Below are 56663 nucleotides of genomic sequence, written 5' to 3' on the forward strand. Positions count from 1 at the left end.
AGCAACAGACTGATTACACAAACGGGTGCTGCATTAACTCCAAACTGGCGGCGTGCTCTGCTTTATGACCCCATCGTGCTCTGCATGAATCACCGTTCTGTTCTTTAATCAGGTGCGTAAAGGAATACTTCAGTAATTTCATCTCCATCGGTCACACCCTTAGTATGTGTTCCATTAAAGTGGACAACTCTATAAGTGGAAAAGAACACAAAACCTATTGACTCAGAACTCAAGTCATGAGGCAGCTGCTTGGTCAGTGAATGTTTGTGTGAAATCCATTTCATGAATCCATCAGCCAAAGGTACCTGAACAGATTTCAAAATATGGCTGAAATATTTAGAATTTACAAATTGTAAGAGCTGCAATTGTAATTATAGCTTACACTATTCAACAGTCTTAACAAGTTCTAAGCACAGAAAATCTAACATAATGCAGAGCTTGTAAACTGCCAGTCTAGCACACCAGATTCTGTGTGCAAGCCTTGATTAAAAAAAAGCATGTGCTCATCTTCTTAGGGAAAAAACAGACTAAAACTTAATTTCTAGAAAAATCACAATTAGATCTTTCTCCCCAATGATTCAGCCCTTTTTGATCAGAAAGTCTTGTCCCTCTCATCTTAAGGCAGTGGTCTCCAATCCTGGTCCTAGAGAGCTACTTCTCTGCAGAATTAGTTCCAACCTGTATCTAATAAGCTGCCCCACCCCTCCCTTAACTCTAATACATCAGATTCAGCCAATCAGGGACTTGGGAACAGGTTGATTAGCTGGAGCGGATGTAGCAAATTGTGGGTGGAACTCAGTTCTGCAGGAAGGTAGATCTCCAGGACCAAGGCTATAGGCCGCTATCTTAAGGCCTGCAGTCTTAGCGGCGACGGTTATGAACTGTCCACTGTCTTCTACTGTATGTGTGTTTTGAGTCAATGAGTTTTCGTGTTCCTTTCTCAGTACAGGGAAAAGTGTCTATTACTCTCCATGGTAATCAACAGTACCACACACTGACAGAAAGCTGAAAATGAGGAGACTGGTTGAAAAATGTTGGAAAATTCCTTCAAATTCACCTGTACTAGTGAAGAAATGTGAGCTTTTCTGCACCATCTGTAAGAGAACAGTAGTGGGCCTCATCTTTGTTGTGTTTCTAAAATGTTCTCCACAACCCAAAAAGCTGTCTTAAGCAGTGAGTCCAGCTATTCCTCAAACTGCTTTTGAAGAAGTAACACAGCTCTGTAGTACCACATCTAAAAAAAAAAGCCAGGATGGCTCCATCAGCCCGTCTGTACCTTGTCCTCCTGAGCCCATGCTGGACTGTGGCCACTGGGCAGCTGTGTAGCAGGAGTGCAGCGGTGGCTTTTGTAAGTACCTAAATGGCGGAAGCTTCGACCACACTGGTAACAGGAATAGGGTGTAGCACCGCTGTGAATGCGCATGTGTGTGTACAGGTTGCCTAGCTCTTTAAAGCGCCGGCCGCACTGGGGGCAGGCGTAGGGGCTTTCGCCTGTGTGCACACGCTGGTGCCGTTTGAGTCCGGACAGCACGGGGAAGCCTTTCCCACACTGAGGGCAAGGGAAGGGGCTCTGGGCACCGCTGTGGCTCAGCCGGTGGCTCTTGAGGCGAGCGGCGTGTCGAAAGCGCTCTCCACACTCGGGACACACAAAAGGCTTCTCACCGGTGTGGATGCGCTGGTGTTGTCTCAGATTGCCCAGGTAGTTGAAGTGACGACCGCAGTCACCGCACTCATAGCCCCCCTCCACCTTCCTCTCCCTGGGAACCCGAACCGGTGGAACCTCCGAGCCCCCCGCAGCCCGTCCTGCTTCACCGTCAGCGCCTTCAACACGGGATGCGGAGGAGGTGGACTGCATGGCCTGCATGCTCTCGTCCCGATGCATCAGCTTCATGTGCTCCTCCAAGAACGTGGAGTCGGGGCAGAGAGTTCCACAGAATGGACAAATAAAGGTGTGAGCAGAGAAGTGCTGTCCTGAGAAGAAACAAGAAGCAGAGACAAAAAAATTGAGCTTTGAGTTGAGACAAAACGTTTGCTTTTTGGATGGGGCTGCACTATTTCTGCCTTCTCAGTCACAACCTTACATCCTAATCAGCTGCACAGCATTTGTTATGCAAATGTTTATGACAAGATATACAGTACTGTGCATAAGTCTTAGCCACCTCAGCACACTGTTTTAAACCATTTACCTCTACAACAAATACGTTTTTGCCAGTAAAACCAGTACATATCATTAGAAAGATGTAAATAAATATAAGAGCAAAAAGTCATCTGAAGAAATACACTTTATTGCCAAAAGTGTTCACTCACCCATCCAAATGATTGAATGCAGGTGTTCCAATCACTTCCATGGCCACACGTGTATAAAATCAAGCACCTAGGCCTGCAGACGCTTCTACAAACATTTGTGAAAGAATGGGTCGCTCTCAGGAGCTCAGCGAATTCCAGCATGGTACCATGATAGGATGCAACAAGTATGCAACAAGTCCAGTCATGAAATTTCCTCACTACTTAATATTCCACAGTCAACTGTCAGTAGTATTATAAAGTGGAAGCAATAGGGAACGACAGCAACTCAGCCACAAAATGGTAGGCAATGTAAAATGACAGAGTGGTGTGAATGGATGTTGAGGTGCATAGTGCACAGAGGTCGCCAACTTTCTGCAGAGTCAATCACTACAGACCTCCAAACTTCACGTGGCCTTCAGATTAGCTCAAGAACAGCATAGAGAGCTTCATGGAATGGGTTTCCATGGCCGAGCAGCTGCATCCAAGCCTTACATCACAAAGCGCAATGCAAAGTGTTGAATGCAGTGGTGTAAAGTGCCACCACTGGACTCTAGAGCAGTGAAGACATGTCCTCTGGAGTGACGAATCACGCTTCTCCATCTGGAAATCTGATGGACGTGTCTGGGTTTGGCAGTTGCCAGGAGAACGGTACTTGTCTGACTGCATTGTGCCGAGTGTAAAGTTTGATGGAGGGGGGATTATGGTGTGGGGTTGTTCTTCAGGAGTTGGTTTCAGGCCCTTAGTTCCAGTGAAAGGAACTCTTAATGCTTCAGCACCTAGAGATTTTGGACAATTTCATGCTCCCAACTTTGTGGGAACAGTTTGGGGACGGCCCTTCCTGTTCCAACATGACTGCAAACCAGTGCACATATCAAGGTCCATAAAGACATGGATGAGCGAGTTTGGTGTGGAAGGACTTGACTGGGCTGCTCAGAGTACTGACCTCAACCTGACAGAACACCTTTGGGATGAATTAGAGCGGAGACTGAGAGCCAGGCCTTCTCGTCCAACATCAGTGTCTGACCTCACAAACGCACTTCCAGAAGAATTGCCAAAAATTCCCACAAACAAATTCTTAACCCTTGTGGAAAGCCTTCCCAGAAGAGTTGAAGCTGTTATAGCTGCAAAGGGTGGGTCGACATCATATTAAACCCTATGGATTAAGAATGGGATGTCCCTGAAGTTCATATGTGTGTGAAGGCAGACGAGTGAATACTTCTGGCAATATGGTGCAAGTTTGGTTCCAGATTTCTCTTGCCATCATATAGATTTGTTAAATTCCACCACCAGCACACTTGATTTATATAATTAAGTACTCGTTTGACAAAGCAAGTATTGGATGATAAATACAACTAATAATGAACTGAGGTTACTCCTTTCTTATTACTCATTGTATCAATGTTGTTTGTGTTCATTGTAATATTAGTATGTTTCCTGAGCAAAGCTTTTGTATTATATTTGTATATATTTTGTATCATATATACAATACATATTGTACATATTATATTTTGTATTATAATTGTATTAGAGAAAGTAGCCAGTATATTCATAGCCTCCAAACTATTTAAAATTGTCATTAGTGTCATTAAAATAAGTAAAATCATTTGTTATAAAAACTCATTTATTTACTTTTTCAATAGTTAAACAGTGTCTTTTAAAGGCAAGAAAGTCTTAAAAAAAACAGCAAAAAAAAAAAACAAACAACAAACAAATTCTCGAAGAAAGAAAGTTATTTGTGTAAACTGTCCAAAGCTTCTTTCTTTCTTTCATTATTTGTTATCCTTATATTGGTAGCTTTGGGAGGGTACGAGGGCGACATTCAATGGAATATAACACCATCTCCTGCTCGTCTCAGGTGACGCATGTGCATTTACATCCCAATGTGCACAATCGGAGTTTCTTAGCTTGTATGCCTGTATTTTATCTGCCTACCTGCAATGAAATGTAATGAAAACCCTAATTGTGATTTCTGTATTTGTGCACATTTTTCATTGTACATGAAAAACGTTCTTCACAATGGAGAAGTTTTATAATTGAATATATAGAATACCCTGTGACACTTCAGTAAGGTACACTTGTACCCTTGTGTCCGCAGGGAATAACAAAGCTCAGCAGATACGCTGCTTTGCATAAACACGTGTACACCATCTTTCAGATACAGTATGAATTTTAGGATGTTAGGCACAGCTATTAGCCATTTTTGCCTCAAACCTAAATACACATAGACCCTTTAATCCAGGCCAAGTGTCCCTCTAGTCCCTGGAGAAAAGTACTACCCACTTGAAAATGCAACTCGAATAACATTACTCTTTACATTTTTTGTGTTAAACTGGTAACATTATGAGTATTTAGTGGATATTTTAGCTGCAGTAATGTTTTATAGACCTCATATCTTAAGTGACCTGGTAGACAACCTTTAGAGCGCTCACCTGGATCTAATCTGTCCATACTGTCCCCCACAGGGCTGCTCCTGTCATCCCCTGAAGAGGCGTGAGTATCCAGAGGAAAGGAAGCAGAAGGCGTGTCAGAGACCAGACCCAGTCCTCCTCTCCCTTCTTCTGACTCTTCTACCTCTTCGTCAGCCTCTCTGGCAGCTGTGACATTCTCACACTTTGACTCAGACTCACCTGGGCAGACAACAAAGCCGTGATTCATTTGTTTCAGAAACCATTTACCAGATTTTCCACACAGACGATTGTCAATGTGTGGAAAACAAAGGGCCTTAAGCAGTTTTGGACATTAAAAATAAAAAAATGTGATTTGACGCTCTGTAGCAGCCATTTAGCAAAAAAAAAGCATTTTTCATTAAAAATGTCACTGGTGTTAATGTCTCTGGTGTTACCTTTCTTCTAACACCAATGGCACCTATGAAGAGAGAGAAAAGTGGACGTTTCCGTGGAATGAGCCTTTTAAGGTGTTCTTTACTGGTAGAGAGTGCATTCGATGTGATGCTCACGCTATTTAAGAATCACCTTTGTGCAAAGATGCTTTCGGGAATTCCAGCCCAGGTTTTGCTCACATCGCTTACATTTACGGTATTTGGCTGACGCTCTTAGCCAGAGCGACTTACAATTTGATTATTGTTACACAGGTAGGTGAAGGCGGTGTTAGGAGTCTTGCCCAAGGACTCTTATTGGTATAGTGTAGGGTTTTGCCCAGGTGGGGATTGAACCCCAGCCTACAGAGTAGAAGGCAGAGATGTTACCCACTACACTAACCAACCACCTCTTATTTCACTGAGGTGACAGCACTCTCACGCTCTTCTACAGACCGATGGTGAATGTGTTGTACACGGTTTAATACAGACCTTTTTTTGATCACGATTCTACACAGCGCCAAAGCAGAAAGTAGAAAAAGGTTCTATATAACCTAGAACTGTTGTCTTCGCTGAAGAAGCACCTTTGTGAGTGAGGGAGTGAGTGAGTGAGGGAGTGAGTGAGGGAGTGAGTGAGTGAGGGAGGTTTCAGCTGCTCTGCTCTGTCTCTGGCAGCTCTTGGTTCTAGCTCTACCTTTAAAGTCCGCCGAGTTGAGCTCCACTCCTGCCATCCACTCGTAGTCGTAGAGCCGTTTGCTCCCTGAAGGCAGCATGCTGAACAGGTCCTCGGCCCCCGCGTCGCTCCCCGGCTCTGCGGCTGCTCCAGCCCCCATCCCGCCGTCCGTCCACAGGCTCCTCTCGGGCTCCGCTCCGCTCTGACTCAGCTGCTCACTGTCCACTTCAGCGCCGCCGCCGCGCGCGTTCTTATCCTTCATCAGATAGTCACAGATGGCGTTGATGTTCTCCTTCTTGACCACCGGCGCTCCGGTTTTCGCCTTCTTCTGCTCCGAGGCGTATTTCTGCCCCAGCAGCTCTGCTCTCCTGGAGAAGGCGGCCGCGTCCAGACCCGACAGACCCAGCTCCCCCCTGCCGTCTCTCTCCACACACTCCAGCCGCGCCTTCAGCAGCTCTATCTCCTCGGTTTTCTCCCGCAGCTCCACCTTCAGGACCCTTATCCGCACGCTCACGATTTTCCTGATTTCCGACAGGGCCGCTTCCAGCACCACCGTGATGTTCCTGCCGAGGTGCTCCGTGATCTGGCTGACGGAGCACAGCAGCTCCTCCTCGGTCTCCAGCTCGGAGAAGCTCTCCTCGGAGCGAGCCGAGGAGCCGACGGCCTCCAGCAGGGCGGGCTGAGACTCGGAGGACTGTCCCGTTTCGATGAAGCCATGGCTCCTCTTACGGCTCATGTTTAAAACGGTCAGTTCAGACACTGGACTGCTCTGGACGCTCAACGCCAATGGACGCTGTGAGCACCATGGAGTTCACACACAGCTTCCGTCTGCTCAGGAAGTCGAGTTACCGAACTGCGCCCCCTGTCGCTCCGTGTGTGCACCGACATGGAGCCACGACACTAATAAGCAGAACGTGTAGCGTAAATGACGAGACCTGCTGTTCTGTTTGTTCGCTGTGTCGTTTCACTAAATTAGCGCCATACCAGTGACTGCTGCTCCTGAGATCCTCTGGGGAAAGTTTCATTTATGAACTGCACAGCTTTGGTTCACACTCTGGTTTGAGCTTGTGTTCCCAAGTTCCCTTTAGAAGGGACTTTTCAGAAGTTCTGCATAATTAAATATAATTATTATTAAATAAATATAAGCAAAGTCTTTCAGGCTGTGGTGTGAAATGCTCATGCTCAAGTGATCAGTTTGTTTTTTAATGTAATGGTGGAGGGAATCATAAATGGTGTTAGGCAATAAGTCCCCTTTTTTCCAGATTTACCACTATTTTGTTATTGGCAACACTGCATATAAGAACTCACAAGGCTGTAGATTCACTGGTGGGTTTGGATAGTAAATAATACTACTATGCTTGCGCTGCAGACACAGTCCCTGGTTCCCATCACCACCACTGTAAACAGTCGGTTTGTCTACAAATGAGACAGCGAGGAATATTTTACTATATTTTAATATTTTAAAGTGTCCTGAGAATATAACACACATGGTGCATTTATTTTTTTAATATGTTTTTTTTCTTTCTAGAATGTTCTGGGAAGTTTCTCTAAAAACGTTGTGAAGTAACATAATCTGGGCCTGACAACACCCACAAAACATTCACTGAATGTTGTAGGTAAAATTGGGTCTTATTCAACATGTGACCTTATAGGAGCATTATGTTAAAAACGCTAAACATCCTTAAAACGTTCTTGGATCATTAGATTAAAAGGTTTTCTTTAAACATTATTGGAGCTTGTGAGTAAAATTAGCCAAAGTCAGGGGAATGCTCCCCGCTGGCTGGGGAATCATTTCACAGCACACCACTTTATTTGCACCATTTAAAAAAATTGGTTCAATTTCCCTTTAAAGTGTAATTCCAGGGACTTTTTAAAAACTCCTGCATAATTAAATGGATAAACAGTCAGAGTGGGTTGATATAATACAAAGTTGTTACATGGAATGGCGACAGATCTGCTGCCTGATGAGGCAATGTTTTAGGAAAGTTTTGAGAGAAGTTTTCGTAAATGTTTTTTCAAATCCATTCATGGCAACAAGCAGGGCATTGTAAGGCAAAATAATACTGAAAATATTTCAGATTTACCTCTATTTTATCATTATCATCATTCCAAACTACATGTTTTGATCACTAATCATTTAGGACAGTAAATAAAAAAGGCTACATTTGCACTGTAGACATAACTGCTTCAGTATCACTGCAAAGAAAATCAGAATCTGTAGTTTCTCTATAACAATTTTGCACCAAAACACTTGGAATGACTGTTTACATCTCAGTGCAGAAACGGCTGAAGAACCCCCTTTAATATGATACATGAAAGGGACTTGCAGATGGTTGAGGTTATGGGGTCACCAAAGTTCATATCACAAAACAACCGTAGACCGCAGCTAACATACATCTTTAAAATATTCATAATACCTACTTTCAAAACTTCCTAGTTATATAATAAACTCAAACTGGTCACACCGGCAGCATCGGGCTGAGCTTAACAACAACACTACAGTCTGTTACTGATCAGCCTGATCACCCAGCACACTACACACTGAGCTCCACTAGCTCAGAGGACTGTATGCTGTGCACTTCATCTCTGACTGAGCCTTATTTCTAGTATATTTATATATTTATACTGTTACTGTTTATTTAAGATGTTACCTGAACATTATGCTGCTACTCTTTACCTGCACTGTACACTTTATATACAGATCACTGTTTACATCTTTTTACCTCTAGTACTTCTGCATTTACTGTACTGTACTGCAATTCACCAGCACATTTCTGTCTATATACCTGATACACTTGAATATCTGACTATGCACTAACTGTCTATACGTCCAATACACCTATGCACATCTTGTCTACGTTCGACACCTGTACCTACTGATGATGCACAATTTGTCTGTCTTTTGTCTTTGCACTGTTTACTATGCATCTTTTATTACTGCACTGGAGAAGTAGCCTGATAGTGTTTATTATACTGTACTACCCTGTATTGTATAATGACAATAAAGTTGAATTGAATTGAATTGAATTAAAAGATTACATCTTTTAAGAAAGCCGGTGCTGTATTACTCCGCCTGCAGTACACCTCTGCTCCTAAGGCAGCAAGGCATTACAACCAAAATACTTGCAATCATTACAACATTCAAAGGACAAAAGTACAATAATTACATAATGGCCACTATACATTTGAAAATACATGTTAGTTCTGCACATTTTAATGCATTACTGTTTATTATTTGCTGATTTTAACATATTGGGAATAAATATTAGATGAGGTGTGCAAATGTTTTAAGGCATTTTATATTTGGTATTGTGCAGAAAAAATGGCCATTTTAATCTTAGCATGCAACTGTTTTACATATTATCTTTATATTTTAATTATGAAGATGTTTTCTTTATAATATATATAGCAATATATAGCAATGTGTGTAAACATAATTTCAGATACAACTTACTGAACATATAGTGTCAGAATGTTGCAGCATTGGTGTAGAAAATGTAGAAAACATTGTGCAAACAGACAAATATTCTTTTACTGAACAGGCACTTCAACATGCAGCATGCATAACATGCCCAGCCAAGCACTACCCCCACACAAAACACAGGGAGAGGGGTAATGTGGAAGGAGGGCAGACACCGTCAGCACACTGTAACCCACCTTCGTCAATTACCGTAATAAACTATGAACTAAACCACCCAGCAACAACAACACTCACAACAAACCTATTCATTTCAATAACAGCATTCGTTAGCGATTGTAGTGATTGTTTTCAGCCATTGCAATGCAGCCCCACCCCATGGTTATGGTTATAATGGATTGTTCATGCTGTTTACATGATGATTTAACAGCATAAAGACAGACTGGTATGAAATAGACAGTTAAGCCATAATTTACATTGTGGAGAGACGGTTCTTTTGTATGATTTTCTAGTTGTTAAAAGGGAAAAATCAAGTACTTTACTTCTACATTATTCTCTACCAAATTACCTCACATAATATAATTAAGTTACCAATGTGTAGAAGTAAGTTAAATAATTGTGTACTATTCTTACAGAAATTGTAAAATGAGAGATAGTGGATATGTTGACTGTGTAGATGGCTGTGAAATACTAGAGCCGTTACAAATAATTTGTAAATGTGCATCCAGTGGGTCCCATTCCTATCTTTTGCCAAGGGCCCACCCCTGGTTCTGATGCCATAAACCACACCTTCATTCATTTGTTGGAATTGCGGAATCTGCAGCTCTGAGTGTCATGATGCAAATTCAGTAATGTGTATTGTGATTGAAGCAACTAACTGATTAACTTTTCATTATAGTCCATCAGAATTTGTCAGACCTTTTCAGTTATGTCAGTCAAGCACCCCCCACGCCCCCCCTCATACATTTCCCAAGTCGAAAAATATGCAATTACCTTAAATATGCAGTTACCTAAGTAGGCCTATTTAATGCTTAATGGGATGAACTGGTTGGTAGATGTGTACTCACAGTATACACATATATTATAGAAATTATAGAAATCACATTGAACAGAAACACCACAGAAAATCAACAAGCAGTTCCATTGACTCTTTGTAACATCCTGTTTTCGTAGCCATTCATATTAAGCTGTACCTTATATAGGCTGTACCATATACTATATTATCCAACCACTGAGTTGATTTCGACTCTGGGGGATGGACCCTTTTCCCCTCTGTAGAGCACTTTCACCAGATTCAGCAGATCAGCTCAAGCCCCTGAAGGACTAACATCACAATGTGGCTGCTCATCTCCCTGATCTCCCTCTATGGAGTCTTTATCTGTAAGTGTAATGCTGACATTTTCTTATGCAATTTGCTGTTGTATGGTATTTTTTAAAAAACCACACCAACAACAAATAAACAAACAAACAAACAAACAAGTTGCCATATTTGAAAATCCTTCAAAAATGTTCTTCTGCTTAGATTAAAAAAAATTCTTATAGTGTTGTGTTTTATTTTTTAGTTGTAACAAAGGCTGCAGAAATTCAGAGCCTACGCCAGACCATCTCTGCTGAACTTGGAGCTTCAGTTTCTCTTCAGTGTTCTGCTCCAGAAAAGATGTCTCTAGTCTACTGGTACAAACAATCTGTTGGAAAGAAACCCCAACTTCTAGTAACTGTTCCCAAATATGGATCTGTGGAATTCTATGGTGAATTTAAAGACAATCCTCGATTTATGGTGGCAAGAAACAGTGGAATAGCCAGTCTAAGCATCTCAAATACTATACCGTCTGACACTGCTGTGTACTATTGTGCAGAATTTAATGCTGGCATAATGAGCTTTGGAGAAGGAATTCTGCTTATTTTACAAGGTATTGACATCACTCATTTTACAATATGTCCAATCTGTGTGCTCATAAATATGCCATAACACTGAGAGGGAATCAAACTCTGATAAGAAAACCAGAGCCTTATGGAAATAACCAAGGGCAGCATTCATAAGACTAAATAAGCTTTCTATGACAACTCACATTAACCTAGATAAACTTCTAGAAAGGCTTATTTCAGGTTGTCAAAAAGGCTGCTTTTGTACTTTTCATGTCATTTCACCTCAACAAGTGTTATGACAGATGACATATTTGCCATAAAAAACTCATGCACATGTAATAAAGGCTTATGAATGCTTCCTTTCAGTGAAGAGTTACTGCTTTATGTTAAAGCATTGGAACCTAAACATTAAGTTAGAAGCAGTGAAATCTACAGACTTCTAAGGAATTAAACAGGATATTAAGGGATTTCTAACTGCATTTCTAACAATGCAGAACAAATGCATAAATATATGTTATTTATTTGGAGGTTTTTTTGTCAAGATGCTGAATATGGCCACCACACTATTCTCCAGAAGCCCATGTCATACCAAGGTCGTCAAGGAGACAGTGTAAATTTTCAGTGCACAATCCACACCAATGTATCTCATGGAGATCACCGTGTGTACTGGTTCAGACATGGATCAGGAGAATCCCATCCAGGAATCATTTACACTCATGGAAACAGGAGTGATGAGTGTGAGAAAAGCTCTGAGACTGATTCTCCTACACAGAGCTGCGTCTACAAACTCCCCAAGAGAAACCTCAGCCTCTCTGATGCTGGAACTTACTACTGTGCTGTGGCTGCATGTGGACAGATTCTGTTTGGCAACGGCTCAAATCTAAAAGTTGAAGGTATTACTTGGCTTATATCTTAGCTGTAAATCATGGTGGCACTGACATACTTATAATGGATAAAAAGCAAAAGAGTATGTTAATAGCTTTGAATTATGTTAATAGCTAATAGATTATGTTAATCTCTGCATCAATATTCAAACCACTTAGAAAGTATATTTTCTGTGCTTGTCACTGTCATCAAGTTGTTTGTATTACATTTTTTCATATACCAGTGATTCCACTGTGGTATATTTTCAAAGTTTTAAATTTCCTCAAAGCTCTTTCATTCTGTTTCTCACAGAGCACTGTGAGGAGAATCATCTCCTTCTCTATTCACTAGTGGCAACATTAGCTCTATTCTTGGTTTTAATAGTGGTATTTCTTGTCATCCCCATTAACAAAAGGAAGAGTATATGTTGCCAGAAGTGCAGAGGTAACTGATTTATTTATTTAATTATCAATTGTTTTTGCAATTTATTAATTTATTAATTTATTGGGAAGTACAAATAATTGTGGAGGAATATTTCATGTTTTGTTGCAACTATAACATTGATGTATTCATTGATTCATCTATCTATCTATCTATCTATCTATCTATCTATCTATCTATCTATCTATCTATCTATCTATCTATCTATCTATCTATCTATCTATCTATCTATCTATCTATCTGTCTATCTATCTGTCTGTTTGTCTGTCTCCAGAATTATCATCTTTGCCAAATAATGACCCCTCGATCCCGAGGGTTGATGTGCAGGTATGTGAGGAACACTGTTTCTCAGCATTCAGTCTCTTCAGCTCTTTTCTTTAAAATAGCAATAAAGAATCCCTGTTTCAAATGAAATAATTTAATATATATTATTCGTGCTCATAACCTCAAATACAAATATCATACAATTTTGCAGGGTGTGGAAATATGATATAAGCACATAATGTGCCATTTGTGATATTCTATGGGTACAGTTCATTGAAAATGCAAAACTATGTTGATATATTTATATTGACAGCTTTTAACTGGTATATGTTCAAATTTAGGAGGAAGAAGAAGACACACTGAACTATGCAGCACTCAATTTGGTCAAGAAGAAAGCCAAAAGCAGGAGAGAGAGGAAACCTGAAGAGTCAGTCGTTGTCTATTCTTCAGTTAGATGTAAAAATGCCCAAATGACTTAGCTTTTATTATAGTTTTAGTGTATTCTGAATGCTTTTAGTGAAGTTTTCCCAACATCTTTCCTTAAAGATTTTTTTTAAGTTGGTTCAGTCTCTGTCTGCCTGTAGTCTTCTTTGATTTTGCAATTACCTCTGTCAAAGTTTAAAGCTGCATTCAAGTCAAAAATGGGAAAATACCAGTTTTCTCACCTGTAATTGTGTTCAAATGGCCAACAAAGTTTCATACACAACTGGTAAAATCAGAATTCCAGATCGCACACAAGTTTACGAGACATAATGCAACCTTTCACCTTTTACATTAGGGAAAATGCTAACCTTGGAGTGAATGTTAAAAAATGCATGACTCATGAACTTCTATTAGATCTATGTGCTTTAAAACACAACAAATAAAGACGGTATTCTCCAGATAGCCATGCTTTTTTTCTGTGTGGTGGGTGTATCTATGAATGAGCACCTGAACGGAGTAAAGTCGTATTCCTTAGTTAAGCATGTGGTATATACAACCTTCCAGTGAGCACCTGAAAACAGCATAATTACTGAATATAAATGAATTCTTTTATGTCTCACTGCTATACACATACACAGATCAGACATAATATTAAACCACCTCCTTGTTTACACTCTTTGTCATTGACACAGTGTTTAAAAACTTACATTTTTTTTTAAAAAGTGTGTAATTGTAGAACTACAAAGTGCTGCTATATGGTAAGTGGAGCTGATAAAATGGAAAATGAGTGTAGATAAAAAGATCTTCAAATCATTGTATGAGGGCAGACTACATTATAACGGATCTGATTTTAATAAATTTTTATTGAATATAATCATCATGTTTGTTATGTTGTATTACAACGCATTTGTAATAATAATAGTCCTTTGTCAAGGTTTGAAAACCTCTATGCACATGAAATATTTTGCAGATTTTCATTTTTCAAGTGAAAATGCTTAAATATGACATTTTTCAGCTAACTTTATTGCACAATTTCTATTTATTAGCTTATTAGTTTAACATATTGAAAAAAAACATGAAATATACAGTGTGCTGTAACTTTTACACAGGCCACATTTTATGTTGTACAACTAGGTGAGCTCTCCCATTGGATAGGACTTCAGGAACTGTGGAAGAATGAACCAGTCACATTTTCATTAAATTTAATGGGAAAAAAAGTCAGTGTAGGTTTCTGGAATGCATTTTAATTGTTCATTTAAATCTGCATTAGCTTTGCACGTCCCACAGTGGTGCTAGCAGAATTTAGCATTATTGTAAAGTGTTTTTTTTTTTCTTATTTCTGTTTTATTTTTCCAATTTTGTTATTAATGGCCTGAACTCTAAAAGTTATGGTTCACCATTGCTAAGTAACTCTCTTCCTTTTCATAGCCTCCTATTAGAAATTATTATGTGCCAAATAAAACAGGAGGTGTAAGCCTTGTCCAAAAGTTCGAGGCTGGAAACAAGCATAGGGCAGAGATGTCCATACTTGAACTTAATGTATACCTTTCTAAACCGCACTTGCTCAGGTTACTAAGTGGCTCTTCGGGTTAGTAATTGTGCTCTATTGCACTGGTTTCTTCTGTCAGCACTAAAATACAAAATATACTCCCCACCAGTCTTTTTCTGTGTGTGGCTTTAATGAATGTATGATCTGTGTTGTATTTTATGTCTACATCTGAAATGAGTTGGAAATCTGGTAGTTGACCCATCAAAGTCTATGCAATTTATCCTTTCAGCAGTAGAGAGCAGCAGTGCACAGTGCTGGAGAAATGCCTTTGTACCTTAGTGCTGCACAATGTGTCACATTCAAATCTGTGGCTACATACAGCGTCCTCTGAAATTACTGACACCTTTGGTAAAGTTAAGCTGTGCAAATTTGCCTTTGAACTTCCTTTTTCACCTTTAACTTTCCAGTGATGCAAGTGTCACAACCCATTGCATGCATGAATTCATTTATTTGTGCACACTGTCTTTGCCAAGACAACAGTATATATAACGCTGTATGAAGTAAGACAAAGTATGAAAAAGAAAATGAGACCTTTTCTCTGTACAAAATCTCTCCCGATCCTTCAGACTTTTCTAGCTTGTGTTATCTCCCCTTTAGGTCATCCCATGGGGTTTAGGTCAGGGGACTAATGTCCGAGTTTTAGCCACATGATTTTTTGAGTCCATGTATAATCTGTGTAAGATTAGCAGAAGCTTTGGAAGAAAACAACCTCAAAACACCACAGATCTACTACTGTACTTTATCTGATTTCATTTGTGTGTTTCCTGATCTTCCCCATATCGATGGATGACCAGGTGTGCCACCTCACTCTCACAGTATCACAGTGAGAAGAGACTCCATAGATGACTGTGTAAAAGCACAGATTCAAGCGTAAAACATGAATGTAAATAGGAACAAATATATCCAGGCCCGGATCATCCAATTCATTTATGGACACATGCCCAGAAGCCCGAGCCACTAGGGGGCCCCTGTGAGCAATTATGAGAAAATCCAAAATCAAATTGATCATTACTTTGGTCAAGCTTTTGCGTGTTAAGCAGTGAGCTAGCTTCACAAGCAAAAATGTACATGACAGATCTGTAAAAGCTAGACTTGATAGAGTTTAGCCAAATATAAAAATAAGCCACAAGTTAAAGAAAAAGATTGCATCGTCCATCAGTATACTCGTAATATTTGACAGTTTGGAACTTTATGGCTTTTTTCTGTTTTTATGTGCTTTTCAGCTGTCTGGTTTTCCTTTGCTGTCTTTATTGGGGCACATGTTTTGCTGCAGTGGAGAGGAATGTTGCTTCAGATGTTGAGTATGTATTAACCTGTACTGTCTTCAGCATAAGCGTAATCTTGCTATTGTTTGTCTCGACTGGAAAAAACATGAATTATAGTGGTGACATGGCCTACAGCGCTGTTAGCATACTGCCTTAATGGTGCTGCACAGCCCGCATTTACCCTGCTGTGATATTGTAAAACATTCCCTGAGCTCTCAAATAGCCACATAGGGGCCTATGAAACATTTGTGCCCAGTGTCCAATAACTTAATGATCCAAGCATGACTATGTCGATTAGATTTTCATTGTAAAATCAAGCTGATACAGGGTAAAACAACTTGTTCATAGACCTTTCATGCAGAACTGTTTATAGCTTTTTTTTCTAAGGGTGTTACTGAACGTGAATTGGCCCATAAAGATCATGCTGCAGTATAACATGTTTACTGTTAGTGAGAAAATGTGGTCAAGACTACAAACAACCACAACTGTAAAGTGTTTTTATTTATGGAAAAAGTAGGGCTATCTATATAGAAGTGATTTTCCCCTCTTTGGCCCTTGAGCCATACGACCACAGACTCCCACCCACGCTTTACACAAGCAACTCAAAGATGGGCTGTGGTTAGCTCTGTGCTATCTTACATTGGTCAGGTTCACTTTCACAAACCCCCTCCCCCTTCTCTCTACCTCTCTGTTTCTCTCTCTCTCTTTCTCATGCACATACACAAGGTTTTCCACACAGTTTTAAACAACAGTATCGTTAGTGATTGGTTATCATCTTGAACACTGCAACACAACACAACACAACATATGAATGCACAATAAAAGTTTAATTTCTTTTTTTTTTTTCAAGTCACACTGACATGTTAAAGTCAAGGTAACCAGTCTCAATAAGAATAAATTAACTTATTTTGCTCATAACAAATGAAAATAATCAGCCAGCAGTTTTCATCATGCAAATAACCTCATGCTGGTTGGTAGCTATTGGCGTCTACTGACTATTAACCACTGTAGCATGTTTGCCTCTATGACTTTAAACATGCTGTGATGGCCTACAGAATGACTCGACTTAGCTAAATCATAATTCATACACACACTTTACGTGGACCCCCCTAAATAACCTATTCGATGTGGCAAGAATCATATTCATTCATTTAATTTTCGTCCCATAGGGCCCACTTTGACTGAAGGTCGTATGCCACTAAGGATGCTGTAGGGAAGCTGCCTTCACATATGAAATCGCAGATGTTCTTCTGTTCTGTTTGGTCATGGGTTGCATGTTTCTGGGCCTCTTTCAATGAGATTTCTGATAGTGCCAGTTCCTTGATTATCCGGTCGAACCACATCTTCTTTGTTCTCAATGTTAGGTAGCAGAGTTCAAGTAAAATTAACACTTTACAAAAATTAGACAGAATTCTTTTTATTTATTTATTTATTTATTTTTAAGACAAAGTGAGAAAATGCTTTAATCTTATTGGAACTGCTATGGCCTACGGACAGTACATCCAAATCTCATGTAGAGCAGCACCCACTCACTATCTAAGCTGCTTATCCTCCTGGGCACATTTAATCATATTTTCTAAAATTATAACATTCATAAACTGAACTGGCTTCATATATTTAAGGATGAACTTTAGCTCATTCATGCTCTGACTAAGCCTCCTGTCTGTTTATTCCTCCATACTCCTTTTATCCTGTTCTCTCTTCGGCATGTTTCAGCCTTTCCATTTTCCTTTCTATAGTCATACAGCATTTCTCACCCTGCTGTCTGTGCTTTGACTGTACTGGTTAGGTCTCTTTTTAACAAAACTGATCAAAAACTGGAATGACCTTTTTGCAACATGACTCAACAGAGTAGCTTTTTAATATAAGGCCTAGACTAATAAGGCTTATTATTTAATAACTACAAGGACTCCAGTGCAAACTGGTTGAGCTATTCATAGGTGTGTAATATTACTTTGGGCCTGCCAGCAGGCCCTGGCCATTTAAGGGGTTAAAGGAATAAGATTGTTTAGTTCTATAGGCAACAATGAGATAATAGCCTAATGTTGGTACCTACATACACACATAATCAGGCCTGTTATAAAATATTCTGGTTTAAACACATTGAGAAATGTTATGTCATCATGGTTCAGGACATTAGAGCTTGAAAGTGTATCGTAATAAACCATAAACCCTTGTGACTTTAACAGGGGTCCCACTTTTCCTAGCATGTTCAGATTTCAGATTATGACCACACTCACAACAATGCCAGGTCAATGAAACCAAAGGCAGAATGGCAGGCGTGGGTGTGATCATTATTCAGGTACATTTGCTTCTGCCACTCAAAAAGCAGTAAGGCATGAAACTTATTCGTCCCTTAACTTAACCTACATAATTTCCTCATCAATAAAAATACATATCTTTCACTTTACTTACTTTAGTACTTTGCCACTAATTGTATTACATTTAATCTGAAGTAAATTCAACACATCACTTTTTTTCAGTGTAAGACAGCATATCTACTACACTGGGCCACTGACCTATCAGCCAGCAGGCCTTCAGCCTATCAGATGCAACTTCACGTCACCTTAAGTATCATTTGATCGCATACAGAGTCTTGAAGAGCACCCTGCATGTTTCCACTTCTGCAGAGATGATTATAATATGGGCAATCATTTTTCTTCTCAGAACTGGTGAGTGCCTGCTGTTTTTATTGATATGGCAAAGAACATCACGTCTGCTACTATTGTACTTATTATATATATATATATATATATATATATATATATATATATATATATATATATATATATATATATAAATATATATATATATATATATATATATATATATATATATATATATATATATATATATATATATATAATATCATTTTACTTTGTTGTTTTTAGGTATGGTTCAACTTCAAGATGCAACAAATGGTACTATTCAGTCTGTGAAACTTGGGGACAATGTAACGATTAAATGCTACATGCCTCAGACAAGTGTCACCACTATGGTGTGGTACAAGCAGAGCATTGGCGAAAGTCCTACACCAGTGGCTTTGTCCTATAATTACCTAAGTGATACCAAATTTGTGGATGAGTTTCAAAATGGTAGATTTAATGCATCACCAAAGAGAGGGTCCTTTCACCTAAACATTACTGCTGTCACCCAGGAGGACACTGGAACGTACTACTGTGGAATAGTGTTCTTAAACAGACTGCACTTTGTTTCCTGGACATTTTTGATGCCAACAGGTAGAATATGACCTTTTTTCTTTTTATATGCCGTATTTATACTGTTTTGCAGATAAATATCCTAATGTCTGTACATTATTTATCCAAGGTACAGAGACAAAAGTGAATAACATAAAACAGCCTATGTTGGAGTTGGTTCATCCAAGAGACTCTGTGACTCTTCAGTGTTCTGTGCTCACTGAGAGCTGCTCAGGAGATCACAGTGTGTACTGGTTCAGACGTGGATCAGGAGAATCCCATCCAGGAATCATTTACACTCATGGAAACAGTAACGGTCAGTGTAAGAAGATGACCAAGACTCTTTCTCCTACACAGAGCTGTGTCTATAAACTCCCCAAGAGAAACCTCAGCCTCTCTGATGCTGGAGCTCACTACTGTGCTGTGGCCATGTGTGGAGAGCTACTGTTTGGGAATAGAACTGCACTGAAAATAATGGGTAATTCTGTTTTCTTTATCATAATGTCGAAATGGCATTAAGAACAATGTGATAATTTAGAATTACTGCGTGTTAAGTGCTGAGAGGTTTTTGAAAGTGCATCAATACAGTGTTTCAAGCAACTGTGCTATAAGATCATTGCAATCACTAAAACAATTACCTTTCTCCCAATTGCATCTATTTGTTCTAGATACTGGAAGGGAAGATGATTGGGATCCTGTAATTCTTGGCTTTGCTTGTACAAATGTCCTTTTTGTGGCTGCAATTGTTGTACTAGTTTTTGATCTGTACAATAACTGGAGAAAGAAGATTAAAGGTAAGGTTTTATTTAGCATACTTTACTGTACCTACTCAATAGAACAAGCCCATTTATACTAACTTTGTCTCCCAGTAAATGCAATGTTGTAAATGCAAAAACAGTGAAAATGAGAGTTTTTCTACATATGTCAACATATAGATATGTAATTTTCATATCTTCACATCAAATTATGGATTATTGCCATTCTTATTCAATCTATCTGTGTTCCCTGCTGAAAGGTCCATTTGTGGTTCAGCTTGAGCATTTTGATTATCTAAAATATTTTCCTTTTATTTTTCAATTTGTTCTATTTTTTTGATAACCAAACAGTCATTTTTGAACATCTCATGAAGCTTTTGAGGTCACTTTGTGATCTCATGGTCTGCAGCAGTCTTGCAAATAGGAATGTTTGAGATGGTCAAGCTAATTACTTGGTATTTGCTCCTTCATGTGAGAACAAGCAGTTCAAGCAGTATAATCACCAAAGTAAATGAATACATAGTAGCTTAAAATGAACAACAAAGTACTCCACAGAAATCCAAGCCAGAGGTTAATTGGAAATATTTATGATTTGGATTGATGAAAAATATTGATTTACTTTGCTTTGTTTCCTTCACCATGTTTACATTAATTCAATTTTGTAGTTGAACCGAACTGAGCATTTTTTTACAGTGCAGGAAAGTTTTGCTTATTTATGAATAATTCATTTTCAGGCAAATTGTTCCATGATTAAAATGATGATCAGATATCTGCTTAAGTTTGGCAAATAAACAAAGAACATTTAGCATAGGGGTTTTGTTTGGAAGAGAAAGAAATGGCTAGGATTAGCTAGCTACTGTATTTACTAAAACAGAAAGGACATATATGTGAAATGGATGTGAAAAAATATGGAAAACAGCATAAATTAAGATTTTCTTTTCTTCAAGGGGCCACAAATAATTTAACAGACCAGCCACATCAGGTAAATATTCACTTCTAATGTTTTTATTGTACATGGTGCAATATTGCCCATTATATGCACATGTTTAACTATAATTTAAACGAAATACTACCGTTACTATGCTATTACTACTACTATTACTACTACTACTAATAATAATAAAAATAATAATAATAATAATTAGTTATTATTTCTTTAAATTATTCTCTTATTACAGGCTCTCAGCCCTGCTCTGCAGCACACAGATGATCTGAATTATTGTGCTGTGAGCTTCCTCCCAGACCATTCAACATCAAGAAAGGCCAGAAGAACAACAAGCAAGGATTTGTCTGTGTATGCAGACGTCTCCTTCAAACCAAAGGACTGAATCTTCCTACAGCAATGCTAAAATAGTACAGTTACTCCTTGAACTTGAAGCTCATTTAACATTAAAAAAATTGGATTGCTATAATCCATGTTAAAAAAAACAACAACCTTTTAAGCCTAAAATTGTCTGTGTGACTGTAAGTGATTATTACACAAATGACCCATATAAATGACTGTGCTAACAGCTGAAGAACACTCGTTCAAAAATGAACTATTACATTAATACTTCTAAATGTTTGTTTATTTCATCCAATGGTGTGACTTTGTCCTGGAATTATCATTCAGCTGGCATTATGTCTTTGTGTAACTGTATTTAAAATGTATGAATTTGAATAACATCGTATGATTGAAAATGTTTCATGTTCATTTAAGCCACATTTCCTCAGCAGTTTTTTTTCATTACATTTATGATTATGGCACATGTGCTCAAGTTACTGTGCTTTAGCGTGCCATAAATTAGACCAAGATGTACATTTTGGACTTTTTACATAAAAGTTACCATGAAATTACCATATAATTTTTATTTCTACATTTCTGAATATGTACAGGATATATGCCACAGTTAGTTTTGTTGATTTGCTTTGGTGAAAATAAGTGCACATCCTCTACAGAGAGCAAACTTCGGCACATTCTGTTGCTCTTTATTGAATGTAGCATATTGGGAAAAAACACAAAATGTGGCCTGTATTATACAGCAGAGTCAGAGTGAAGGAGAGTCTTTAAAAAGTATTTTATAATTTAAATGAATAATCTCCTTCTTCTTCTAACAATAACAATAATAACAACATCATCAACAACAACAACAACAATAATAATGTTGTTGTTGTATCAAAGCTGTGCTCCAAATAGTTTCTCATTATGAATTTTTACTCCAGCAGGTTCTGCCTACAACAGGTGAATATTAGAACATAAAATATTTAACATTTCAATAAGTTCTTAAAATAATTTGAATTTCTTCATTAAAGTCTATGAGGTGACCAGCTAAGCCTGAAGTGAAACCCTTTTTAAACTTGGAATGCAAAAAAGACCTAATTTGTTTTACAGAATAAAAAAACATGCAAACAACTTTTAATTAACCTCTTAAAATCCTAGGATTATTACATATTAAGGCTTATTATTCAGTCACTACATTGACTTCAGTACAAACTGGTTGAACTGAACTTCTATAACTTCAGTTATAGTGCAGGACTTTTAAAGAGTTAAGATTATGAATCACTGTTGTCCTGATTAACCCCTGGGTTTGGAATAACATTAGTAGCCTTTTTTTAACAGTCATCATAATAACTGTCATTGATTGTCATTTCATGACAGATTTCTGATCCAGTGTTAACAAAGCATCTCAGATGTTTATCTCTTCTATACTGAGATATTTTGTCAGTGTACATGCCCAGATATAAAATATAAGGTAGCATGTTATTTACCTCACATCAAAAGTTTACAGTAACAGTTTACAATATCAGACCTCTATGAATAGAAACATAATCATGATCTAATAGTTTATTAATGATTCTTAATAAATATATTATTGTAGCTTGTGCATTAATAAGTGTTACCATGTAAATTATTGACCATTTACTTAGTGACACAAATAATTAAAGCACTGGAAATGTTTTTCATAAATGTTTTTATTATTGTATGTATGCATTTATGTATTATATATGTAAGTATCATGATGATATCTTTATTAGTTCATTGTAAAGTTGCAACTTTATAAGTGTCAAGTTAATGATATTATTATTAATGATATTAATAATGATATTAATGTTATATATATAACAAACTAACAAACACACACTTTCTAAGCCGCTTTTCCTGGGGGGGTGCCGGAGCCTATCCCAGCGCTCATCGAGGCAGGATAGACCCCAGACATAGGGCAGACAGACATACACAGTCACACACACACACACACACCTAGGGGCAATTTAGCATGCCCAATTGGCCTAACTGCTTGTCTTTGGACTGTGGGAAGAAACCTACGCAGACACAGGGAGAACATGCAAACTCTACACAGAGAGTACCACAGTTGCCCGGCCGGGGAATCGAACCCAGGCCCTCCGTGCTGTGAGGCGACAGGTGTGCTGCTGTCATAATTTAACAAGTCTATGTATGGGTTGACTGCATGAATGAGAAGAAGTATCACCTGCATTCTTCTAACACACGGAAGGCCTGGAAGGCCGGAGTCCTGCACAGTTTAATGTTTTTTCTACTCAAACACACCTGATTCAACTGCCAGGTTTGGTAGATGTGTGAAAATGACCAACCTGTGCCTGACTCTGGCTCTCCAGGACTAGAGTTTACCACCACTGGCCCAGTACAGTCAACCTGTACTTGATTAGATCCCCCAGAAGGCCTCGGTCTTGATGGCACCACTAAGTTAGGTCAAGTCAAAGAAGCCCTTCACTCAGACAAGAAGAACCATAGTTCACCACTGTTTTTTAACCTTCAAAGCTACCTAACAGTATCACAGTACTGTAGATGCTCATTTCAGCCCTGTATGACACATACCTTAAGTTCAGTGTTTCTCTGTCCTTTCTGCCCAATACATCTGAGTCAACTCACCAGTCCCAGATGAGCAACTCCTTTATGAGTTCAAACCAACAAGAGGGTCAAGAACATTAGATCATGATCATGATATTAGAAAAGCTGGCTACTGTTCTTAACAGAGCAGGATGATATTAGTCAAAACAGTCGGTGGATTGTCCAGGCCAAGCACCACACCTCTCCTGACAACTGCAGAGCTGGGTAGTAACATGTTACATATACTCACTTACAAGTAAGACTTAATGAATTTGTGCACCTACATATTCTCGGATGATAGTACTTTAACTTCTACTCAAGTTTATGTTTATGAGGAAGATAATCTACATTTGACTCAGTTACATTTTAATCATTAACATTTACTAATTTCATTTTTTCTGTTTTGTTGTTGGTCTTACCTCTGACTATATCATTTACAGTAGTTTTAGACCAAGGAAAACAGCACCTAACAAACTTCAGTTCCTCTGCTGATAATTGTGGGTTATACTAAGAAGTTCCTCTGCTGCTCTGTAAGTTACTCAGCAGTAGTTTTTTGGACCTTATAATTTAATTACCTCTGAACAGCAGAGGGCACAATACTGCTTTAAGATAACAACAGCATTACTGTGCAGTGGGGAGAGCTCTTCAGTGACTAGCTCAGCAGGCCCGATACAGTCAGGTTGGACATGATTAGGTCCTCCAGAAGGCCTTGGTTGCCAGTCCAATTTAGGTCAAGTCACAGAGGCCCTTCACTTAGACAAGCTCTGGCAAAGCCTGTTTCATATGAAACTTCAGACTAATGAGACCAGTTACATAATGCCTTTCACCATATTCTGTCCAGCATTTATGAGGGAAGGTGTCAGGGATGCCACTGTTGTAAACAGTACATGCTAAGTAGTATAATTCATTTGTAAACAATATATTTGTCAATGCATTCAGCTCAGCTGTACATAAAATGAGTGCACTCTTTATCAGTGTGATTTCAGGAAAGACTGCTTAGTCAGTGACAACCTACTTTCAAAGTGGATATAGGCTTGTGCCTATAGGTTGAGTGTATGAACAAGTAAAAGAGAGAATATAGGGTCATTTTTGTGTGCGTTGTGATTGTTTTTGGACAGTGTTTCCTGCCCCGTAGATGGCTTTTCTCAATCTGTACACCACAGACCAACACACATTGAATGAAATGTTAGTATAACACACATATATTTGTACATGTGCGCACACACACACACACACACACACACACACACACACACACACACACACACACACACACACACACATAACTAACTCTGTGTGTGTGTGTGTGTGTGTGTGTGTGTGTGTGTGATGGTGTGTGTGTGTGTGTATTTACATATATTTTAATGCCTGTTGCTTTTTACATTGTGTTAAATTTCACAATTAATTCACTAAAAGAAATGGCCCGGAATTGCTGGAAAAAAATCTGGTGCTACTGATTTACATTGTTTTTTTTTCCTTCTCCTGTAAAGTTGCCATTTTGATGATATGAGGTTTTGTCTTGACATACATACAGTACATACATACATACATACATACATACATACACACTATATGTGTACATCCTCTGCAGGGGTCTATTTATTTGTTGGGTTTCAAAAACACTTGTTGTCAGAATAGGTCATTCATACAAGGCCTCGTAATAATAATTGTGCATAGTGCAAGTTACATTTTCTCCCCTAAAAGATAAAAAGGAGAATAAAAAACGTGCTCAAAAAATCTCAAGGTTCTGCGGTTATTTCATATGAATTCAGAAGAATTGGACATGCCCTGTCTCTCACTTCTATGTGTTATCAAATATAATGCGACGTGACTCATAAACTCACCAAGCCCCACTTTATCACAAAAGGAAGTAATGCTAAACCAATCTAGCTGCATGATAGTTGCATGATTATGTAGAGTTCTTATCTCATCATTACAGGCTGAGCACACACTTCCAACCTCTTTCTGTTGCCACAAATATGAATGAAACCTTGTGCGATCATGCAGCTCAAACAAAAAAAGACATAGTTACTGTGTAGAACTGTGTGAAACAAAGTAGAATATGTTTTGAATTGGTTATACGGTTAAATCTGAATGATTACAGACATTGCATGACTACAGGGTGAGTCAAAAGTCACAGGATACCGTTTTATTTTATTTTATTTTATTTTTTATGCTGTCACAAGCCTCCACGATGCCGTGCTGAAGGTAGTGTTTGTTGCGGATTTTCTCAGCATACACAATTTGTTTGAGATAACCCCAGAGATAAAAGTCAATAATAAAATAAAAAATAAGATAAAATAAAACCGTGTCCTGTGACTCTTGACTCACCCTGTACTTTCGTGCTTATGAACCTTTTGAGTGATTGTAAAAAACAATAAATCAAGGAGACTCAACGCTCCTCATGCAGGTAGAATCTATTTTTATACATGAGTTTTGTTGCAGTTTCCTGTTTGTATAACACTACACTCCAGCCAATGTGTGAAGCGGTCGTTGTTTTTGTGGGCACTCAGTTGATGCATCCATGCACCTTCCTTTGTCATTGATCTATGCACGCAAGCATAAGTAGGCCTTCACACCTCTCTCACCGGGTGTGGTTTCCATCACAGGATGTTTCTCAGTGTGGCAAGCTGACCTGCTTCTTTTTTTCCCCTTGTGCTGGTAACATGACCATTTACAAGAATTCAGCCACTCTTAAGCCACATTCTTAAGGTGGGTCACAAAAGGCCATGATATGCTAAATATGTAATCATTTCTATGTAGTGACTGTGAAGACAACAACACCTTTTTTCATATTTCTTATTTCATATTAAAACCTTCAATCCCAATATTTGACACCTGTGTTACGTGTCCTTGCTGATATTGTACTTATTTTCTGTTTGTACTGTATTAACTGTGTGTCTTGGAGAAGCTTGGAGAAGCTTGAAAAAAGAGGAAGCTGACAAAAAATTGGGCACATAAACAAAGTCATTAAACAATATAAAGAAGAAGCGAGGGCCTAACATTAGCCAAACATACCAGACACTCTTTTCGTTCTAGATGAGCTTTACTAATAGTCTTCAGACTGTGTCTTCTAGCTACCTTCTAGGTTTTCAAGCACATATTCAGCATTTATTCAAGCATAACTAGCTGTATTTTGTTTAGAGTAAAGTCAAGGACATGTCTTTGAAGAATATTTACTATGACAACCTGTTTCATTTTCAATATACTACAGAATGGATTACTTTCCAAATGGTACCGATTTGAATGGATTTGGAGCAGTGCTTCTTAACCTGTTTACAATGCAGACTGAACCACAGTCTATACTGTTTTTCACATACTAGTGGGGGAGTATGTGTGTGGTGGGGGGTTCGACCAGAACTTATCAGACTTTGTTTTGCTGTTGCTAAGTAATTCAACTGCTTCATGGCCTCATTCGCTTGTATGCCACTCCCCGTGTACCACACACCAGGCCCAGCATTCGGCAGAGGCATGTCCTCAGAAGACTCCAAGCCCCTCAAGCACATGCATGCACACTGTAAGAGATTTCAGAAGACAATAAATCCCTAAAAATATTCACAAACTTGCTGGTAATTTAAATTAAAATACTGTAATTAACAACCCTGATATATTGACATGTGCTTTGTTTTCTGTCACTGTATTTGTCATTTTATTGTAATACATAAAATAAATAAGAATTTATATATGTTATATACTTATTCACACCCAAACCTGCTTTGCAACAGTAACAAAATATACAATCAACAATAAATAAAAGAACTCACAGAACACATATACATAGTTCCCAAGATGGCAGGGGTCACATTGCTGGCCAGGAGAGTCTTTAGCCCTGGGACAACGTCTCTCTTGGTGGAGCCTTCATAGCTGTGGTGTAATGTCACACAGGCAACCAGCCCGGGCAGGTGTGTGACAGCTTTGAGGCAGCTTTAGCTGCAGTGTAGCAATGTTCTAGCGGCCCACCCAGGAAGCCTTATAGCCTAGAAAGAGTCTTTAGTCATGGGGGAAGATCTCAGCCTCTGAGACCTCAGTGCTACGGTGTAGCATCTCACAGGCAGCCAGCCTAGGAAGCATCATAGCCCAGAAAGAGTCTTTAGCCATGGATTCTGCTCAACCTAATAAGCCTCAAGGTTGTGGCATAGTGTAGTTTAAGCAGCCGGCCTGGGACACCTCATAGTCCCAAAAGACTCGGGGGTTAACTATGGGGGAAGGTGCCTCTCAGATGACTATTCATAGTGATTTCATATCAAGAAATTGCTATATATTAGCATTTCCAATAAATATGTATTTTCATGCAGCTGTCATCATATTTTTGATGAAATAATATATTTTTTCTATATTTTTTTTCTGGATTTGGATAACATAATAAATAGTTTGTTAGTTTGGTATTTTTTGATATTTTTTTATAGATTTGATGTCTGTTAATATGTTACTGATTATATAAAATCTGCTTTAAAGACTTTTTTAATTGGCACATGTTAAGCCTCAAAAGAGTTTGCATAAAAATATCAATGACATTGAAAATAATAATATAAAGGAAAAAAAATCTCAATGGAGCCATTTTTCCCTTGATTGATGCATTCCTAATGACCCAAGGCCCAGTATCAGTCTACAGTTTGCTGGTTGAGAGACTCTGGTTTAGAGATGACTTTAGAAGTGAAGTAACATGAGTTCCCTATTGATGATGGTGTACGTTTAGCGGGATAGTGCATTCTTCTTTTACTTCTGAGATATTCACGTCTACTACAAATGACAGGGTGGGGTCTAGATGCTTCAGGAGAGCACCAGAAGACAGCCTTTTCCAAACTTCAAAAGTCAAACCTAACTCTTCTCCTTGAAGATATGGAAGTTGACCTTCAGCTGTGGCAGTTTTCCACTTTCCCTTTCAGGAGTGCAATGTGTTTAATTTGATATTTTATAATTTCTTCCTTGTTTTCATTTGTTCACCTTTATTTTTACCAATTTGTTTTCATGAACTCAATAATGCCGCTGTCTTTTTTTCTCTGAGGTGGGTGTCCTTGCACTGTTCCACTGCACTCTCACCTGCATGCTACTCAAAAAAAAATACAATGTTCTTTAACCCATATGTTTTTGACACTCGCCCACTTTTTGGTGGTTCTCTCTTCTCAGAAGTAATATTCATACACACGCACACATGCATGCACACACGCACGCACGCACGCAAGCACGCATGCACGCACGCACGCACACACACACACACACAAAGTCATGTGCAAAATTTACATGCTACTGGTCAATTGTGCACACAAATAACACATCCTCTATAGAGAACAAATCAATTTCTGAACTTAAAATATTGGAAGAAAACATAAATGTGTCCTCGGTCACATTTTATATTTTATGTTTTATTTTTCATGCTATATTAAACTCAGCAAATGCATTGAATTTGTGAACTAAAAATCGCACAAAAATCCCGTTTTGAAATTTATTTTCTGTAGAATCAACAAATCGTGTAATTTGACTGGGGTATTCAAACATCTGCATATGGCTATATATACATAGTTCCATACAGAAGTCTTAGGCACCTAAGCACATTCTTTAGAAGCATTTCTTGTCAAAGAATGCTTGCAAAATCACCATATACTGTTAGAATAGATGCAAATGAACATAAAACAACAAAAATGTAGTTTATGTCTTAAGAACTAGTTTGAACAAAGTTTGGTTTCAGATTTGTTCTTGATAACCCCAACCACTGATGTCTTAAATTCCATCACCAACACATGTGATTTAAATTCACGAAGCACTGATTAGCCAAACCAGGTTTTGTATGATAACTACAATTAATAATGGCCTGTCACAGCCAGATCTAGTGATGGTTAAATGACCACACTGACATTTGTAAAATCATAACTTATTGTATTAATGTTATTTGTGTTAATTCTAATTATTGTTTTTCTGAGTAAATAAATCACTAATGGCCAAATAAAAAGCTTTTTTATTCTAATTGTATCAGGTATCTTTGCATAGTACTTAAAATTACACACACACACACACACACACACACACACACACACACACACACACATATATATATTATATATATAGCAACAGGATACATGGGGGCTGTGGCTGTGCAAGTGGCCACGTGTGGAGGCTCTTGGTAAGCCCTCAGTTTATTATTGTTGTTGCTTTAGTTTAAGCTGAATAGATGTTCTATTAGTGTTATTATGTGTTAGGGTGTCGGTTTATTTAGCTTGTTTTTGCTGAGGGTTGGTCTACCAAGAAGGTGAAGCCTGTGGTTAGTGGTGACCTCCACATGGGTTCTGTATGTGCCTCTCTGCCTTGGTGATTAAAGGCTCCACACTATATTTTTCTTACTCAAACTATTATATTAGTAGGAGGTGTGGGATTACTTCTACTTAAATTCAACATTTATTGGACGCTGCAGAGTGCATAAAATGAAATCTAAATTTTGTATTCTTTTTGTATACTGCCCCCTAACCAATGTTTAGAAATTGCACTTCAGTTGCTGTGATCTTAGATCTCACAGAAAACAACAATTGACAAAAGAGAATCATAAGCTACCTTACGTTGCATATCCATGACCTGTGAAATCAACTGTCCCTACTACACTTCACACACTCTGCATTGCTCTACTTCCATCCATCCATCCATCCATCCATCCATCCATCCATCCATCCATCCATCCATCCATCCATCCATCCATCCATCATCTTCCGCTTCTCCGGGGTTTGGGTCGTGGGAGCAGCATCCTAAGCAATGAGGCCCAGACCTCCCTTTCCCCAGCCACTTCCACTAGCTCCCTGGGGGGATTCCGAGGCGCTCCCAGGCCAGCTGGGCGATATAGTCACGCCAGCGTGTCCTGGGTCTTCCCCGGGGTATCCTCCCGGGTGGACTTGCCTGTGATACCTCCCAAGGGAGGCGTCCAGGAGGCACCCTAACAAGATGCCCGAACCACCTCAACTGGCTCCTCTCGACGTGGAGAAGCAGCGGCTCTACTCTGAGTCCCTCCCGGATGACCGAACTTCTCACCCTATCTCTAAGGGAGAGTCCAGACACCCTGCGGAAGAAAATCATTTTGGCCGCTTGTATTCGTGATCTCGTTCTTTCGGTCATTACCCAAAGCTCATGACCATAGGTGTGAGTGGGAACGTAGATCGACCAGTAAATTGAGAGCCTTGCCTTATGGCTCAGCTCTTTCTTTACCACAACAGACCGGTAAAGAGCCTGCATCACTGCTGACCCAGCACAAATCCGCCTGTCAATCTCCCGCTCCCTTTTACCATCACTCATGAATAAGACCAAACAGCAGCAGCGATGTGACCTTGAGGTCACCAAACCGGACACCCTGCATCCCCCGACTGCGCCTAGAAATTCTATCCGTAAAAATTATGAATAGAATCGGTGACAAAGGGCAGCCCTGATGGAGTCCAACTCTCACTGGGAACAAGTCTGACTTACTGCCGGCCATGCGAACCAAACTCCTGCTTTGTTTGTACAGGGCCTGAATGGCTCATAGCAAAGAGCAATGTACCCCATACTCCTGAAGCACCTCCCACAGAATACCATGGAGAACACAGTCAAATGCCTTCTCCAAATCCACAAAGCACATGTGGACTGGTTGGGCAAACTCCCATGAACCCTCCAGAATCCTGGAGAGGGTAAAGAGTTGGTCCAGTGTTCCACGACCAGGGCGGAACCCGCACTGCTCCTCCTGAATCCGAGGTTCGACTATAAGCCGGACTCTCTTCTCCAGTACCCCTGCATAGACCTTACCAGGGAGGCTCAGGAGTGTGATTCCCCTGTAGTTGGAACACACCCTCCGGTCTCCCTTTTTAAAAAGAGGCACCACCACCCCAGTCTGCCAATCTAGTGGCACCACCCCCGATGTCCACGCAATGTTGAAAAGGCATGTCAGCCAAGACAGCCCCACAACATCCAGAGCCTTGAGGAACTCGGGACGGATCTCATCCACCCCTGGAGCCCTGCCGGCAAGGAGCTTTTTAACTACCTTAGCGACTTCGGCCTCAGTAATGGACAAGCCTATTCCCATGTCCAAAGACTCTGCCTCCTCACTGGAGAACGTGTTGTTGGGATTGATAAGGTCCTCAAAGTATTCCTTCCACTGCCCAATGACGTCTTCAGTTGGCTCCGAAAAGATTCTGGCAAACCGTCAGGTGACACAGAAGGGGAAAGCAGTGCACCACTAGCACTGCATATAGTGGAGATGGTGTGCCGAAGTCAGCAGCACACCATCTCCACTATATAGAGTGCTAGTGGTGCACTGCTTTCCCCTTCTGAGTCACCTGACGGTTTGCCAGAATCTTTTCGGAGCCGACTTAAAGTCACTTTCCAAGGCCTCACCGAACTCTTCCCACACCCGGGTTTTTGCCTTGGCAACGACTGAAGCTGCAGATCGCTTGGCCTGTCGATACCTGCCAGCTGCCTCTGGTGTCCTACAGGCCAACCATGCCCGGTAGGACTCCTTCTTCAGCTTGACGGCATCTCTCACCTGGGGTGTCCACCACCGGGTTCGAGGATTACCGCCCCAACAGGCACCAACTACCTTGCGACTACAGCTACAGTCAGCCGCTTCAACAATGGAGGAGCGGAACATGGCCCATTCTGAGTCAATTTCCCTCACCTCCCCCGATATCTGGTCAAAGTTCTGACGGAGGTGTGAGTTGAAGATCAATCTGACAGGTTCTTCTGCCAGACGTTCCCAGCAAACCCTCACTACACGTTTGGGTTTGCCTGGTCTGACCAGCATCTTCCCCCACCACCTGATCCAACTCACCACCAGGTGGTGATCAGTTGACAGCTCAGCTCCTCTCTTTACCCGAGTGTCCAAAACACATGGCCGCAAGTCCGATGACACGACTACACAGTCAATCATTGAACTGTGGCCTAGGGTGTCCTGGTGCCATGTGCACTTATGGACATCCTTGTGTTCAATCATGGTGTTCGTTATGGACAAACTGTGTTTTGCACAGAAGTCCAAAAACTGAACACCACTCGGGTTCAGATCAGAGAGGCCATTCCTCTCAGTCACACCCCTCCAGGTCTTACTGTCGTTGCCCACGTGAGTGTTGAAGTCCCCCAGTAGGACAATCGAGTCTCCAGGAGGAGCACTTTCAAGCACCCCTCCCAAGGACTCTAGGAAGCCTGGGTACTCTGAACTGCTGTTCGGTGCATAAGCACAGACAACAGTCAGGACCCGTTCCCCAATGTAGGGAAGCTACCCTCTCGTTCACCGGGGAAAACCCCAACATACAGGCGCCAAGTCGAGGGGCTATGAGAAAGCCCACACCTGCCCGCCGCCTCTCACCATGGGCAACTCCAGAAAAGAATAAAGTCCAGCCCCTCTCAAGGAGATTGGACCCAGAGCCCAAGCTATGTGTTGAGGTGAGCCCGACTATATCTCTCAACCTCGTGCACCAACTCAGGCTCCTTCCCCGCCAGTAAGGAAATGTTCTAAGTTCCAAAAGCCAGTTTCAGCAACCGAGGATCAGAACGCCAAGGCCCACGCCTTCGGACACTGCCCGATCCACAATGCACCGAACCCCTACTACGTGCCCCTCCCATCGGTGGTGGGTCGATGGGAGGGTGCATTGCTCTACTTAACATAGCTAATAGGAGATAGCATGCATTTACAAATGCTCAGCTTTTGTATGCAAGAGGGAGATTGTTCACCCTCTACATTTTCAGTTAACAATACAAGGTTGAAGTTGCCAACTTGTTGTTCAAACTTCTACATTCCACCTTAAATGGTTAATTCAAAAAAAATAAATAAGAAGCCTTGAAGGAATGCAAGTGCTGCAATATTTAGGCGGAACATTAAAAAAAAGAAGCTTGAGAACAAGAAACTGACTTCAGTTTTGTGTTAACAATATAGTTGAAATATAGTTGCAAAACCTTTAAATAGATAACTAACAAACAAATCTAGCCAAAAATGGTACCACATTGGCATCAGAAGTAGGACATCACTCCCCAGTGGCCTTGAGAGGAGAAATGATCCATCCTGAATGAACACTGCAGCTGAAGAAGCAGTGCAGCGAGGAGCGGCGGAGAAGGTAGAAAAAGCAGTACAGCAGGTGGACCGCAGAAAGAATGGATGGACAGATGGCAACAAGGACGGTTGAATGGCGGCCGGTGAGAACCTGCCTGTGGAGCAGAGTGGTGGCCTGGCAGTGTTGGCTATGGCACTCCAACGATGCTTTGAGCATGTGGCAGAGCTGAGTGTGTGGATTCGGCATTTCCAGTCATGGGGAAGGGCTGGCAGAGGAGCTGGGTCAACATGTGCAGCTTGCTGCACCGGATAGCTGAGGCAAGAAATCCCTCCACGTGTGGTGAGGAGGACACACTGCTCAGTCTCTCAGAAGAGGATGTAGCCCTGAGTGAATACAATGGGTGCATATGGCTGAGAAGTGCGTGCCCAGCAGAATGTCCGTATGCCTGGGCAGTCGACATGCTGAGCAGGCTCACAAAGAACCTCACTGGAGCACTACGGTTGTGACAAGAGAGACTTTAATCTGTAAATAAGTTGTGGTTATGGCAATTCATTCTGTGCTGGGTTGTGGGGTAGAGTGTGTGGAATCAATATCTACCGTCAAGTAGAGTAGTATGGCAAGAGGTGACCTGTCTGCAGTTCAGACTGTTCAGTTAGCACTGGGTGGTCATTCTCCACTACTGCTATGTTCAATAAAAGAGCATTTGCTAAAAGCCCCATGTGTTCCGCATCTTATTCTTCTCTGATGCCACAGCATATTAAAGCAAATTAATCATACTATCTTGTTAGTTGTAGTTAGTTTTAGTTAATCACAATGAATCTCATTTGTCTTATTTGTGCATATTTGACCCAATAGAAGGAGTTTTTCCAATCAAAAACCATCACTGTAAACATAGTACATGCTTACATACATGGTACCCTTTTGTTTGTCACAAACTCTTAGTTTGAGTAAGCATTCAAATGCATAGGACTTTAAACTTCCGTCACCTGTTATTACTACTCTGATGAATGTTAGATGATTTCTGTTCTGAACCAGGTAATGATGTCCCTTTCAGCTCAGAAAGCATGAGAGTCATGATAATGAAGCCAAAAGAGTGATGGAGATTGAACGGAAAACATGATTATGTCCTCTTCATGGCATGCACCCACTACTAGATCGATGAATTTTCTTGTACTAGATTCAAAAAAAGGTATACCCATTCTCACTGAGACAGTAAATTCTTTTTATGTGAACAATTTAAACAGGAAATCAAATTATTCATGCATGGCCTTAGCATTTGCCTGGTTTTGCTACAGTCAAAAACAGGCATTACTGCAATGTTGTTCTCCCACAGTGCCCTTTAGAGAAAAAAAACCTTCAGTCCAACTGACAGAAGAAATATGCAGTAAACCTGATGGTTAACCTCTTAAAATCCCAGGCTTATAACATACTAAGGCTTATTATTCAGCAACTACAGGGATGTCAAACTGTTTGAACAATTCTTAGGTTATAGAAGTGAATAAAACTTTAGGCCCCCTAGTGGGCCCTGGTCTTTTAAAAGGGTTAAAACTCTCTACAAATAGATACAACTTGGACTTGCATAAATGAATCTCTGGTTCATGCTGTACTATATCACTGTTGTTGGAAGAAAACATTATATCTCCAAACTGATAACTTCACAGGAGAAGGAAAAACCTTGAAATTTACATACAATGGACACTTTCAAATTTTCAAATGATAAAAATGGAGAGCAAAGTTTTGTTCCCACAGCAGTGATATATCTTTTGCTCCATGTAATCTTACATAAAATTCTGTCTTCATAACAGCAACATGAAATCAGAATGTATAGCCTTTGGCAGACCAGGACTAGAGAAGGAGCCTTGGATTAAGGTACTGCTGTACAATGACTGGCTTCATTAAGTCATTGTGGTTAGGAAAACTAGGAAAACAGTGCTGAATGACATTAGGGGGGGGTGGGGGGGTGTTCAGCACCACGGAGAGGGGTTGGCATCATGTTTTAAACCTTTTAAAATGAAAAATTGAGGTCATTATCTAAAACATATCACACTGTTATGTGCAAGTCTTGAGGGAAGTAAACCATTATAAACCATAAATTTAAACTTTAATTAGATATCGGATCTATCGGATCTAGTTCAATAGGAGTAACAAGCCTAATTCTGTTAATAATAAAGACTAAATCAAAGATTTATGCATTGGTTTCATAGTTTCAGCTTCGTTAGATCTTTTTCCATCATTTTAAAAATAGAATGAAATTAAGAGCATGAAGAAATCACATTACATAGTTGGAAAAGTAAACTTAAAGCAGAAATAGCCATTTCTTTCCCTTTGCATAAAGAGGACAAAAGGGTTGTCAGCATGCTCTTTGTTAAGTCACTCATCCTGCAGGTAAAGAGTCTAACTTTGTGATTGTGAAACTTTGGCCACTCATGGCTGCTTCAGAGTTTTTGCCACCTTCATGAAAGTGTGGGAGTGAAACCTTGCCTGTTTTGCCTCATGTCAGATGCCCTTAATTTTGACCTGACACGCCAAATGAAACTAGATTTTTGACAGCATTTTCCAATACACAGATGAAAGGGGATAGCTCTATATTATATTTGTTTAGAAAAACATTTTTGTAGAAAACATTATTATTACTACTACTACTTATTAATATTAAATTAATATTACTACTACTACTACTACTACTACTATTATTAATACTGCTACGCCTACTACTATTAATAATAATAATAATAATAATATTGGAAGAAAAAGAAAATCTTCACAAATATGCATTGTGAATTCTGGGCTGTGGGCATTCCATATTTTTTTCTGTTCAACAAGCCAATAGAATAAGACAATGATGCTGAACACCCAGGCAGGCCACAGGAGTATATAAAGACTTTAGCCTTCTCTGCTGCGCCTGACAAAACTGCTGTAGAGGGGAAACAAGCAGCAAGCATGCTGAACACACATATACAGACACAGAAAATGGTCTGGAGTAAGATGTCCAGTTGGATTTATATGACATCCCTGCTCTTCTCTCTCGTGTGTAAGTTTGTATTCTCAAACATTTATAAAGATCGGCTTTCTCTAGTACTACTTAATTTACAGTACTGTAGAAAAAGTCTCTAAAAAGCCATTTATATCTGGGCTGTAAGTTTATTTGCTTACAAAAGTAGTAATATTAGAATAAATACAAATAACATCAAACAGTAAGTAGTGTTTTTTGTGAATGTTAATGTCTTTATTTAACCATTTCCAAAACTTTTATTCAAAATGCCACTTTTAAGGAGGATGTGTTCACTTATTTTCACTTAGATAATCAACAAAATGAATAGAGGTATTTCAAGTTTTACATGTGTCTGTATATGATGGCTGAGGATGTAAAGGAGAAGTCTGCCATTAAATCTTTGTTTTTACAGCAATGAAATTGTGTTCATTTAATTGTGATTATTAATGTTACTTTGCATCTATGCTAATGTTATATGATATTTTACAAACTCAGTTATTATTCAAATAGAGTTTTTTTTTTGCATAGATAAGATTTTTTCCACAGTACTGTGCTTACATGATGCTCGTTATTGATCATGTTGCGATTGTGCTTTTGTTTAGCAGGACATCTTCAAGGAAAGATTTTGCAGCTGGATTCTGTTGTGACTGCTAAAGAGGGTGATGATGTGACCTTATCATGTCTTCATCCCACAGACCAAATAAACAAGGTGCTGTGGTACCAACAACCAATAGGACAGAAACCTCTTCTGGTCGCCTCTTCATATTATCATTCTCTACCTTTTGAATTTTATAATGACTTTGACAAGACAAAACGCTTTGATTTATCAAGAAGGTCTGGCAGCTCAAACCTCACTATCACAAAGGTTGAACCATCTGATTCAGCAGTGTACTATTGCGCTGGGTCTTTCTCAAACACGGTCACCTTTGGCGCTGGCACAGTTTTGGTGCTTAAAGGTGAGATCTGTATTGATTTGTCATGTCTATACAACATGTGTGAAAATGTCAGACTGATTATGCTTCAGCTACTCATGAGTCTGATATTTTGGTAGGCCAAGATTACAAGAAATATACTGTTCTGCAGCCCACGGTACCGCAGAAACTTCATCCAGAAGACTCTGTGACTCTGCAGTGTTCAGTGCTCACCGAGAGGTGCTCAGGAGATCACAGTGTGTACTGGTTCAGACATGGATCAGGAGAATCTCATCCAGGAATCATTTACACTCATGGAAACAGGAGTGATGAGTGTAAGAAAAGCTCTGAGACTGATTCTCCTACACAGAGCTGCGTCTACAAACTCCCCAAGAGAAACCTCAGCCTCTCTGATGCTGGAACTTACTACTGTGCTGTGGCTGCATGTGGACAGATACTGTTTGGGAAAGGAGCTGAACTCAAAGTTGGTAAGCATTTTAAGTTTACTTTAAATATCAGCAGCTCTTCTTTTCATCCCTATTATGTCATAATATTATACTTATATTTTCCCAAGTTTTGGAATCATTTAACAACATTGGAAAACGCCACTTGCATTACATAAATAACAGTGTTGACGTTATATCCCAGTATAAATGGTCCACAATTATTTGCAATACAATGTCATTATATTAACATAGACTAAAATGTACAGCCTTTTTCCCCTTCACATTAATGTAGATTCAAGTTAAGAAAGTTTTTTCCTCTTCCTGTAAAGTTTTGCAATGACTTTGGATAAATACTGCAAAAAATAATGAATAGGACTTCCTTATAATTTATTTTGGTGCACTTTAATGTTCATGAAGCGGTTAAAGGTTAAATTTGTCCATTTTGATCAAAGCTAGCTAAACTAGCTAGATGACACCTATTGTCATAAGAAGTCATTTTTATGTAAGGTTATGTCATTAGAAGCTCATGTAGGTCTCAAGTATCATCAGGAGTCATCTTCTTCCAATTAACCAATGAAACTGCCACAGGATCTAATAAATCTGGAATTTTAAGAGGGAAAACTTTTCTGTTTAGACGTATAAGTAATTTCATATGTGAAAAAACGCAATTGGAATTCCTGTCTAAAGGAAACTGTAGTATATGGGGATCAGACACAGACCCAATTTAACAAGTCTAATATTAGAGCAAATCTAATATTTAATTTAAGCTATGATCAGAATATATGTATATATATATATATATATATATGTTTAATTTACAGGTGTATAAATAAAGCACCTAGTCATATATGCCTTTACAAACAGTAAATCATTTTAAAGTCATTTTAAAGAGCTCAATTCAAGCGTGGCACTGTAATAGGATGCCACCATTGTACTTTACACCATACTCAAGGCATAATTAACCCACGTGTTACAGTGGCCATTTTTAGTATAATGTATATTTCATACAATGTATACTAATTTACATATCACTTACCACTAACTAATCCTGCCCAAAATATGAAACAGTGAGAAAAACTACAACCAGCTGTTCTCAGTTTTAGCTCTGGGAACTTATGTTTTTAGAAACTAATTCTAAAAAGTACATAAATGACATTTTTCATCTTCTCATATTTCAGATCGACCTGGTGGAGAAAGCATGCATGTTACCATCATGATTTGCCTGGCAGTGCTGTTGTTTATAAGCTTGACCATCAATGTTTCTTTATGTTTAACATGCAGAAAAAAGGGTAAGCACTCTAGTACATGTGTACATACATGTGTAAGTACTTCTATGTGTAAAACAGACTTATCTCTGGTCAAAACCTGATATGGGTTAAGCACAGTCAACTTACTTCTTGTCCATATTTATCTGGGGCTGTGGCATAGCACGCTGTTGTTGCTATAAGAAAATCTTCTTAAATGGCAATGTTATAGGAGGAGAAAACAATGTAAACACAATGTAAATATCAGCTGATTTTTTTTTCAAATAGTGAAGAAATCTGAAAACTGGAAACCACAATTCAGGATTTAGCCTTTGGTAAAAGTAGCAGAAGATGTTTGAGGTCTACATGTCTTAGTTGGGACTGACTGAACACAGTTATATATCTAAGACAGAACAGCAATTACATTACATTACATTCACTGTAATTATACAATACTTATTCGGCTTTTTTCCTTACAACAGAAATTCCATCACAGCAAGTCATGACGTCTGACGACGCCATGTCAACAGTACAGGTTTGGCACTCATTCATCACTTATACTTCATGTTCAGGTGATTTCATTTCAGATTTTTAACACTGGGTTATGTTTTCACAGTACAACCTAAATTATGAGATGAACTACACTGCTTTAAAATTCAACACCAAAAGCACTAAAGTGAAGAGAGAGAGACAGCAGGAAGAGACAGTGTACTCCAGAGTAACAGGTCAAAACCAGATATGAAACACGGTCATAAATGATATGTTCTGCTGTTATTTGTCAGACATTTGAACACAGCATAATTTGTCACATGAAAACACACATGCACATCTTCTAAGCTGCTTCTCCTTCTGGGTCACGGGGGGTGCTGGAGCCTTTCCCAGAGGTCATCGGGCAGAAGGCAGAATACACCCTGAACAGGTCGCCAGTCCATTGCTGGGCAGATAGACAGACATACACATTCATACCTAGGGGCAATTTAGCATGTCCAACTGGCCTGACTGCTTGTCTTTGGACTGTGGGGTGTGTGTGGGGGGGGGGGCTGGAGGAAATCCACACAGGCACATGCAACATGGAAACTCCATGCGGACACCCGGCCGGTGAATCAAACCCAGGCCCTACTTGCTGTGAGGTGACAGCGCTACCCACCTCGCCACCATACGCATGAAAACATGAAAATCAAATAAAGGTGTTTTTTTTTCTGGAGACATGACTACATATATAATGTGTGACCCTCAGTGTTAAATATCAAATGCAATTAATATTTTGTGGATGTCAATAAAGCTATGACTCTCTGTAATACATATTTCATTTATTTGTACCTAATATGACTTTTCTTTCTGACAGAGTAAGTAAAGGATATGTAAAAATCAAGTCTTAACATTTGCTAAAATGCCAAAAATGACATTCTCAGAAATCTATCCATAGTGCACTACTCTAGAAAAGAAGTGCACTACTAATTTCCTGCTGTGCTTCACTGCTCAAAGGCCTGGACACTTCTGATTGAGACAAAACTCAGATGCTGAATCTTGAGCCAGTAAAGCTCTTATTATGGCAAGCCAAACAGGAAATATTTAAAGAACTTTGATATATATTGAATGAACACTGATATTTATATGGAATGAAAATTGATATATTAACATTAATATATATTAAATGAACCTTTATATACATGGATGAAACACTGAGATAAAAAAAATGAAAAATGTAATTCATAACATTTTTTTTAGTTCATTGTATATATATATATATATATATATATATATATATATATATATATATATATATATATATAAAAGTTCATTCCATATATATCAATGTTCATTATATATATATATATATATATATATATATATATATATATATATATATATATATATATATATGTATATGAACATTACGTTATGCTGGTGTTTTACATGATAATAAGCTTAATTAAATAAGCCATTATGAGCTTTACTGGCTCAAGATTCAGCATCTGAGATTTGCCTCAATAAGTATTTAGGCCTTTGAACAGTGAAGCACAGCAGAAAATTAGTAGTGCACTTCTTTTCTAGTGTATTGCACTATGGATAGATTTCTGAGAATGTCATTTTTGTCATGTATATATATATATATATATATATATATATATATATATATATATAAACATTTTGTTATGCTGGTATATTACATGATAAATATCATATCTCCATTTTTTTATTTTTTAACATAATTTGAAAATACACCAAGTATTCACTCACCCATCAAATCACTTCCATGGTCACAGGTGTATAAAACAAAGCACCTAGGCCTGCAGACTGCTTCTACAGACATTACTGAAAGAATGGGTCGCTCTCAGGAGCTCAGTGAATTCCAGCGTGGTACCGTGATAAGATGCCACCTGTGCAACAAGTCCAGTCATGAAATTTCCTCACTACTAAATATTCCACAGTCAATTGTCAGTGTGATGATGCTAGCTGGTCTAGTACATCACCAATAGCCATAAACAAGACTAAAAGGAACAAAGGTATGACGTAGCCTTTTATTTTAATGAACATAAAGGGACAGTTACTTACCTGTTTCCTGGAAAGAGTGAAGGCATGGGTCAATTGGTCCTGCTGTAGGTCTGCGGGCCAGGGAGGGGCACAGGGACAGGGGTGCACAGGTTGACATGGGGAAAAAAGACAAACCTGTTAATGAACTAATGGCAAATATTGAACAATGGCTGTGAATGACATATGTAGATATATTTACTTGAGATATATGCTGAATGTGTATGGACTGTGAATGGGAACGTGACTATTTTGCCAGATGAAAACCTGAATTTAATTTTGATTTAGTCGACTGGGAGGGGCTAAAGATATTTAAGATCAGGCCCAGTCTAGTTGGGGAAAACTGCTGAAAGTAAGATGGCTAGTCTCACTGCCGATATACACCCTGAGTTAGAAAGGGAAATTAAGTGGGAATAGTCAAAGAAGAATAACAAAATGTCTGTCATGTATTTGAGTTTTATTTATTTTTATGTAAATAGTTGTGTGAGTACCATGGTGATGGATCTTTTATAGTGTTGTTTGGATTTTTTGATGACGTGTGCAATAAAGAAATGGGGCACGAGGAACATTTAATTAGCCTTCTGCTCGCAATGTAAAATTCCTCATACCAGAACCAAAGTGATGGTGTTCAAAGTTTTGCAGATAGATCGATCGATAGATAGATAGATAGATAGATAGATAGATAGATAGATAGATAGATAGACAGACAGACAGACAGACAGACAGACAGACAGACAGACAGACAGACAGATAAATAGATGCAATATTTAGCCAGTATCTGTGTCTGAAGCACAGGTCTGAAAACACTAGGCGCTGCATTGTAATTTATTGTGAATGGAATGAAGATAGCTTCTGTGAGACCGTAAAAGTTGTAGGTCTACATAAATTTTGCTGCCTTGCCTTCCTGAGCAGCCAGAGAAGCAGATATGGAATTTTCCACCAATATCCCATCAACAGGGACAGTTCTTGCACTAGGCAAAGTCAGGTAACCACCTAGGGCCCCCATGAGCCAAAGATCACATGAAAATACAGATTAGAAATACCACAAGTGTCGATGTTAAATGACCTATTCTGATGTATATATGCACCACATTTTGAAAAGAGCTCTCATTTGTGACTTAATTAATAATTTTCAGTAATTTTAATACAGTCTCATCCCTATAACCATTTGTCGATTTAGAATTTGTCGATTTAAAATGTTTAATTTAATAGAGTATGTAAGTAATCTGGCTCCATATGTGTTTAGCAAATTGAACTTCAAATAATAAGTTATAGTAGGTAGGATTGAGAGGAGCTTGAAAATTTGAACAAGCACAACTTCAAGGTTCCTCCCCCTCCTCCACACAGAGGAGGCTGCCATGCACAGGCTAGCAAACATGATGACTTCTGAGGCCAGGGCTGTGTTCAGTTCCAGCAAAACATATTCTGATTTTCACAGATTACACTATGTAACACAAGTTTTGTTCCCAGCTTTTTAATGTTATATTCCAATTGCTTATATCTAAAACAAAGTAAAAATTGCTTACATTCATCATAAACTTCACTTTTGTGACCACGGCAACAAAAATTATGAATTTTTATTATAGAAACAGACGATTTTGCATCTTCTCATTTATACAGTCAGACTAAGAACACTATAGGCATTTACACAGATTACCAAAAACTGTTCAGAAGTGTGTGGTTTTCTGAGATTTACGACTATACTGCAAAACAGATTCAAGAATCAATCCCCAAATATAGTCGCCCATCATGTTCTCGTTATATTGTCCTTGGTAACGGCATTCAAAGTTCATAATGTCCTGGTGGAAGCGCTTGCCTTGCTCCTCTGAATAAGCTCCCATGTTCTCTTTGAACTTATCAAGATGAGTATCAAGGATATGGATTTTGAGTGACATCCTGCAGCCCATTGCAGCATAGTTCTTTATCAGAGTCTGGACCAGTTGTACATAGTTTTCATCTTTATGATTGCCTAGGAAGCAAAACTGTTCCAAGCCGCTCTCTCCTTCCTATTCAGCTTCTTGGGAAATTCACTGCACTCTATGATCTTCTTGATTTGTGGTCCGACAAAGACACCAGCTTTGATCTTTGCTTCAGACAGCTTAGGGAAAATCTTGGAGGTAATTGAAAGCTCTCGACTCCTTATCTAGAGCCCTGACAAATTGTTTTATGAGCCCCAACTTGATGTGTAGTGGTGGCATCAGCACCTTGCGTGGGTCCACCAGTGGCTCCCACTTTACATTGTTCTTCCCCACAGTGAACTCTGTCCGCTGAGGCCAGTCCCGCCTGTGGTAGTATGCTTTAATATCCCGGCTGTCCCAAAGGCAAATAAAGCAATGATACTTAGTAAAACCACCTTGGAGGCCCATCAGGAATGACACCATTTTGAAATCTCCAATAACTTCCCAGCCGTACTCATCATACTTCAAGGCACCTAGCAACATCTTGACACTGGTGTATTCCTCTTTCAGGTGCACCGAGTGAGCTACAGGAAGAGATGGGTACTTGTTCCCATTGTGAAGCAGCACGGCTTTGAGGCTCTTGCATGAGCTGTCTATGAAGAGACGCCACTCATTCGGGTTACAGGTGATACCTATAGCCTCAAATAGACCGGCCACATTGTTGCAGAAGCACAGTCCGTCTTGATGATTGAAGAAGGTGGAAAAAACTTGGTGACGCTTCCTCTGACCTGTGACTTGGACGCTTTCATCTAATAAGTTCCATTGCTTGAGCCTTGATGTTAGAAGCTCAGCGTTGGACTTGGTGAGACCAAGGTCTCTGATCAGATCGTTGAGGTCTTTTTGGTTAGGGTAGTATGGCTTCTGCTCCTCATCTGCACATGAAGAGAAATCGTGATCTTCAACATCTTCCTGGGTGTCTGACCTGCTGCTTTCTTCTGAAGGTGGTGTTGCTGTCTGGAGGTGTTGGTACAGGAAGTTCAGGGCAGTGTGGTACTGGGGCAATAGATGAAGGAATGTCAGGATACGTTACAGGCGTTACATTTTTGCCAGTGCAACATTTGGAAGGGTCCACCATGCAGAAGTAACAATTTGTTGAGTGATCAGTCGGTTCACGCCAAATTCTTGGGACAGCAAAATGCAGGCTCTCTTCTCTCCCCTGTACCAACCTATAAGCAAACAAAATAAAATTTGGATTGAGAATTTGATTTAGGCCTATTTCATACTAATGTCTAGTGGTATGTGCGATATTAACACAGTTTGAAATCTGTTATATATCAAACAATAAAATATATCTGTATATATTTGATATATTTAACTACAACATGTGAAAAGGTGTTAATTAAAGCTTGTTTAAACTTTAACTGATTTAAAAATTTTGCAAAATAAAAATTTAAATCTGCTATTTAAGAGAGTATCATTTATCCGCTTACCTTCAAGAGTTTTCTTGCAGTGCTCACATGTGAATTGAGGAGCCCATGGTTTGTCTTGGTCACCAACAGGCATGCCGAAGTATGCTTTGTAGGCCTCACACATCTTAGCAGATGATTCCACAGAGTACTTTTTCGCTCTTGTCTTTATAAAATGGCCACATACATAGCAAAATGCGTCTGCTGCATGTATGCAACCTCTTGATGCCATCTAAATTGACTAAGTTGCTGTGTACTGTAAGGAAAAAGGATGTCTCTCCAAACTCAATAAAAATGGTCAATCTTTATTCCATGCAGTATCAAAGTACAAGAGTGTACTGAGGATTCAGCAGAGCAAGACTGATCACCCGGTAGCAGAGTAACACACAATATATACATTTGAAAGTAGTGGTCCTTCCTAAGCTCCTCCTGTAATGGGTGTGGGGTGAAGTCTGAATACTGTCATTATCAGAATCTGAATAGAGAATGAATTCACACCTGTCTGTCTAGGTCAATTACCCTTTGTCTGTGATGGCTGTTGCCCATTTACTATGCAATCCCAATCAATTAGATCATGTCTCTCCGTCTCTCAGGAAGGGCTATAGTGGCCCTATATAACTGTAGTTATACAGCTACCTATAATTCTGTACAGTCCCAGAAAGTTCTTGATAATTCTGGACAGTTCTAGAAACTTCTTGATAGTTCTCACAATTCCAGAAGCTTCTTAAGTATCTTGAAATACAGGCCCGTAGCCAGGGGGGATCGAAGGATTCGTTCGACCCCCCCCCCTCGGCGGCAACATTGTCCAAAAACATTGGTGACTTGTTCAAAAAAAGGCCCAAAAACGGTAAGCTGCTGAGTGCAGGGCTTCTATTTCTTTACAACTCCCCTGCGTTAACAGTGCCGGGCTCGGCTTAGCCCAATAGTATATTGTACATGTAACACCGGATTATTAGTGTTATTATTCAGATAACTCCAAAGTCTGGATTTTAGTTGATTTTTAAGAAATGTAGGTTAAGTGACAATAACATTCAGTCACTCACTTTGCAATGCTGATGATCAAGCTAGGGTGTATTTTACTCTCAACCATAGTAGCCATAGTAAACAAAATACAGTATAGAGGTGTAAAAAAGGGGTTAAATATGGAAATGTTTTTAAATGTATTATTTTGCTGTATTTATTCAGTGGGTCAGCATTTGGAGGGTGAGCTATCAACAGCTAGTAGCAGTGAAACAGCCTTGGCAGGTAACAGTGCAGTGGAAGACCAGAGAGATGCAGCAGCTACTGAAGTGGCTGAGGATGTGAGAGTGAGACAGGCAGCAGAATGTGAGGTAGCCCAGCCAAGCTCTGTACTTGACAGTGACCTTGGATTTTTTATAGATGCAACAAAATCTACTGAGGAAATAGCACAGGCTGTGTGTCAGATGTCTGACGACCAAAAGTACAATTTGCTGAAAAACCACGTCAGACCTTCGAAAAATTTCATTTTCCCAACTACATTCATTGGTGGGTGCAACAGGGCATTCAGGTATGACTGGTTTGAGGAGCATGGATGGTGGCTGGTTTACAGCATGAAACTTGATGGCGCTTTCTGCATATGTTGTGCTCTCTTTCTCAATGCCACAGAGAGGAAACAGTCAACTTCATTGATAAATGCGCCCTTCAGTAAATGGCATAAATAACGAAGATAAGTGGAAGCCACCAATCGAAAGCAAAAAAAAATGGCATTTGAAGGAGCAAAACTGTTTCTACAGTCACATGAAAACCCCAATACTCGGATATCAGTTCGTATGGACAGTGCAAAGGAGGCCAACATCAAAGAGAACAGGCACATTCTCAAGTGTGTTGCAGAGGCTGTTCTCTATTGTGGCCGTCAATGCATTGCACTGAGAGGATCAGCTGAGAAGCAGCATTGTAGTGGCAATCCTGGGAATTTCTTTGCCCTATTGAAACTGCTTTCAAATCACAATGAAAAGCTGAAGCAGCATTTGAAGAAACCAAAGCTAAAAAATGCCACAAATCTATCACCTCAAAGCCAAATGAAATGATTGATGTAATAGGGAAGCACATGATTCAGGCCAAGATCGTGGAAGAGGTCAGGCATGCTCAGATGTACATAGTCCTAGCTGATGAGGTCACATCCCATAACGTAGAGCTGATGCCAATGTGTGTTCGCTTTGTGGACAAAGACTTAAATATCAGAGAGGAGCTGCTTGAGATTTGTACTTTGCCACGGATCACAGGTCACCACATTGCAAGCGCGATCAAAGATGTGCTGAGTCATCTAAGCATAGAGATTGCTGACTGTCGAGGCCAGGGGTATGATGGCGCCAGCAATATGAGCAGCGAAAATGTTGGTGTTCAAGCTTTGATAAAAAAGGATGCGCCTAAGGCAGTTTATATGCACTGCAACGGGCATTGCTTGAACCTTGTCATTGCACGCTCTTGTGCTCTTCCAGTTGTGCGCAACATGATTGATAAGATGAAGCACAGCGTCATGTTCTTCACCAGCAGCCCAAAGAGGGAACTCCTTCTCAAGGAGGTTGTAGATAAGGAGGCATATTCTACCGGAAAGCGGAAGCCCCTGATTGACCTCAGCCGCACAAGATGGGCAGCACGGCATGATGCCTACAGTCACTTCTACAGTGCCTTTGTCTTCATTATTAAGGCTCTGGAAGTCATGGCACATGGTCTCCATACAGAGGAGTACAGTGAAGATGTCACCAGTGGATGGGAGGGCAAGTACAAAGCAGAGGCCTATGGTCTCTTGAGTGGGTTACAAAACTTTGGATTCATCCTCACATTCCTCACCGTATACCAAGTTTTATCCCACCTGACGGGCATCACGGTGAAACTGCAAAGCACCTCACTCGACATCATCGAGGCATTTAGCATGGTTGATGAGGTGAAGTCTGTCTACAAGGAGCTCCGTGAGAACATCATCGACGACTTCAATCAAATCTACGAACAAGTAGTTAGGATGGCTGCTCAGGTCAACGTGGAACCAACCGAGCCGAGAGCAGCTGGAAGGCAGAAACACAGGGAAAATGTACCCGCTGAAGGAGTGAAGGAGTACTATCTCAGGAACATGGCGATACCCTTCTTAGACCATGTCATTTCAGAGTTTGAGTCCAGATTTAGTCCCCTCTCTGTGTCCGCATCAAGGCTCATGGGCCTAATTCCATCTGTCCAGTGCAACTCAGACGTGACGGTGGACATCTCCGAAGCAGTCGCTCTGTACCAAGATGACTTGCCATCACCAGAGGTCATTCACCAGGAGCTGAAACGGTGGAAGTTAAAGTGGCAGGCCAAATCATCACACCAAAGACCAAGCTCATGTGCCTCAGCTATCAAAGAGTGTGATGAGATGATGTATCCGAACATCTTCAAACTCCTGAAAATTGCATGCACCTTGCCAGTGACCTCCTGCGAATGTGAGAGGTCTGCCAGTACTCTCCGGAGACTCAACACATTCATGCGGAGCAGCATGGGAGAAGACCGCATGTCATCCTTGGCTCTCATCCATACCCACTACGACATGGCTCTGGATCTGGATGAAGCTGTCGATCTGTACTCAAAAATGCACCCAAGACGATTGGAGCTGATGAGCGTTCTGATGTCATAGAAGCCATAGAAGAAGAAGAGAGACAGACAATGGTGGGTCATTTCATGTGAAATCAGACACTTTGGGGCCCGACCAACATGGATTTTAATCAAACTTTGTGTGCCTTTTTAGTGGCAAGGTAGAACCCCAGAACTGCATTTGCATAAATCTGCCACTAATATAAAGGGAGAAATGGACTAAGAATGTTTTAAGTAAGAGGGTAGGGCACTACACATTCAACCTTGATTATGTCAATTTAAATTACAAACAGATGGTTTTGATGCTGTTTGAAAGCTCTTTTCTGGCTCTACAGAGTACACAAACAACATTGAACTCAACAGTGAGCCGAGTATAAATAATGAGATATGAAAATACTAAAATCTGAATATAAAAAAAAAATATTTTAAAATGGTCAGTATCTTTTCCACACATAGCCTGCAATGTCATGAACAACCTCTGAAATATTAGTGCCAGATTCATGCAAATGCAGTTTTGGGGTCCTACCTTGCCACTAAAAAGGGCCTAACTGTTGAGTTACAGACTCACAACAAACTTATAATGAATAAAATATGTCTAAATTAAAAGGTTTGAAGTGTGCTCGTGTATTTAGGGGGCATTGGATTAGAGAGCCAAATGAAGTCCACTTTTGGGGGAAAAAGACCCCCCCCATCACAATGCTGGCTACGGGCCTGAAATATGGCGAATATCCTTAAAAATAGACCAATTTCAAAATATCATTGTGCTGACCACAAAAGCAAAGTTTACAGGGAATAATAACTTTTTTTCTATTCATTTAGGGTAAACATTGTTACATGGTGTTATCTCTCTCATGTACTACTGTCAGGGACGTTTTCACAAATATAAGAAAAAAATTGTATACAACTTATCTACTACAGCTTTAACTCCGTAAATGGCCAGGGCCACTGACAGGAACAACATTTTATTTTCCACAACTAGGAACTATGAATAGCTCAGCCAGTTTTAAGTCCCTATAGTTACTGAATAATAAGCCTGGATTTTAAGGGGTTAACAGAACGTAAAACATGGATTGTTGGTCTGGTAACTTACTATTAGAAGCTTAATTATCTCAAATTTGTAAATTAAAAACTAATTTTCACAGTTTATTATTTTGACATGACAGAAATACATGGCATTCAAATAAAATAAAAAAAAAACTTCAAATGAAATAAAACTTAAAATAATCTAAACTGTGAAAAACCTTTATCACCAAATAAAGAACTGCAGAAATACCATATTTGTTGCATACTCTGAGTGTCTAGTTCAGCTTGCCATGTATAAAATCTGACATTAACTTCTTCAAGACTATTGCTCCCTTTGTAAAATTCATCAAAGTCATAATGTTATTGAAGCAACCAGCCAATCAAATCTTACCCTCCACAGCATGTGGCACTCCACCAATCAGGTTCAGCTTCATGTTGTTTCTTGAGAGTCTTGATTCTTTAGCTCATCATTTTTAAGCTATTATGCAAGAGCACAACAACATGACTTGCTCAACTACACGTTCTGTCTTTTTTCTCTGCTTTGTTGGTAAGAAGCTTTTTTCAGTATTAATTTAAATTTTTAGCCAGAATGTTACGTATGTAAAAGTCATATATTTGTTTTGGATTCAGGTGGAATCAAAGCTTGGCTTATAAATCAACCTGCAGCCCTTCAAACAGTCGAACTTGGAGATTCTGTCACAATAGAGTGCTACTTACCCAAGAAAGACTTCAACAGCATGGTGTGGTACAAGCAGGAGCTCGGCATGATTCCTGAACCCGTGGCAAAAGATTACAACTACTTACAAGATGTCACGTATTTGAATGGATTTAAAGATGGACGTTTTACTGTGTCAACAGGCAAAGGAATTTTTCACTTAACCATTTCAGCAATAAAAAATGAAGATTCAGCTACTTATTTCTGCGGCATAATCGCTCTGAATGAGCTGCGATTCGGATCGGGAACACTTTTGATTATAAAAGGTAAATTACATTGGATTATAGAAAAAAAATGTCATAAAGCAGCTTTCTTTAAATACATTCAAAGTTTAGTGTTAGGTGTTGCACCATTACGAAACACTTAAAAATGTAATGCTTTGATGATAGCAGTCTAAAGCCATACTAAGGTAAATGTATTGCCATTCACTTAAACAATGACTCAAGTGCAAGTATCTTTACAATAAACTGCTTAAGTACAAATGTAGCAGGTCAATAAACTATTTAAAGTGATTTTCATTAGTTCTCCATAGTGTATTAATTAAAAAGGATGTAAAAATGTCATTCGGAGAGCTTTAATGTGAATTGCTGTGTACTAGAGAAACTAGTTAGAAGTCACAGTGGTGTTGTTTCATACCCATAAAACCTCCCTCATATAAAGTTATTACATGAAATGATTATGAATATACAACCTGATGTCTGAGACATTGATTTATGACAGATTTGTGGTGAGCATTTGGCCTAAAATATATTTTGTAACATTTATCCATGGCAAAGGCAAAATAGTCCCCATTAGGCATCATCTTAGATTTACCACTATTTTACTATTATTGACATTGCCTATAAAAAACTTAGATACTAAATACAATTCTATTATTATTATTATTATTATTATTATTGTATTATTACTATTAATATTTGTGTTGGACACATCATGACCTCTGGTTCGTATCACCACCCTGTGAAAAAATGCAAGTTTCTCTACAATGCAAACCACTCTGAATGACTTTGTGAATGAATTATGAGTTTCCAAATAAGTACTAACTAATGCAATTGCAAAGGAGATTCTGAGTACACACAGATTATAATGATAGGAAGGTTTTTAGGCTCTATTCTTCTCTTTTTGACGTATTCTTAGTCTAAAATAAGTCTGTTACATTTCAAAAGTCATTATTGTGACCAATCACAAAGCAAGGCAAATGTGAGCAAAGTAACATAGTGAAAGATTATTCAGTTAATGACTAAAATGTAACTGAGTAAAAAGTAGGTTCCTTACCTCACAAACAAATTTGAGCAGAAATAAACATTATGAATTGAAAATTCATAAAAGAAATCTTACTCGAGTTCATGGAACTGAACAGAATAATTAGTTCCACCTTATGGTGGCAAAGAATGTGTTCAACTTTGAAGTGTTGGATCTTCAGGGCTTAAAACGGCATGCAGTGTTATTCTTCTGGCACAAAATAATAGTCCTATACTTTATTTTAAATGAAAAAAAACTTGTTTTTTTTTATGTTCAAGGTCTCCAGTTCAGCAATCAAACGGTTCTACAGAATCCTGTTGCGAATCTATTCTACCCAGGAGATAATGTCATTCTGAACTGCACTTTCGAGATCGTGGAACCTAGCTGTCCAGAGCCTCACAGCGTGTACTGGTTTAAAGATGGTTCAGTAAAAACTCATTCAGCAATCACTAACATGCATGAAAACGGTGATGGCCAGTGTGAGAAGACCTCCAAGACTGATTCTCCTGCACAGAGCTGTGTCTACAAACTCCCCAAGAGAAACCTCAGCCTCTCTGATGCTGGAACTTACTACTGTGCTGTGCTCATGTGTGGAGAGATCATCTTTGGGAACGGAACTAAACTGAGTATTGCAGGTAAAGTCTCATGTCTTTCCCTAATGGATTGAGTTTGTTCATGTATACCAAAATATAATAAATACAAACAATGACAAACCATGAATATCAGAATTTGACAGCTTTATAACATTTAATAATGGTTATCTAACATGTGTTCACAGACGGCAACAGTCCAGCCACTGTCAGTCTCACCTATCTTATCCTGGTCTCCTCAAACATAATCTCAGTGTTGGTGATGATCATAATCATTGTTATTCGTCTTAAAAACCAAGTGCTTTCAGCAGGTACTGATATTTCTGCATTTTCTTTCTGGCAGAATCACTTTGGCTTTTTATACGTCACATTCATTGTTTCCTATGCTTATTATTTATTCTTGTTAAAGGATCTTCTAACTGTCAAGCGTCCCTGGATACTCATGTAAGTTAATTTGTTTTTTGCAAAATTTTCATTTTATTCAGACTGAAAAAAATCTCTGATCCCTATTCCTTAAATTCCCAGCTGGTAACTGGACATATCATGATTACTCTAAAGCTTTTTAGGTTAGGTTTTCTTATGTTTCCTTCACCACTTAACAGCTAGTTTACACACTTAAAATAAAGATTCTAAGTAAATGTTTAATTGGTAAAGAACATTTACATGAAATACAAGTGTATTGCAAAAAAAAAAGTTCTTTAAAGAAGGATCTTAAAAAGTCAAGGGAAGCATTTCTGTAGATTTTTCTTGCACTTCTTTTTAAAAGATGCTGTGAAAATACAGTGCATTAACTGCAGTCTCTTTCTGCAGGATGCTTGTGAAGAAGCTTTGAACTATGCTGCTTTGAGTTTTAACAGTAAACCACCGTCCTCCAGAGGCACTAGAAGACAACAGAAGCTTCAAGACGCTGGAGTTTACTCGCAGGTCAAATATGAGCATCAAAGCTGAAATATCTAAAGCTTCAAGAGTTTACTCCCATTTTTCTACTAACTTCTTCCCCTCAAATCTAGTGCATTTCAAATAATGCAGTAGTTAACTGCTTAAACAGATCATTCTACCACTGTAGAATGGAATTTTATTAATTATTGTAAAAATAATCATTAGCAAAATTATATTTATGCACATTTGAACATGTTTTTCTAATGTATGTGAGAGAAACTGGACAACTTCTCTATCTCAGATTTGAGATGAAAAGCCTTCTAAGCTCTAACCACTCCTGTATGACTCCTTTAACCATGGTGAGCCAGAATCCAACTGTAAATAAGCTTTATTTAAATAAAGCTTTATTTTAGTTTGGGATCGGAACTAGAATATTACAACTTCAAAACTAACATTCCAAGGCCAGATTCCAACAGCTGTCTTTTCTTATATTATGAATTTGTTTGACAATTATTGAAAATATCTGAAATTATTGATTCCTATGCAAATTACACAATAAAGGCTGTAGAGGTAAGCTAGCTATTTTTTTGGCCACATGGAAAAAGATGTCCAGCCACCCTTGAGGTTGTTCAGTTAAGTGGTATCTACACCAGTAGTAAGAAGTATTAGGTAATTTGCATTGTCCCAGGCATAGATAGTGGGTAGATCCAACATTGAGAGCTTGGTTTAATAAAGGGTTAATTAATTAATTATGTTTTGTAATCCAAAAAATATATTTTGCACGAACATACATGTGCTGTATAAAGTTATTTACATGTATTTGATTTGATCTCAAACAAATAAAATAAAACAAAAGAAAAAAGTTTTCTTCATTTTTATTATTTCACCAAATTAGACAAACAGAGGCCCAATGTTTACCAATGTTAACAAAGTGGTGCTATTTAAAAGTGTTTATCCATTATCCATAATATATAGTACCTCCATTTTTTATTGTTTTTCAGTTTTTTACATAATTTGAAAATGCCTGTTTCCCTTTACATTGTTATAAATTTCATGACCAATGACACAAAGAAATGGTCCAAAATTAGTTGGAAAAATGTCTGATTCCACTGACTTACAATAAAAGTAAAATATGTTTTTTCCTTCTCTTGTCAAGTTGCTATTCTGGAGATTTGAGGTTTTCTTCTGACAACAGCAATATGTAAAAGCATTTTTTCTACTATGTATGAGGTGTATTCTACATTATACTTCACCTTTTTAAATCATTCTAGTATTTGTTTCTCTGATAATTACATTTTTTTTTACAAACTTAGGATAAAGCTTTTTGGGCTGTGTCTAGGCATCAGTTTATTGCAGGCACGTTACCTGTTATAATTAACTTTAAATGATTTAGGTGTGTTTCTACACTCTGTCCATTCTTTCCTCCTTGGGGCAGCCATGGGCTGGAGGTTAGGGAACTGGCCCTGTGATCAGAAGGTTGCTGATTCGACCCCCAGAGCTGACAATTCATGACTGAGGTGTCTCTGAGCAAGGCACCTAACCCCCAACTGCTGTTTCCTGGCCACTGTGGCCAGGGCTGCTCACTGTCCCCTAATGTGTGTGTATGTGCCACTAGTGTGTACATGGTTTTTCACTTCATGGATGGCTTAAATGTGGAGGTCAAATAAGGGTCACATAATCTTCAGTGACATTATTAATAATATACACATATTAATTCAAATGTATTAGTCTTTCTTTTCCCCATTTGTCTTCTTTATGATTTATTCATCCTTTCACAAGTGTTCAGATGTCTTACATTAATCTCTTAAAAAAGATTGATGAGCAAAGATTGATGGTTAATATTTTGAAAGTCATTCTATTAAGGGGTGGTGTGAATGAATATGTGAGCATCCACTAGAAAATAAATAACATGTTATGGTTGCATTTTTTTATATATTAGTATGACTGCAGATGTTTGTGTTGATGCTCTGGTGCTAAATAACCAGAACAGGACAATGGAAGTTGTCTGCGAGCAGAATAAATCAGAAGTGGTGATAGCAGCCAGTTTTGAGCTTTGCACTGTTTCTGCTCTTCCCACAAACCACAGCGATGATAAGTCCTCCTCCCTCACTCAGCTGTCTGCTGCTGCTCTATACTCAGACATAGAAATGGACAATCTGGTTTGCAGATCCCCAGTAAAGCTTTAATTAGCCCTAAAATGTGTAACCAAACCCCTAAAACAAGCATAGAACAATGATCATCAAATCTCTTCCTGGAGATCTACTTTCCTGTAGTGTTTAGTTCCAACCTGCTCCTAACATGCCACCCCTTTGCCTGATGCTAACGCGTCTGACACAGCCAATCAAGAACTTCTGAAGAAGTTCATTAGAGCAGGTGTGGCAGATTGTGGTTAGAACCAGACTCCATAGGAAAGTAGATCTCCAGAACCAAAGCTGGTGAATACTTTCTTAGAACATTCAGTATGAATCTCATTTGAGCCCAACAGTTATTTGGGGAATGATGTCTTACCTTGACCAAATCCCTGCATGAAGAGTCAAGTCTAAGGTCAAGGTCAAGGTCTACTCTAAGGTCTACTACCTCACCTGGGGTGAGACATCTGTTCATAAAAATACAGATGTATTTAAAATGGAAAAGCAAGTACCCATTGCTATGACACTTGCTTATATGACACTTATAAATATGACACTTAATTTGACACTTAAATGACACTTAATTTACAAACTCAGGAACATCCTGTTTCCACTGATGTTATTGAGGTTCATCTGTGGTAAATTTAGTAGACTGGACAGAAATATGATGGTTGGAAACCCATGCCTCTATTTATATAAAGCCCCACTGCTGACAGTGCATCTCAAAAAAAAAAACCACACAAGGTCAAAGGAAATGTCCAGAAATCTCTAAAACAGGATAGTGTCTAGGCACAGATCTAGGGATGGTCTGAAGGTTGAAGGTCTCGAAGAACACACTGGAGCCCATCATTCTTGAATGGAATATGTTCTGAACCACAGAGACTCTACCTAGAAATGGCTGTCCAGTCAAATTGAGCAAATGGAGAGATGGGTTTAAGTAAAAGGAGTCACAAAGAACAAGAAGGTCACTTGGATGAAACTCCAGAGATCCTGTGTGGATATGGGAGAACAACAACCACTTTGGCAGTATTCTAATAATCAGATGGCTACTCTACCATAAAGCCCTGTGTCTTAACTAATGACGCATGATGGCTATCTTAGAGTTTACATAGTCTTAGGGGTTGAAAAAACAGATTCTAGCATTATATCCAAGAAAAATTCACCTTTCTTTGTAATAATACATAAGGATGATATGGCTTTGTATTTAATGTAAATAAAAATGTCACCAAAACATAAAAAAAACTAGTTTGGCCATTAAATATTAAGAAACAAAATAACTGATAATCCAAGAAAATGGTGGAATGGTTAATATATATTTTTCATATGGGAGGAGCTCAGTATGTGAAGATAAAAAAATCAGCATGT

General features: G+C 39.0%; 6 protein-coding genes across 6 annotated transcripts in view; 5 read left to right on the top strand and 1 right to left on the bottom strand.

Annotated features, from left to right (window-relative positions):
* znf16l (zinc finger protein 16 like) overlaps positions 1-6636 on the bottom strand; it is a 7451-nt gene extending 815 nt beyond the window's left edge. Inside the window, exons 1-3 of the mRNA XM_017719985.2 lie at positions 5796-6636; positions 4716-4913; positions 1-1971 (exon numbers count right to left, since the gene is read on the bottom strand). The exon at positions 1-1971 is cut by the window's left edge and continues 815 nt beyond it. Of these exons, the coding sequence (XP_017575474.1) occupies positions 1262-1971; positions 4716-4913; positions 5796-6510 (1623 nt within the window). The 5' untranslated portion in view covers positions 6511-6636 and the 3' untranslated portion in view covers positions 1-1261. The remainder of the gene's footprint in view (positions 1972-4715; positions 4914-5795) is intronic.
* Positions 6637-10516: 3880 nt separating this feature from the next.
* LOC108440853 lies at positions 10517-13493 on the top strand. Its single transcript, XM_037534797.1, has 7 exons — positions 10517-10572; positions 10755-10940; positions 11049-11102; positions 11601-11951; positions 12235-12366; positions 12638-12690; positions 12969-13493. Exons 1-7 carry the CDS (start codon positions 10527-10529, stop codon positions 13104-13106), a joined length of 960 nt encoding a protein of 319 aa, XP_037390694.1. The 5' UTR covers positions 10517-10526; the 3' UTR covers positions 13107-13493.
* Positions 13494-18835: 5342 nt separating this feature from the next.
* LOC108440840 lies at positions 18836-21312 on the top strand. The gene is made up of 5 exons (XM_017719986.2): positions 18836-18959; positions 19192-19539; positions 19730-19855; positions 20764-20798; positions 20995-21312. Exons 1-5 carry the CDS (start codon positions 18836-18838, stop codon positions 21142-21144), a joined length of 783 nt encoding a protein of 260 aa, XP_017575475.1. The 3' UTR covers positions 21145-21312.
* Positions 21313-36617: 15305 nt separating this feature from the next.
* LOC108440841 lies at positions 36618-40096 on the top strand. The gene is made up of 6 exons (XM_037544947.1): positions 36618-36680; positions 37244-37597; positions 37693-38040; positions 39177-39287; positions 39725-39777; positions 39859-40096. The coding sequence occupies exons 1-6, from the start codon at positions 36620-36622 to the stop codon at positions 39982-39984; spliced, it is 1053 nt and encodes a 350-aa protein (XP_037400844.1). The 5' UTR covers positions 36618-36619; the 3' UTR covers positions 39985-40096.
* Positions 40097-47182: 7086 nt separating this feature from the next.
* LOC108440843 (52 kDa repressor of the inhibitor of the protein kinase-like) lies at positions 47183-48763 on the top strand. The gene has a single exon (XM_017719988.1). The coding sequence runs from the start codon at positions 47183-47185 to the stop codon at positions 48761-48763; it is 1581 nt and encodes a 526-aa protein (XP_017575477.1).
* A 1450-nt stretch (positions 48764-50213) lies between these two features.
* nitr8 (novel immune-type receptor 8) lies at positions 50214-54025 on the top strand. Its single transcript, XM_017720000.1, has 6 exons — positions 50214-50290; positions 50374-50724; positions 51979-52335; positions 52479-52601; positions 52700-52734; positions 53101-54025. Exons 1-6 carry the CDS (start codon positions 50227-50229, stop codon positions 53236-53238), a joined length of 1068 nt encoding a protein of 355 aa, XP_017575489.1. The 5' UTR covers positions 50214-50226; the 3' UTR covers positions 53239-54025.
* Positions 54026-56663: the final 2638 nt, after the last annotated feature.

Source organism: Pygocentrus nattereri, chromosome 2 (assembly GCF_015220715.1).
Source record: "Pygocentrus nattereri isolate fPygNat1 chromosome 2, fPygNat1.pri, whole genome shotgun sequence".
NCBI classification, from domain to species: domain Eukaryota; kingdom Metazoa; phylum Chordata; class Actinopteri; order Characiformes; family Serrasalmidae; genus Pygocentrus; species Pygocentrus nattereri.

What these genes read in the sequence shown, in the direction of transcription:
- LOC108440853 (XM_037534797.1), top strand. Translation starts at nt 10,527, where the DNA reads ATGTGGCTGCTCATCTCCCTGATCTCCCTCTATGGAGTCTTTATCT. An exon ending in ATGTTGCCAGAAGTGCAGAG is followed by an intron (nt 12,367 to 12,637) that starts GTAACTGATTTA and finishes GTCTGTCTCCAG; the next exon opens with AATTATCATCTTTGCCAAAT. An exon ending in TCCCGAGGGTTGATGTGCAG is followed by an intron (nt 12,691 to 12,968) that starts GTATGTGAGGAA and finishes GTTCAAATTTAG; the next exon opens with GAGGAAGAAGAAGACACACT.
- LOC108440840 (XM_017719986.2), top strand. Translation starts at nt 18,836, where the DNA reads ATGCCTCAGACAAGTGTCACCACTATGGTGTGGTACAAGCAGAGCATT. An exon ending in TGTGGATGAGTTTCAAAATG is followed by an intron (nt 18,960 to 19,191) that starts GTAGATTTAATG and finishes TATTTATCCAAG; the next exon opens with GTACAGAGACAAAAGTGAAT. An exon ending in AACTGCACTGAAAATAATGG is followed by an intron (nt 19,540 to 19,729) that starts GTAATTCTGTTT and finishes TATTTGTTCTAG; the next exon opens with ATACTGGAAGGGAAGATGAT.
- LOC108440841 (XM_037544947.1), top strand. Translation starts at nt 36,620, where the DNA reads ATGGTCTGGAGTAAGATGTCCAGTTGGATTTATATGACATCCCTGCTC. An exon ending in TTTAACATGCAGAAAAAAGG is followed by an intron (nt 39,288 to 39,724) that starts GTAAGCACTCTA and finishes TCCTTACAACAG; the next exon opens with AAATTCCATCACAGCAAGTC. An exon ending in ACGCCATGTCAACAGTACAG is followed by an intron (nt 39,778 to 39,858) that starts GTTTGGCACTCA and finishes ATGTTTTCACAG; the next exon opens with TACAACCTAAATTATGAGAT.
- LOC108440843 (XM_017719988.1), top strand. Translation starts at nt 47,183, where the DNA reads ATGATTGATGTAATAGGGAAGCACATGATTCAGGCCAAGATCGTGGAA.
- nitr8 (XM_017720000.1), top strand. Translation starts at nt 50,227, where the DNA reads ATGCAAGAGCACAACAACATGACTTGCTCAACTACACGTTCTGTCTTT. An exon ending in AAACCAAGTGCTTTCAGCAG is followed by an intron (nt 52,602 to 52,699) that starts GTACTGATATTT and finishes TTCTTGTTAAAG; the next exon opens with GATCTTCTAACTGTCAAGCG. An exon ending in AAGCGTCCCTGGATACTCAT is followed by an intron (nt 52,735 to 53,100) that starts GTAAGTTAATTT and finishes CTCTTTCTGCAG; the next exon opens with GATGCTTGTGAAGAAGCTTT.